General features: G+C 38.1%; 2 protein-coding genes across 2 annotated transcripts; one reads left to right on the top strand and one right to left on the bottom strand.

Moving 5' to 3' along the window:
- The first annotated feature begins 2,688 nt into the window (after positions 1 to 2,688).
- Positions 2,689 to 13,009, top strand: RGS4 (regulator of G protein signaling 4). Its single transcript, XM_053468746.1, has 5 exons — positions 2,689 to 2,900; positions 8,710 to 8,808; positions 9,185 to 9,246; positions 10,343 to 10,509; positions 11,605 to 13,009. Exons 1-5 carry the CDS (start codon positions 2,731 to 2,733, stop codon positions 11,842 to 11,844), a joined length of 738 nt encoding a protein of 245 aa, XP_053324721.1. The 5' UTR covers positions 2,689 to 2,730; the 3' UTR covers positions 11,845 to 13,009.
- An 11,627-nt stretch (positions 13,010 to 24,636) lies between these two features.
- RGS5 (regulator of G protein signaling 5) lies at positions 24,637 to 59,533 on the bottom strand. The gene is made up of 5 exons (XM_053468748.1): positions 59,275 to 59,533; positions 40,494 to 40,604; positions 39,054 to 39,115; positions 34,209 to 34,375; positions 24,637 to 26,680 (listed from the first exon to the last, which is right to left on the bottom strand). The coding sequence occupies exons 1-5, from the start codon at positions 59,316 to 59,318 to the stop codon at positions 26,519 to 26,521; spliced, it is 546 nt and encodes a 181-aa protein (XP_053324723.1). The 5' UTR covers positions 59,319 to 59,533; the 3' UTR covers positions 24,637 to 26,518.
- Between the last annotated feature and the right edge of the window lie 12,556 nt (positions 59,534 to 72,089).

The following is a 72,089-nucleotide window of genomic DNA, read 5'->3' as shown; positions in this document are numbered from 1 at the left end:
GCATTAGAGCAGGGTTGTGCCACTCCAGCCTTTGAGGGCCGCAAACAGGCCAGGAGTTCTGTGATTCCTTATCTGAGGTGTGCAAACGCAGCATGTGGTTGTGGGGATAAAGAAGTCAAGGAGAGGTCAGCATATTAAGAATAAAAGTGTCAAAAGGTAATAAAAATAATAATAAAAAGATATTATATGTAAATTTTAATGTAGGAAATTTCAAGGTATACTCTCTCGCTCTCTGCCTGCGTTTTTTTCCCGCCCAGGTAGCGAAGGTAGCTCACACTGTGCTAATGGCGGGAATGAATTATATTAATAGATGTTTATGTGGCGGCAATATATACAGTTGTTGGATGTTTTGGTTACATTGTTACATTGATTTGTATTTTTATTTGTAAAACAATAAATAAAAGCCCACAGCCCAAAACAATCAAATTATCATATTTTGTTTCAGAAAACCATGGCTTGCGATTCTGGATATCTGCTCGCTATAATAGGTTCTTGCCAGCGTCGTTTCTAGATTAACTGGATTATAATAAAGTCAAATATGATTAATTAAAATGGACCTGACACTTCCATAAATCATTCATTTTATGGTGTAGTGTACCGAGTAGACGTTGTGTCTGTGTTTTTGTATCATTGTAACCCTTGTACAGCCCTGCCGACTACGATGGAACTATAGATATTAATAAATAATGATAATTTTTTACTGCATGACACATGGCATGTACTATTAGGTTATTGATTTTTGTAAAAAAAATACAGCTTTGACACACTTTAAGGAAAACCTATTAGGCAAGTATTGCCACATTTGCAAAAATAATAAGTAACCCCAACATTTTAAACAGAAAAAAATTAAATAATTTTTTTTTAAATAATAATGAAAAATAGCAAACGAAAACCAAAAGCATAAAATGGTGGTAGTTTTGATCTTGAATACTGCCTGCAAACAAATATCTAGCGCAACTCTTTTAACCATCCCGAAAGACAAGCACATCAGTGTCTATTGCAATGGAAATAATAAAACACAATATATCTTTTTAATTCCCAAATGCTGTTCTTTGAAAACTTTTCATTACAGATGTCAAAATGCTCCATCGATCATAAGTAAGCTTGGGGGAAAGAAGAGAGAGGGAAGATGTGATAGAAACGTTTCAATACTTTAATGCTTTTAACAAAGAACATGAGGGAAGTTTGTTTCAAAGGATGAGAAACGCTAGAACAAGAAGTCAATCTAAAACTAGAGGGTTAGATGAGAGGGTGGTAGATGAAAGGCACAGCATCCAAGCAGAAGTGGTAGAGGCTAACACAGTAACGAAATTTAAGCATGTATAGATAGATATAAAGCTATTCTCAATCTAAGGGCTGATTAACCACCTAATGACAAAGCCCGTACATGTACGGGCTCAAAATGCATTATTTTCAATGGGTTTAGGGACCGCCCATTGTCCTTAAGGGGTTAAAATGAGAAGACCAAATGGGCCGAATGCTCTTATATCCCCTAACCACTATGTATGCAGAGAGAGACAGTTATATAATAAGGTCCATACCTCTGTCCTTGGTGCTGACCCTGCTGAAAGGCTGTGCACGCCTTTATACCCAAGATAGATTTTTAACCCATTTTACTCAAGGACAGCCAGTTTTTCCCAGAAACATTATTATTATTTTATATAGCGCCATCATATTCCGCTGGGCAAATGGTAAACAAGTAGTATATGCTGTATAACATAAAGATATGACTTACAGAAACAAGGGGTAAGGAGGGCTCGGCTCAAACGAGCTTATAACCTAGAGGTTGCTGTGACAGATCATTACAAATGCCACCATCCAGAATTTGCTATATGAGGGTCTTTATAGTTAAGGATAAAATGAGAATTGTAGCCTGTATATTTCCACATACGATTAATTAAACCTATACAATTAAAGGAACGGATTAATTTGCATGTCATGCATGACCTTAACATAGGACAACAATGCTGACATTTTGCATGTTTGATTCTGCTTGGTCTTGATGGCTAATTAATCATTCTGTTAGCAAAACAGATTTTAATAAGCAGAAAACTAAACAACAAATATGGCTTGTTTTTTTGTTTTTTTTTTAAATCCTCTTACAATATATTTTAATTTGAATGGATTTATGATCATGTATACATTATTGCACGCTTGTCTTTTAAATAATATCTTTATTGTTCGCATCCACATGTTGATTTTGTTTTTAATACAGATTATCCAATTTTTTTTCCATGTGTATTTGCAATATTTTAACTGCAAGCTCTTTTGATCAGATCCCTCCTGCCATTTGGTATATACTGGCGGCCTGTGTTTTACGCACGCCGGTGTAGAGAATAGGTCTGTACCAGTAATAAGTGGTCGTAATAATATCCAAATGACGCTCCACTTCCAATCATTGTTTCTTGAAACATAAACACATGCAGATCTGATTTACATCAGCCCTAAAGTTTCTAGATACAGCTGTTTCCAAAACTTTCCCTGAACATCTCACCCCCCCTCCTCTGCTGCTTCACACGTCAGTAGACTTGTTATTTTTCCCTTTTTGCTTAAGAGGAGGAGGAAAGTAGAAGCAGGGAAAGGAGAAAGGGAAGGAGCCTGGAAACTGCTGGAGGAGGGAGGGCTGATGCTGAAGAGGGAGGATGCTGTGGCCGGGAGCTGGGGGGCCGCTGTGATTGGCTGGGAGCTGGATCTGAGTGCTGCTGTTTGACGCTATAAAAAGATGAGACCATGGGAAGCAACAGCAGCAGCCGAGCATTGACAAGCTGGACGGACAGACCCAGTGAGACAGACACCAAGCTTAACTATCCGAGCAGCAGAGTGTGGGAGCCCGAGCTCGCAGTCAGGATGTGTAAAGGACTTGCCGGAGTCACCTCCTTCCCCGCAACCTGCTTAAAAAGGTGAGCCTGCAGAGCATCGCACTATGGGGATGTGCCTTATGCTGAACAGGAGCAACCTGCTGCGTGCAGAGCATTTCACTAGTGCGATGCACATTGCCCATCTGCAATGCAATGTGAAGAGCCCCTTGCCCCTTGGTGTGCTAGATGCCCCAATGCAGCCATTTCCAGGTGCCTATAGGGAGCTGCAGGGGGGGGGATCATTGGCCGTTCATTCTCTGTGGGGTTTAACGCTTTGCCAGGTGCTGTATTATGGTCCCCATTTGTAGCTTTTTAACTATGACATCATTATATTAAATGCTTCTTGCAGTGTAACGTTTTGTTATTGGTGAGGAAAAGTAAAGTTATGTAACATCAATGTGGCTGCCTATACAGTATGCAATGTATATACATTCATGCCTTCTGATATTAGTGCATGCTGCGTGTTGGGGTCACGATCATATTAAACAGGGTATTTATGGTATTTTATCCGGGTTTTATGTTTGGACATTCTTTTGACCTATTTTGTCTTTGGTCACTTGAGGACATTCAGAACTTTAGTATGTAGGATCTATGATAATTTGGCACAGGGTACATATAGTATATAATACCTGGGCAATAGGTATAATGGCTTAAAATAATTTAATATATAATAACTGCATCGGGTGTTGAAAAATCAGTGTGTTATTTTGTTGGTCCTGCTGTGTAAATATAATTATATTAATGTTGTGTCTGCAATAATATAATAATCATATACGGTGTGAACAAGGTTCTCATAATGTACTAAATATACCATCTCAGACCGTCAGGGTCGTTTACCTATTGTTAGTATGTTAATATAATAGTATGTTAGCATTTATGTTTGTATGTTAACCCATTCAACTCTGCATTGCTGGGTTGGTTTTGGCCCATGGAGTTACATAACCTTTATTGGCTGGGCACCAGGATTTGTAGCTGGCTTCTAATAAAGTGTATTTTTTGACATTGTCATTGCTTCTGTTCTTTGAGAACATTATACAGTATATATATATATATATATATACACATATACACACACACACACACACACACACACACAAAGGCACATTATAAGTATAGCTTACACAAATTAGATGGATCTGCCGACATGAATAAGCCACTGATTGAGCCACTTCTTAAAACGTGTTGTTGACCAACTTGGAAAAAAAATAAAAAATAAAACACAATAGCCACAGGGACAATTATCTAAAGAACATGTCCTTAACCAATTAAACATGTATGTCACAAATAACATGTTAATCTTTACTGCAAAGCTCGCTGTGATCATGGCTATCAAGGCACATACTACATGCAATATTGCGGTTAAGCAGAAAATAAACATAAATGTTGTCTATATGTATATCTCATGTACAAACAAACATCGTATATGATACGTACATACTGTAAGGAGAATCCATGTATACACATATACTGTCATGCACACATGAATGGTTAAACACCCATAAATTGGTTGTCAGTGTGGAATGCTCTCTAGGGGATGATTTCTGGTTAATATTTGAGAGGTTAGTGTACAGTGGAAGGAGTTAAGACAATGGTAGGTTAGACCAGCAGCACACTGCTTCATCTTATCTGCCACACAATAAGTGAGACACAGACAAATGCACACGCACACACACATACACACACACACACATACACACACACATACACATGCACACACACACAGGAAATCAAATGGCCCAGCCAGAGACAGGGGCATTGTATTGCACAGTTATAGAAAGCATCAAGGCATAGCCAGAGACAAGGGAAATAACATGATTTGAGACAGGGCATAACACAATCAGAGACAGGGAATGGAGAGATCGATAAGAGGAACATGGCACAAGCTGAGTATTATGGGGCAGCTCATAAAAACCGAGATGATTAGACAGGGGAATAAAACACAGCGAAAGGACAGAATAGGTCAGTGCAGTGACTGAAGAAGCATTGTAAGGAATAAAAGCAGAAAGGGTACAGCCTTAGCATTTGATTAAATAACTATATTAGTCCATTCTGAAGGGTAAATACATTTCTGTTAAATGGTATTAAAGGTAAAGGTTATGCTTCTCAATATAAATTCAATTTTTGGGGAAAATTTCACATCCCAAAAAATTGAGGCATTAATCTACTAACAATGTCCAGCAGCTCATATATATATCTAAATAACATACGATATTTAGAAAGCCACTAGCAATTTAAGAGCTGTATCATTTTTATAACATACGCAGAATGGACAACGAAATCAATTTACAATAGCTAACATTATTTCAGGATTCGAAGTCATGGTAAATCATGCCAGGTTGAACAGGACCGTCACTCCATGATGAAAAAACGTAACTGAGTAATGCTGCGTAATGAATAATTAATCTAGCTCTGTGTGATTAAGAAACATTTTTAATCTGGTGCTTTATTTGCCATTGAACAGGGATATTTAATTTTAGCTCTTTATAATTTAACTAGTAAGAATTTCAAGTCTAGCGTTTTATTTATATTTCTATTAAACTTTACAAAGGCAAAACAATATATACCTATATATAATTAATATATTACAGATTATAGCAATAAAATATGCAAGATAACATATTCATTCAGATTGAAATGCGTAGGAATTCAAACATTAAATAAATTCAATCATACTAGTCAAGCAAAGAGCTATTACAGTAGAAGTAGGGTTTAGGTGGTTTTCAAACCAATTTGGAAGAGAGTAAAAAGAAAAGGATAAATGTCATTTCTAAGGTTTTGCCTGGATCCAAAAGTAAAAAGAGATCTAATATATATTATTGTTTAAAATAAGTTAAATTTGTAATGTCAAGGTGTCCAGAGGTCGTAGAGGTTTACATTATTCAAATCTCTAAAAATAGCTCCGTAAAATAATGATAATTTGTTTTAGAGTTCCATTAAAAGGTGATTCCTCTTGCTCTACGTTTTAATATGATACAACAATTCATTGTATATATCACTTTATGATTTGGTTCTTTATTGGTTACCCCTATGTGGTGGCAGATATAATTGATCAATAACATCAACCTCTAACGTTGGATTACATATCCATAAATAATAATAATACTTTATTATTCATGTTACCTTAAGTATGACCCCAGGTAAAAACCTGTTAAGCCGTTAAGAAGTATTGTCCCTGGTCTTTGTGCAAGGAGTATCGATCCTGGTCTGTATCACCTTGTGATGGCAAGATAGTCCCTGGCCCAGTTCTGCCCTGTTATGGGGTATGGAAGACAGATTGTATACATAGGTAGCAAAAAAAGAGCCTTTAAAGATGTTGAGACTATCAAGACTTGGCTGATGTTCATTTGGAGTTCCATTTAAAGAACAGAGCACTACAAGGGTGCGAGGGACAGTGTTTTATGATGAAGAATTTACGCCAGAATGTGTTGAGACAGCCCAGATCTAATTATATACATTGTTAAATGTCATGAATATTCACTTAAATTTTTTCCACATAATGTAGTGTGCCTGTTTCTGAAGACCACACATTTAGACATACAGAGGTAATTTATAGTGCAAATAGATTCTATTAAAAGAACTTACTATGTTCCAGGCGATCTATTATACAAAGCATTAAGGAACTGTAAAATATATACTTTTAAGGAACGGGGGAGTTCATGAACGTTTTCATATATATCAAGGAATTTGAAAATTAGGATGAAAGATTGTTCTGGAGAACATAACATTCTAGAATAACTTCTATTTCGGAGTTGGATGCCAGCTATTTTTAAGTGAAAGTGTAAAAAATGTTTATAGTTTAAATATAGCACAATACAGAAGATTTATTGTCTATTTTTTTTTAAATCAGTGTAGTGTATAGTATGAGTTATATGTGATAGTGTAAGTAAATACACCTGTGTGGATAATGGATTGGTGGACATACATTTAGGGAATGCCAGTCAATAGGACATTAATAATTATTTAATTACAATGCACAAATAAACTCCATTTTGATGTACAGTATAAATTTTACAGCTAGATTACCAGACCCTTTGAAGCACTGATATATGAGCACTATGTTTTCCCGAATCCTAAGAGATCTGTGTCTCACATGCCACTCTTTGCATGTATTTGAAGTGGGTGGCGGTGCCACCATGTATTATAACTCATTTGGGTCACCAATATGGTGGGTCTGGCTCTGCATCACAAAGAACAGAGTTTATTAAGGTAGGCTAATAGCTGTGGTCCTCTGCTCAAACACCTCATGTAACTGATTCTATATGGCAATGCTAATGAAATCTGTTTCGCTATAGACTTTTATTAGTGCCGGGCTGGTTGGTTGAGACTGAGCCATTCTATTATTTACCATAGGCAGTGTGGTAAAGCTAAAACACATACAAATTACTAATACAGAGCTGGCTGAAAACATTATAATAAGCACAAAAAATAAAACAGCACAATCTTTTCAAAAACATATTTTATTCTGAGACTAGTAATAAATAAATAACGAGTCTCCGGTCTAATAGAGTGGTAGTTCACTGGTAGTAGGCCTGGACTGGGCAAATACCAGTTAATCCACAGAGTTTGTGTGTGTTTTTTTATTGCAGGGAACATTTCAATCACTCAACCTGTAGGTTCATGGGCCAAACATGCCCAGGACTATTTTCGTCCCATTGGGACCCTTTAGACCATAGTAGACCGAATTACATCGATGATCTATAACCTTTCTTTCATATCCTAGTGGGAAGCTTTATATTTGCAAACTAGTTAATGCTTGATAATATTAGGTAAAATAATGGGACGAAGGAGTTAAAGCTACAAAGTTATAGGAGGTTATAATGACCTGGACCTCTCTATGCTTAAGAATAGCACAAATCTGCAGATTTATTTATATCCTAACACAATGAGTCAGTAAGCGCTCTTTGCTTGCGATATAGAGAATAATAATTGCTGTCTCTTTTGAATTTACATTTCATCATTTGGGGGCAAGGTTCATATTGACCCAGAAATAAGTCCCCAAGGATAATACTCCCACTTGAACTGCAGTGCGGCTGGCACCGGAGGGAAGGTGTTGATTAAATAGCATGTTATAATAAGGAAAGAATACGAGAAATCTGTGCATGCATACATATGCATGGAAGCCCACGCGTACAATGCATACGCTGCAGAGCTGTGTCATCTGAAAGGCTTAATTATAGAAGAATTATTGGTTGTAGACCTGTGTAATTTAAAGGAAGACAATTCAATAACAATGATTATTGTATTAACAGTGTGTAATAACTAATGATTGTTATTATTAACGTTTGCGTATTTTTCTCTGCACCCCCCCATAAGTAGCAAATACTTTGACTTTTACAACTACTGTAACAATATGGTGCCTTGTGCTCCGTAATTCGAGAGACAGTTGAATTCTTTACTTTGCGAGGAAAAGAGTATCTCCTTCCACCACTGCAGATACAGAGCTCCACCATAAACACCCTTATGCGCTTCCCGCTAGTTTTGCCATTTAAATCACAGCAGCCTATTTCTAAAGTCATGCTTTCTGTGGTTTAGTAATGGGCCCATGCAGTGACGTATCCTAGGGCAGCAGGTCCAGGAGGGTCGGCACGATGGGCCAGTTGCAAGGGAGATCTTTGATTTACGCTATACACAGCACAGCCTCCATAGACTTTATTAAATTACATCATATCCAAGCCGACCATGTTGAGGGAGACAGCTGGTGGCTCTAGGCCCTAGGTCAGGACTAGTGGTCCAACGGGTATTTGCTGTGTTTCTCCTACTAATTTTACATGCTTCATTGCATTACATGCTACATTATGTTTTTATTAGCTTATACTCTGCACCTGTTCACCTCTCCTATCTTTTGTTACAGCGCCAAGGACATAAAACATCGACTTGGATTTCTTTTACAAAAAACAGATGGGTGTGAAAATACCCCTTACCTGAAGAAGGACAAACCTGGTTGTCAGAGGTAAGTCTCTAATTTCAGTTTGTGTTTGTATGAAAACATCTCTCTCTGTCTCTAATTAAACATGTGGGAGATTGTGTCTAAAGAGCAGTTCTGGTACTAACTGGTAAAAATAGTGCAGTCACCATAGAAACATGAAATATCCATTTCACTTCCTTCACTGTTACCATACTACATCAATATTGCTCTTTACACGTAATGCCCTTTGTATCTAGAGTGATGTAAGAAGAGATGAGTGCGGTTATAATGTACCATTGCAGTGTAGAGTTAAATGGTATCCCTGCCAGAGCATAATTTAGTTAGTTCTAAACAGAACAAAAAGCAAGTTTGTGAAAGCAAACGTGTTTTTGCATCTGCTCATGTTTCTTCTCTTCTCCAGGCTAAGTCAAGATACAGTGAAGAAATGGGGAGAATCTTTGGAGAACCTGATCAGAAATGAGAGTAAGTAAGAAAGTTACAAATGTGGAACTCAGTACGCATGATTTAATATAGAAAATTAAGACATTACATGTATTTGGATAAAAAAATGGGGAAAAGAAATACATGAAGGGACGCACACCCCAAAAGGCATATCAATTTAAATGGAGTGCTGCTGAAATGACCCATATGTACCTACAACAAAGCATGGAATCAGCAAGCACACAACAAGTACTATTCGAGGCATTGATATAGCGGATTCTGTCACACTATATGACCATATATTGCTTAGCCCGCCACTACGTCAATGTACCCCAATATTGTCGAGTCCTCTATAATCCTAACATGGCTGTATTACTTACAATGGAGCTGAATAGTTGGGAGTCCTACACTGCATTTTATCCCACTGATACTCCCCAGTTACAGTAATACATTACAATACACAAAGATTAAGTTTTTGAGTCTCCAGGAAATCATCAACAGCCGCAGACACAAGTGCATCATCTGTAGGGGCTCTACGTGACTAAAGTCATATATAGGAACTGAGTGAGACGTGCCTAACATAACCCTCCTAGAAACAGTGACCCGTCAAGTTGTGCTTTAGGATAGAATTGAAGACCCAGTGACGTCAGGACAAGTTGACCCTCCCATCCAAAGTGACCCCAGCTTGGCTTTGGTTCAAGAAACTCAACACATCTTCTATTTCCAGATACATAAAATAACAACTTTTGATTGCGTTTTCCTTAACAGTTCCCAGGCTCCGCAGTTTGGTGTTCTGGTTTTAAATTACGAGAGCCAGCTGCAGAGATTTTGGACATGTGGTGGAAGCCACATAGACATCTCTCTGCTTTGTTTATTTTAGACTAAGTATATAGGCCAAGTATTTGAATGATGCATTATGATCCTGATAGTTCTTACAACTTTCATCCCCTTGAAAACTTTTTTCAGTGTGCCTATTATTTTTAGGTCTTTCTTCCCTTTGGCAAAACAATTAGATTAATTTAAAACAATAAACATCTGTGTCCAACATCTTTCACAGACTTGGTTTTCCCTAAATAAGGAATATATATGTGTGATGGTATTAAGCATTTAAGTTTAATAGAATCATATTTACTTGCAGGTGGTCTAGCAGTTTTCAGGTCCTTCCTTCAGTCTGAATACAGTGAAGAAAATTTGGATTTCTGGTTGGCCTGTGAGAATTATAAAAAGGTGAAGTCCCCAGCGAAGCTGGCCCTTAAAGCCCAGAAGATCTATGAAGATTTCATTTCAGTGGAAGCAACACGAGAGGTAAGACTCCAATGTAACTTAAAAATGAAAAGATAATGTAAGACAATTGAAAGAATAAGGAGTCTCATTATTGAAGTCACAAGAGAGTATATTTTAATGTACCATAGTCATAAGTCACCGATTGTTCTTGCCACACGGCATTTAAACCTGTGCATGGTGCAACTTGATTTTTATTTTTTAGGAGCAAGAGATAAATTAAACGTATAAAGTTCTAGGTAAAATAGACTTGTGACTGGTGTAGCCTTGTGCTGTGTAGATAACTAAAGTGAGTTAAAATTAAGAATAATTTACTCAAAGTAACTAATCCTAAATAGGACCAACCTTAGTTATCAGCACGCGAGGGAAACTATGTCTCAGACGCCCCCCTCCTGCATGTACTTCCATTCTAACATAGGAGCGAACCACATGGTGGTGCCCATAACTGGGAACTCTCCGGGTTTGTCCGGAGATTGCCGGGTAAAGCTCCGGTTCTCCGGGTCAAGACCCGAATCCTCCGGGTCGCGGGAGCTTGACACGCCCCGCTCCCCTGCCCATTTTCCATTTAAATGGGGGTGTTTCCCACTGACATCGGCGGGAACGCCCCTGACATCAGCGGGACCTCCCACTGATGTCAGCCGGACCTCCCACCACCTCCCTGCCCTTGATGTCAGCGGGATCTCCCACCACCAGCGGGACCTCCCACGCTGACGTCAGTGCGCAGTCCTGGCCGCATCCCGCAAGGGAAGGCTCCGAGTAGCCAGAGCCCAGAAGTTCAGAGGTATAGTGGTGCCCCCTCAAGCTTGGCACCCTAGGAGACTGTATGGTAAAACCAGCCATGATCCTGAACCATGGAGATCTCTGTTACTAAACTTTAAAGCTTTATTGAGATATTACCACTGAGAACTAAAAGATAAAAATAGCCAGTGTGTGCCCATGGCAACAAATTAACTCAATCAGAAAAATATGAGCAGGTATTTGAATCTTCCTCATTGATATGTTAATTATGGCAGGCAGATGTGATTGCCTAGACTGTGTAACAGCAATGCGTAATTGTCTGTAGAGACACTGTGCTTGTTCACAGTCAATGCATAAAATGTCATTCTGTTCCATCCTTAGGTGAATCTGGACTCTACTACACGGGAAGAAACAACTAAGAACCTGCTACATCCCACACACTCCAGCTTTGACGAGGCGCAGCACAAGATTGTCATCTTGATGGAAAAAGATTCATACCGACGCTTTCTCAAGTCACATTTCTACCTGGACCTTGTGAGCATGACAAGCAGTGGTGATAGCGCCAAGAAGATGAAAGCTCTGAGCACAGATAATAACCCTTTCATCCCGCAGTGCGCCTGATAACTTAACCACATACTGTGCGAGAACTAGATATGCTATGTGACCATATATATTGTACGAAGGCTCAGATCACGTCCTGAGCTTGTTCCTATTATTTATTACACTTGTGTGTCTTGCATGCATTTCTTTTCTAATGGGGCAAGCTGGAAGTATCAGTCAGACACGTGCAATGTTGTACAGACTAGTAACAAGGAGGTTTAGTGACACACCCCATGCATTACTCAGTCGATGGAAGATCCCTTTACTTTGAAGGATCTGTTTGAATTACTGTTTGTTGATATGATGTTATTGTATTACGCTATTCACCTAATTATCAGGTCAACAAATTCCCCCAACCATATGTTCGATTAGTTGCGTATGAGCCTCCTTTGGACTGAGAAGATGTCAACTAAATGACATTAGAGAAACAAATCTGTAATACAACGAGGCTTTTCACAGCACGTTGAATAATGGTTGTTGTGGAATATCACTAAGGCAACATGTTTAATGGGCAAGGATAGACTACTGACTAAAGTGGCTACTACTGCTTCACTGTTAGCAATTAACATGATGTGTTAATTATATTGGCAATGTTATTTATGATTGCTACTGTGTTTTATTTGAATTTAGTGAATAATCTATTGAGTAGGTTTTCTACTTTTTTTTTTTCAAAAGACAAACACAGATGTTATCAAGGACTCTCGTTGATCAAATTTTTATTTTATGAACAATGTAGAGATCTGTTAATGGAACAGATAACCAAGTATATTTTGTGAGATATAATGTACTGCTTAATGTAGGAAAGATTAAGCAAGCCTTTTAATTTATAGAGTGACACACATGAAGGGCCTGATTTACATTTCTGGCACCCCTAGTGATGCCCCAACATGTGAAAAAAAACAACAACTTTCAAATAAAGTTTGTAGAATCACAGGGATCAAGCGGACAGGACATCGGTGGGGTTTAGTCTCAATAGGTAGGACTTGTTTAACACTAGGTGGGGGTGTTATTAAGCACTGCCCATCTTACCTTCTGCATTTGCCCTGAAAATCATGGCACCCTAGGCATGCCTAGTGAAAAATCTGGCCCTGCTATCGTGGCGCTGTCTGGGTACATTGTAACTTGTGCATGTTTGTGGTAAGGAAACAAATGTCTTTGAAACGAAATAAAAAAATCTTATGAATAACTCATGATTTCAGTTTTGTCCTCTTTATCAATTACCACAATTTTTTCTTTTTAGATTAAATAATATTCGACCAGTTCGAGTTCCTCTATGTACACTATACCACTGAAATAAGGGGGGGGGGGTTTAACACATATATATAGCAAATATCCATTTACACATACAGACACAATAAGAGTTGAGAACCCTGCCAATGAGCTTACAGTTACAATGGAAATCTGTAAAACTTCAAAGACTAAAAAAGCTGGGTCAACAAATCACTAAATGAAACAGACAGATGGACACTCAGCATTTATCTTAAGTAAGATGCACTGGAGGTCATTGTCGTTAGATGTATTACAGCATGATTCTAGTAGTGTGAATTATAGTAGGCCAATGACCCTCACTAGATTATTTAAACAGAATTGTTCAGGAACACTTCAATGTGGAAGTATCTCGTAGAGCATTCTCATTCAATGAATAGAATATTTACAGCTAAATCGGTACAAAGGTAGATATACCCATTGAAATTATTATTTGTGAGAATTATAATATAAATAATGATTATTTAATAAATTAGAAAACTAAAAAGCGGGGTCTATTGACCGAGAAGGTGAGCTGATGATGGCCCCCTTTCCCCATTACATGTGTGGTGGGGTAGGGGAAGTAAAATATCCCCTCACTCCTCATCACGTAGTAAATATTTTTGAGAGGGATCGATGCCATATGTATCCAAGTGTTTTGTTGCTGGAGCAAATGTCAGAGACTTTAGTTCAAAGTGTTCGAGTTTGGGGCTACTATTTCACATTCTTTGCTAACTTTACCAAATGCACTTGTATTCTAGCGAATAGACCTCCCCGTTGCAGCCTGAGATATTTTAGCTGCAGTAACATTTGATTATTTGAAGAATTCCAAAGAGTTCTCCAAACAGCAGAATAGACATTAAAAAAAAAAATCTTGAATCCAACAAGTGCTCGAAAAAGAACAGCAGCCACAGCGTCTCCAGCGCCTCTCAACTTGTCACAGCAACTTTCTTGCCAAATTTATTTCGTAAGTGCTCTCACAAAGCGTCAAAAGGAACACGAAAAGACCTTTGATACTCATCCTTTCCTGTTCCACTTACCTCTACTAACGAGACCTTGGTAGACCTAGGGTTTTTTGAAATATTTTCATTTATCCCATACCTTATATTGTATTTGTAGTGATGAACGGCGTGTAGATGTCCCCCAAATATTGTAACAAATCAAATTTACAATCTATAAAATAGAAATGTATAGGCACTGGTAGACAAATATATGTGTTTTGTCAAATATTTATGTAGATACCTATATTATATACTTTATATTATGACAATACCAGTGCTTCGGGTATATGTATTTTCTACAGTAAAATAGTCATTACATTTTGGCTACAATGGCTTTTTATGATGATACATACTTACAATGTAACAAGCAAATCATCAGATCATTTATTACTTTATTGTACTACATTAAAATGAAATAGAGCCATCAGACACACACCACAGCACATTTTCATAAATACCCATTGTCATAAACTGGCAAACAGTCCTGCTGTCATCGAGATATGGCAAGCCATTATTTTATTTTTGCAAAGAAAAAAGATTGAAGTAACCCTTTCCTTTCCATCAATAACATTTAACTTAAAATATTTTAAACACCTTTTCAGTAGGAAGGGAACTTAACTAAGTCTGGCATGTTACACAGCTGTGGTTTACAGTCAAGTATAAGATTTGATTATATAGATATATGCGTTATTATAATGTTTAACAGACCTTAAACTATCACAAACATTACTGGGTCCCATTATTATCACTGCATGCCTATAAATTCACAAAGTGGGCTCGTTGCAAACAAGGATCTTAAATTTCCATTCAGCCCACTTGTATGTTTGGTATATGAGTAAAATATAAATGGTCCCTTCCCGGGGAATCTGTGTGAAAGAGAAATATCTGTAACAGATAAATGTCTATTTTGGAGGATCATTGCCGCTGATTAGTCACTCATGCGTTAATGTTGATTTAACTATTGCCAGGGTGGGAGATAAAGCATATGGTAATGGTAGGCTGAGATGTATTAATGTTGGTACTTGCCTTGGTTTCATAAAGCAGACTCTGCACGTATGTATAGAAAGCTGTTTTAAAGGCATGGCCATGGATGAGCGGGACTCATAGTGCACTTGGAATAAATATCCAGCCATCTCCAATTGGACTAGATTTAAAGAGCTCACCTTTTTGGGGCGAATGTTATTCAGTTTTTGAGTATGACATTTTGAAACGAACTACCTTGTTATAAGCTTTTACCTGGCCTTAACTGTTGTACTTGGCTCACAAATAAAACACACGCAGCATATAATAGACTAGGTATCCTGCACAGCAGAGCAAATAAATCAACAACTGGAGTAGATAACAATGAAGTTCAATAAGTAATCCAGGGGTCAGAAACCTATGAGTCAGGAGGCTAATGACAACAACCAGGTCTATAAATTCAGTAACAATGAAAAAAGTACACACTGGGAGTGTAACAAATGAAGACAAAAATAGACTGTGCAAGAAACTAGCTAGGCACCAGGACAATCCAGAGGTTTTCAATTGCATGAGACTCCAGAGAAGGCTTTAAATTGCATGAGAGTCTCGTTGGGTTAACAATGCAAACATGTACATACATTCTATCATTATATGCAAACACATTCAGTCTAACACCATACGCTAATACACATTCTAACACGGACACTTACGCAATACACACTATTCATGGATACCCCACCCAGTCTAATACTGTAAACTGACACCCCACGTACACTAGCTCTAACACCGTATACTGACACTCAACACAGTCTAACATTATACACTTACACCCCCAAACTAACACTGACACTCAAGTCTACATACTCACTCTAACACTGTACATTAAGACACACTTACACCACACAGTTTAACAGTTTACATGACACACCCCAAAAATGCACACATTTGACAACTGTACTCTGACACACACAGTTTAACACTGCACACTGACAACCACACACACACACACACACACACACATTCATTCTAACACCCCACAAAGTCTTAGCATTGTGCACTAAAACACATATACTCATTGTAGCAGCGTGAACTGAGGCCCCCCTTACACACATAGCCTAAAACTGTACACGCTGTACACAGTTTAACTTGTAAAGGTCACCCCCTGTCATGACCCTAGTAAGCAGGTCGGGTAGGAGCCCAGTCGCAGGGGATACAAGGGGTTCTGCATAACAGCTAGTGGGACGGTACAGACAGGCGCAATGAAACACAGCACAGGCAGGATACTTTGAAAGGTACCGTATTAACGAAGGTGACAGTAACAGCAAGTACAGGCAGTAAGCTCTAGGCAGGATTCCCACTGGCGGGGCGGACGGCAGGAAGCCCACTGGCGGGGCGGACGGCAGGATGCCCACTGGCGGGGCGGACGGCAGGATGCCCACTGGCGGGGCGGACGGCAGGATGCCCACTGGCTGGGCAGACGGAGCGGACGGAGCGGGCGGACGGAGCGGGCGGACGGGCGGACGGACGGGCGGACGGGCGGACGGCAGGATCAACACAGGGTCAAGGACAGGGCCAAAGCAGCGCAGTCAAAACACTTTAATGCAAAGGCCCTGACTGCATGGGCATGGTTTGTGGCAGACATTTTCACAGTTGCTGGAATCAACCTGTATAACAGTGTAAATTTGCTGTCCCCTCAAAATAATTCAACACACTGCCATTAATGTCTAACACCTTGGCAACAAAAGTGAGTACACCCCTAAGCTGAAATGTCCAAATTGGGCCCAAAGTGTCAATATTTTGTGTGACCACCATTATTTTCCAGCACTGCCTTAACAGGTCCTCTTTCACGGAGCTGGATGTTAGAGACCTTGCGCTCCCCCACCTTCCATTTGAGGATGCCCCACAGATGCTCAATAGGGTTTAGGTCTGGAGACATGCTTGGCCAGTCCATCACCTTTACCCTCTGCTTCTTTAGCAAGGCAGTGGTCATCTTTGAGGTGTGTTTGGGTCGTTATCATGTTGGAATACTGCCCTGCGGCCCAGTCTCCGAAGGGAGGGGATTATGCTCTGCTTCAGTATGTCACAGTACATGCTGGGATTCACGGTTCCCTCAATGAACTGTAGCTCCCCAGTGCCGGCAGCACTCATGCAGGCCCAGACCATGACACGCCCACCACCATGCTTGACTGTAGGCAAGACACATTTGTCTTTGTACTCCACACCTGGTTGCTGCCACACACGCTTGACACCATCTGAACAAAATTTAGGTCTCATCGCACCACAGGACAGGGTTCTAGTAATCCATGTCGTTACTCTGCTTGTCTTCAGCAAACTGTTTGTGGGGTTTCTTGTGCATCATCTTTAGAAGAGGCTTCCTTCTGGGACGACTAATTTGATGCAGTGTGCGGCGTATGGTCTGAGCACTGACAGGCTGACCCCCCCCTCCACCCCTTCAACCTCTGCAGCAATGCTGGAAGCACTCATAGGTCTATTTCCCAAAGACAACCTCTGGATATGACGCTGAGCACGTGCACTCAACTCTTTTGGTCGACCATGGCGAGGCCGGTTCTGAGTGGAACCTGTCCTGTGAAACTGTTGTATGGTCTTGCCCACCGTGCTGCAGCTCAGTTTCAGGGTCTTGGCAATCTTCTTATAGACTAGGCCATCTTTATGCAACAATTCTTTTTTTTCAGATCCTCAGAGAGTTCTTTGCTATGAGGTGCCATGATGAACTCCCAGTGACCAGTATGAGAGAGTGTGAGAGTGATAACACCAAATTTAACACACCTGCTCGCCATTCACACCTGAGACCTTGTAACACTAACGAGTCACATGACACCGAGGAGGGAAAATGGCTAATTGGGCCTTATTTGGACATTTCCACTTAGGGGTGTACTCACTTTTGTTGCCAAGGTTTACACATTAATGGCTGTGTGTTGAGTTATGTTGAGGGGACAGCAAATTACACTGTTATACAGGCTGTACCCTTTACATTGTAGCAGAGTGTCATTTCTTCAGTGGTGTCACACGAAAAGATATAATAACATATTTACAAACATGTGAGGGGTGTACTCACTTTTGTGAGATACTGTATAAACACATACACCGCCCTTACAAATGTTTGCCTATACACATATACTCACATGCACATTCATGCTTGTTCTTACACACAAGATAACTGACTCAAACTTGCCCTTGCAGCCACATACTTTCAAAATACAAACACACTCTCTCCACATTCTCCTTTTCTCTTCCCTTTGTCATTGTCTCTCTCCTTTCTCTTCATCTCTTCTCCTCATTTTCTCTCTAATTTTTCTTTGTCTCCCCCCTTCCTCTCCATCTCTTACCATTCCCCCTTTTTTTCCTTCCTGTAGTGTGACCATCTGGAGGGAATCTTTTAGAACCATTCGACAGGTGGAAACGAAGTTGAAATCCCCTACCGTGTATTTTAAAAAGTCAGAGCAAACTATATTGCTCAAATCTATGTGAGTGTGATACCGTTTAGGGACAGCACTTGTTATATATATATATATTTAATTTATGGGAAGCACTATGATTTTTTATTTCTTGTTTTTCTTTTTCACATGTTGATATGTCGGATGGAGATCCAATTTGACAACTGAGAGGAAATATAAGTATTATTCATTTTTTTATGATACACAATTTTTTTATGATACACTCTTTCATGATACACTTTATATTGTTGGTGATATAAATAATAGTCACTTTAGAAGTTTAAAGTTTATTTTTTTGCGCAACACTATATTATTTTATTATTGTGAGTGGTATTTAGGGGTTATACCTTAAGTGTTTGCAGCACTGGTTATAACATTTATTCACTGTATATATACTTTTTAGCGCCTGATCTTTATTCCAATTATTATTGACCACAAGTCATCTTGCATCAGTGCATACCTTTGCATCAGTGCTCCCTCGTGGTGTGCGTGGGATATGACATCATATCTTGGCGCTTGCCATCAGTCATCAGCACACACTGTTAGGGAGCACTGAAGAAGAGGTCTCCTATGATTTTGGGCAAGTTAGAGGGAGATTTGTGATCTTCCCAACCAGCTCTGCTCCTTGCGGATGCCCCCCTTTAACTAAGAGAGGCCTTGGCAATGATGAGCAATTTCAAGCCTCAGTGCCCCAGAAAGCTATAAATTCAGGAAATTCCAACTGTAAATCAATGGATTAATAATTTGTACTGTTCCTCATACTATTGTTTAAAGAGCTCGTCATTTCTTACTAAAAGGACCGGTTGATTTTTTATTTAAAAAAAATCTTAAATGAACTCTGTTTTTACATATATATTTTGTTGTGTATGTTGTTTTGTGCTCACACACAAAACTACTTGTATTTATTAAGGAGTGAATCCATTTTTGACACTGTTATTTTATCATCCTTTAATCTGGCTATGGAACATTCTCTACAACCTTAACAGCTGGTTGAATTGGTACAAATTTTATATAAATGTCAGTACATGCTGATGGTATCTCTAAATCAGAGATACCCTTAAAATTCTGATTAGGAGCAGAACCCATGGATTTGTTCTTGGCTTACACTTTTATTTCTGTCTGCACCGTGTACTTGTATGCTGAAGCTCATCTGGGCACTAAATTTTCCTTTTTAACCTTTGTTGTACCACTGTAAATCTAGATGCAAACCTTTATGCTGCCTGAACCATGTTCTGTGAGTTACTATAAATACATGCATTTTATTAAAAGAATAAAGCAAAGAATAAACCTGTTTTCCATCTCTAATACAGCTCATATATCGAGTCTTATTCACTATCTTTCCATAGTTTTTGAAGGAAGGTCCACCAAACGTCAATTAAATGCTACCTCCTCAAAAAATATTTAGGCTAGTATTTGGAATTGAGTAAAGTGTGGATGCAGCGTGCAATAAGTTTGGAGAATAGGCCAGCTGATGACTGCCGAGTGCTGGATATGCCCTGACGTACGCTATGCTTTTATGCTCATGTAGCCTGTGGTCGGGTATATGCTGCTGCTGACCACATGCTGCAGTGCCTGATTTGCTACTGGAGTGGCACTTTGGGTGAGTGTGTGGCGCGGGTTCTCCGGGTTGACACCCGAATTATACGGGGCCACAAGAGCGCCTCACTCTAATTTTCCCCCTAAATAGGGTGTGCCCAGCGACATCAGTGGGACCGCCCATTGACGTCAGCGGGTAGTCTTGGCTGCATTCCACAAGGGGGGCTCCGGATAGCCGGAGCCTAAAAGTTCAGAGGGATGGCCACTGGTTATTTGTCTGGTGAGCCAGATGACCAGTCAAGGCTTGGCCTTATGTAACATGTAATGTATGCTCCATTGTACATCTGAGTTTTAGACTCTTTCTCATTATAATTTAGATATATTTTTCATCAGTATAAATATTACTAGTATAATTTCAACTACTATTGGTAGTAGTTTTAAGGAACAACAACTACTGACAAAACCAGGTGATGTATGTTCTACCTTCTTCTGGTTGCAGGCCCTTTTCAGGCCCTTTTCACTTTTAGTAAAGCTAAATCTGAGCAAGAAAATGATATATAAATGCTTTACGCATATCTCCAGACCTCAATATGTGAACATTGGAAGTATGATTAACCAAGACCGAGATTAGTTTTGAATATTTATTTCACATGCATTTATATAGAGTGTATACAGCTTTATATAGAGATATATTTAAAGAATTCATAACATCATCATTATATAATAAAGACAGCAGAAACAGGACCCACCAAAATTCATGCCATTTGGTATGGTAGAAAACATCTTTTCGAACTGAATAATGGGATCAGTTAACATGAAATGGGGTACAAGAAAAGTGGACCCAATTTAAAAGAACGAAACAGACCTAAATTTCGCAATAAAATAATTCAACTTAAGGAAACCTTCACATGAGCGCTGAAAAAACAGAGCCTTAACATGGGTAAAGTTCTCTCTCACTGTTGGAGGAACTAAACAATTTCACTTGAATTAAGGGTACTTGTGAGGTCCAAAGTTGTCCAGACTTCCTTGATACAATCAGCACTACAAGCTGTCTGTCTTAATTGTTAAGTGAGCCAGATAATTATCGGTAAATGATAACTTAGTCCGCCGCCAATCGGGGCTTCCTCGTGAGAGTGTTAAGCAGAACAGATCCTCATTCATGCACACATCTGCATTTTCAGGTAGGTTGCAACTTTTTTGCTGGTTACAGAGTGTTCCCAGGGGAACAACATAACACACAATCTCTCACAGCCTCTCGGCCGTATCATTTGTCCTCCTGACTCCTCTCCCTAACCTTTTTAGGTATTCTCACAGAGAAAAATATTCCGAGTAGAACATTTTGTTATCCGAGAAATAACCTGGCAGTGGTTTCATCCAAGAACTCAAGGCTTCTGAGTGGAAACAGTGCCTACTCTGGTTCTTAAAACTGAGTTACGTGCTGTTTTTACGCATTTGCCTGTGTTTTATAAACTTCTCCCTTCTATCCAAATATCTGAGAAGGAGTCATGCACCCCTTCCGTTACAGTTACACAGTGTACCTTTTGCACAGTTTGTAGAAGGGGAAATTGCCTACTCTTTTTTGAGTTGTTTAGTTTAGAACCTTGGCTCTTTGATTGCCCCATGCTAATACCTTAATCCACACACAAATATGGAAAGTATTTATGAATTCCCCCCCTCTGTGTGCATTATGGATAAGGAAGCACTGTTTTATTACTTATAGAGCTTAAAGGTAAGTCAACAAATCCGTCCTCAAAATATTCTGCAGCGGAAACTCAACAGTTAATTCATAATGTGTGTGGAATGTATACAAATTGCATACTACAAAATCTCAAAAGACTTCTTAACTGTTTATAGCGAAATACCAGACTGTTTTACAACGCAGAATATGCTCCTCTTTGTTCAGAGATCAACAATTTCAGTAAACTGGGCCAGAACGGGAAAGTTATTGGAAAATGGTCAAGCGCATTTCTAATTTTGAAGTCTGTTTGTCAAGGTTATTCAAACCTCACTCACATGTACACATGCTTAATAATCAATGGATGACATTTTAGTTTTATTACTTTTTGTCCACGATTGATGACTGATGAATGTTATACATGGACTATGTTGTCATGAACAGACATGGTAGTGATACATCACAATGGGTTTATGTATATAAAACTATTCTGAAGCTAAATATGAAGCAGTCAAAACAAACATTTTTTTTTTGGTTTCCATGGTAACTGCATCCCTTTTAGTATTTTGTCCCAGAATTATTCTTTATACATATGACCAAATACGGAAGTTTTAAGTCCTGTTCTAAACAGTGGAGGCTTAAGACATCAATATAACATTTTATTACGCCATGTAATTTTTGAAGTTATGCTTTGTGGTTCTTTATTTCATAATTTGTTTTTCATTTAGAATTCCAATCTCCTGTGATATATTTAATTACAGTTTATTAGTCCCATACAAACCATACCTCACAAAATCCTTTTTTTCTTACTGTCTTAGTGATAATTGATGTAACAGCAAAGCTTACAAATACATATTTGTCATTGCGTAAACTGGGTGATAAATACTAAAAGTAGGAGATATGTGATAATTAATGAATTTAACAAGATACGGGCCAGCAATACATTTTTAATTTGGCCTTTACCTGAGCAAAATGGTAACGTTCTGTTTGAAGAGCCTCAGCTAGTGGAAAATAAGTGCCATATAGGAGCTGCCTACTACGTATGTAAATAGGCAGAACAAATTTAACCCCTTAAGGACAATGGGCGGTCCCTAAACCCATGGAAAACAATGCATTTTGAGCTTGTACATGTACGGGCTTTGTCATTAAGGGGTTAAGAAAAATTACTTTGTTGAATAACATCATGCTTGACTTTTTAATAATCCACACATTTGTTTTCTGTATATATATATATATATATATATATTTTTTTTTTTTCCTTTTCATTTTTTTTATAGCATCTAGATAGCATACCTTAGAATTTGACCTCTTCCAATCGTAGTCACCAGTCATACGATAGTTTGTAAAATCTCCACGTAGGTGATGATGGTTAAAGTAAATGAAATAAAACTGCTGGGCTGGGTGACAAAGTCCAGTTTAATAGAACAGATCAATACACATAATTTGTGTCACTGAGCCCAGAAAGCCTACAAGATTCTGTACAATCACAACTCTCTTCACATTGCACTCAGTACGAGATACACACCTTGTTTGTGAAACAGAATACTATTACACATTATGGAACTTTTCACACTCCCACAGGGCCAGCCAAATTTTACATTGTTAACGTAAATAAATTGCGTTATTGGCAACACCAGGTTCTGAAAAAAACTAGAATTCTATAATGCTACTGATCATGTAAGCATGTCAATGTCAATGTTTCTTTTCATAAACTTTGTTCTTACTCCCTGGATGCCCAAAAAACTATACTGATCTTTACATTTTGTGTCTGATACCAATATTACAGAATAATGTAATTTTATGGGTAGTGTAAGCAGACCTGTCCATCTTCATTATGTCTAATCAGACGTAAAAAGGCGTCTCATGCTGCCTGACATGAGACAGAGCCTCTCTTTTTTTTCCAAAGTATTTCCCATGTATTGCGCATCGCCTGTGATTACATATATTCACATCTTCATACCAACCCATCATTCTGTTTCACAAACAACCCAGACCAACGTAAGGTGACTATGCACCCTATGTCTCTTCAAGATGGTAGCCGCTGATAAATATACTGCGATGCAAACAAAGAAGAGTTTGATAAACAGAAACTTATCTCTAGGGCACGTGACATTGCTTGGAAAGCACATTAATTAACATTTCTCCTACAAAACAGGGAAGGGGTGCAGACCATGCAACAAAATAACAAAAGACATAATTCCGGACATTTTTTCTGAGCTGTGCAGAAATCCCACAAATCTCATTTAAGCAAAAGCTTTAGATATTTGGTGCACTCGTATGTTTTTGCCAAGGTACCCTGCATCAAGAATACTGCTGCTGAATAACTCTTAATTTTCTGTACTGTCTTTGTAGGAAGAATCCATAAGATTTTTTACTGATTCTGCTTCAAGAAATCCTCAGTGGGGTTCTTTAAACCACTTCAGAAATATGCTGAGTCTATAATAGTCAATATGCTTACTCTGAAGGGCTTGTCATCTATGTGGCGCTAAAACGCATTACATCCAACCAAAGGTAATCGAGAAAAAAATGGACCATTAAGCGATATAATTTGATACGATTACATTTTGTTTCACTGTTATACTATTCAGGGTTTCCACCCAAAACATTTGCAAATTGAGAATATATGGCCTCCTTAAAAATTGTCTCATAAGTGAACTCTGCTGAAACCTGCTACGAAAATGGGTTTGAATACAGCGTAGTGATGGGAATTCCTTCCTAGTGGCAAACCAGTGATGGTTAGAATTTGGTATTTTTAGCTGTTGCAGACTACAGTTCCAGTAATGGTAAGCCAGATAATTGGCAGAGCATCATGGGAATTACTATCCATGACACTTGGGGTTTAAGATTGAAAAGACGGACAAGAGAGTTGAGGGTGCAACATACAAAGAGGATTAATGGTGCAATCCCCAAGACAACTATAACCAAGGAAAACAACTATGTGCACACTCAAAAGCAAAACAATCTTTATTTTTCACGCATGTGGTTTACAGAGAAGAAACAAATGTTTTATTAGGGGACAACAATCAGGCAGAGTGCAGTCTGCAGTTGAACATATAATGTAATTGGTATTGTAAATGCTATGTTCAGCTGCCCCCTGGTGAAGACCCAATACAGGTATTTTTCTGTAGACCCTCCTACTTGACATATAAATACTGTTTGCTTCGAAAGAGTACATAGTTGTCTTTGCTTGGGCATGACACACGGGGTGTCACATATTTGCCTATCTGCCGATAAACCATACCCAGTACTGATCAATGACAACAATGAGAGGAATTCCATGCATCAATACATGCAAAATGATGACAGCCTGAACATTGTTTCCATGTGGCGACCTAGCCTAAAAATAATATGCAATGCTTTACTGAGCCCTTTTGCCTGCCTTACAGAAAGGATTCCTCAAAGTACCCTGTTCATGATCTGAAACTTTAATATTTCCTGGGGATTCTTTTGTTACTGGGAATTCTGAAGAATCTGAAAGGTAAAACTGTGGGTCCAAGGTCACTATCGTACATGGTGAAGGAAGTCTGCTTGATGGACAACCATAATAATGGATGGACAACCACTGGAAGCTGTGACATTCACCAATATTTAAAGTGGGCTGTGATTAACTTGTACTTTAGTTATATACTCAGATTTCAGGATTCACAGAAAAAAATATTTCTTCTTGAGATGCATTTCTGGAAGTTCTTTTTCTGGAATTTCTTAAGCTGATGTTTAGGATATCCTTAACAAAGAGAATGCTTAAATATCTGTGTCCAAACTGTGACACAAATGGAATGATTTTTAATAATTAGTAATTGAATTGCCAATCCATTTAAAAACCCTCATAATAAAGCATTAAGGCTGCCAGATATTGGAAACAATTAACTTTCTAGCCTTATTATGTTGCATGCTTCCTCTAGTCATTCGATTTATGTCACTGACTTCATTCTCAATATTTCTTAGAAAGGTATATACATATTGAAGCATTCTTTAATTCCTGTGACCCACCATTAAATTGAACTCCAAATAGGTTTGCATTGAGCTTTTTATTCCTTTCATTCCCCTTAAACCTTTCTGTAAGCTTAACAACCCATTCCCGAAACCTTACATCACGACTCCTTAACCTCCTTATATTTACCCTGGAAGCAGGACCTCCTGACCCTACAGGTAAATATTACATTCAGGTGAATAACTTGCAGCGACAGTCTGTGCAGGTCACAGGGCTTGTAAAGAACAGTTGACCAGGCCTCACAATATGGACATCGGCATAACAGCATTTGTAATTATAAAATTCTTATTTTATATGCGCTTACAGATTGCAATTAGGAAAATGAATCAAAGATACACTATGAATCTGATATGCCGGTGCACAATTGCCAGACGCAGTGACATGGGCCATGTGCATGTATTGAGTAAACCCAACAAGGTCAAATAGTGAACTGAAATTAAAATATCCCATTTTCAGAATGGGTTTTATTTTCTAAAGTCTTGCAGTGAGTACACTTAAGAACTGAACAATATGATTATTTATTATAGGTGGAACCCTTCATGGGATGAATCATTTATCAGATGAAAATTCACATCAGGTTAAATGTTATGACCATTTAGAAAAAGAATGACTTGATTACAAATTAAGAAAAAAGCAGTAAGCTTCCTACTTAAGGTTAGATTTGCATTAACATTTATGAGTATTAGGAACTATGCAGACACCTTCTTAACGAGGGGAACCTTGGCTACAACAATGTTATTAACCAAAGCAGCTGCAGGGAAATAAATGCCAGCTAACTGATGTCTAGAACTCATGGCATGGTGGGGGTGCACTGCACAGCTCGATCGCATTGTTACTTTATCAGTTCCTGATAGAACTCGGACCGCACAAATCTGGGCAGGGAGTCCTTCTCCATCAGAGCAAAAATCTTCTTCTGGGCCAGATCAAAGCTGGTGGATGATGGTTCAACCAGGTTCTTCATGGTGACTGCTTTGGTGAAGTGGTCAATGTTGACCTATCAAAAAAGACAGACAGGGTGAAAAGTAAAGATAATTATTGTATGTCTGACTGGAGCTTTGTATGTAGTTGTATTGGTTACTTATTCTTAGTGAATATAACATTTTATATAAAAAAATCATGTACGATATCTCTGACTACTAACCCACCTTCACAACTGTCCCCCTGTGTGAACTATTAGATTACACAAAGTTTCTCTTCAAGTCTTGGCCAGAAGCATAACCGCCAAGGGAATAAATATGAAAGCACTGCCGCTTTCTGTACAGGTCCGGTGTGTAAAGGGTTTCCAGTTATCCTAAAGAAACCTGGCAACCATCAACTAATAATTCATCATTTATACTGGCCCTTGATTGAGATAAAGCTGCGCTGAACAAATGGTCTCTGGACTTCTTTCTCTTTGGCATGAAACGATTTAACATTTAACTACTGTAGTTCATATTTCAAACCACAAAACATCTTATGCTTAGGCCATTTGGAGTACATCACCTCTTTCCATGTATCTGCTCAAGTTCAAAAGTAAATCGCATATATATATATATATATATATATATATACACATACAGCACTATGTTAAAGCTTTTGGCAGTTGTAAAAATGCTGTATAGTAAGAATCTTTTCAAAAATAGACATGTTATCAGATCAGATCAGATGAATAAAAAATACAGTGCAGACATTGTTAATTGTTGACTGTTGTGGCTGGAAACTGATGGTTTTTTATGGAATATCCTCACAGGTATACAGAGGCAACCATCACTCTGTGTTTGATAATCCAAGTCTAAGTTTGAAAGGAAGCCATTTTGAAATTATGTTACACAGCTAGAAAATGCCTTGTTTTAAAGAAGTGATCCCAAATTTTTTAACAGTAGTGTGTGTATATTTTATATATATATATATATATATATATATATATATATATATATATATATATATTGAATTCCCAATATTTGATGGGTGTGCATGGATTTCTTGCATTGTTGTACATATTGGTTATTTCCGCAGCACCTCGAAATCTGAGTTTATATAGTTAATAATATTAAAACAGGGCACCTTAGACATCAAAACACTCATAGATTTGTAAATACTCTGCTGTGTTGCAGTAAAGCACCAAGAATCGTTTACACAGAACAGAAGGAAAATGTAAACTGTTTCAGGGCACAAAAAATGTGTTATTATGGTAGGAATAACACCTGGGGCTGAAGGGATCAGATAAAGGGACTTGGTTAAAGGGCAGTGCACCCCCACTGATTCCGCTCCATGGTAAGCAATAAAGTGCTGTGAAATTACACACGACTCGCCAAAATTGGGGTACTTTGTCGCGGCAGGCTAAGCAATATTTATGTTCCAAATAGGTATTATTATATAGAATGTAATAGATGTGGGCTGATATCTTGCTGTATATATATATATATATATATAAAATCACGAAGAGTATGCCAGATGTTTCAAGCACACAAAGAGGAGGTATATTTAGAATATGTTAAAAAATATTCTATACTATTTAAAAAAAAACAAAAAACTTATTAACATAACATAAACATTTCCTACAACTCTGAGAGAGAAGCTGTTAAGTTGTCAACATGTCAGAACGTATTCCATTTTATTCCAATACCATTTTAGGATCTAATAAAGCTGCGCGTTTTTAAGACGCATTGCACAAAGTACGGTTCGCATTTGTTGACATACAAGTGATGGGATTAAGCCTCACAAAAAGACAACAGCACACACCTATCTTTGTCATACATGGTGAAAGACATTTCGTCAGTCAGCACCACGAGAAAAAAAAATTGGTAGGAAAATTATTTTGGTGAAAAATGCCAGGTTGAAAGCTCAAGCTGTTTCCCAGATACAGTGTATTAACATAATCTTCACAATAATAACGGCTTACTGTGGGTTACAATGTGTACATGCAGCTGGGATCATGGTATAATATTGTATATACGCATTATACACAACGGGGTATTTTCACTGCAGCTCCTTTCCTACACTACGCATTTAGCATAATAAAAGGCCGACATTAACTATACATTATACAGGGATCTACATTACCTCACTGAGGTTGGTCCCTTCTAAAGCAGAGTGAAGTCAGAGAGTTGAATGTTTAACTCTTGCAAATTCATTTGTTAGTGAATATAGAAAGATGGTAGGTAGGTAGATGGATAATCCCACATTTACAAGACTATTGTATCTGGACTGTCCAAATTAGACAATGTTTAATAATATTGCCTCACAATTGGAACCTTGATCTGAAGCAACTGAGGAAGGCCCTGAGAGGCTTATCCTCCAGGAACCGTGACCTCTAGGACTTTTGCAGCTACAGTCTAAATGTCCTAGAGGGCCAAACATATCTCATAATCCAAATACAGGCTAAAGGCACAGGGCAAGCAAAGTTCAATTAAGGTCAATGGACAATCTGAAGTTTAGGACAGACGGAGTACTTGAGGTGAAAAATCAGGCTGAGGTCAAAACTGTGTAAACAAAACAGGAAAACAGCACACCCATAGAGAAAACTGCCCCACTACAATGGAAGGAAAGGGTCGATTTTGTCAGGATTATATAGCAATGGAGAGGTGAAAGGCAAGGTGCACCCATTATGTTGCAATGCCATAAAGCACACAGAGTGATGTCCAGAGACAATAGACACAAACGCATGCGAGACAACATCCAATGCCGAACTAAACAGGGAATCCCAGAGGTAAATCCCTGACTTAAAATATTTCAATGTGCTTTCCAACTGGCCATTATATATTTAATATTTTTAACTTTCTGTTTTCCAACATATGAATAAAAGGTTAGTGCACCATATACTGTATGCAGTTTTGATGCATTAACAATCGGCGACAAGTAATTTTTAGTAGTTCTATTTGATGTTTTACCTTTATTAGGACTGACACATCCCATGTATGATATCATTTAGCAATAGTTTAATTGTATCTTTTATATTATGTAAAATGTTCTAATGCTATAAAAATTCATTGGATAATTAAATGTCGTCCATGGCACTGACAAATTCTTTTTGGAGGTGGTTTGACATTATTTTTAGTGGATAGCTCTCTTTAGTTATTTATCAAAAAATCTAATTTTTGCTCACGTCTATTAGTTTGCAGTAGAATTCTCGTAGGTTTTTTTTGTTAGTGATAGACATAAGTCTGGTGCCAGCTGCCTATCTGGCATGAGTCCAGGTAGACCCATCATCCTGGATTTGACAGTACGGCATGTCACTGACTGCAGCAGTAAATATTTACACAAGTGTCTGAACATAGCCAGGGTCACTGTGCCGCTCCCTTTGAGACTCCACATCCGTAATATGTGGCAGGACCTGCTCCACTGGGATAAAACATCTGTGTAATATGCATGGGAAGAAAAATGTTCAAATTTATGTACGTGCAGCATCCACCCTCCTGCCTCTGAACACATTTGGTACTTGTTTTTCACAATCTCAATCCCCGATCTACCTGAATCACCCTGATTATTCATGGCCAGCAGTTGTACAAATTTATTTTCAGAAGAAAAAAACCTCTTCTACTTATTGAAGGCACATTTATAGAACAGAGAACTAGCCAACAAACAAGTTGTTGTAATAGGAATTTATCCATACATGGATTGACTTTTGATGGCTAGGGGAATTGTAGCTAAAATTACAAGTATTTAAACTTCTTAAACATGGCAGAAACCGCACTGGGAGTTTGTTTCAGAAAGATTAACCATAGAAACGGTGGGAAACTATCTCCAAATCCTACTCTTGTTCAACTGCAGTTGGCTTCTGAAAATGTATCAGCATTCAGATTAAGATCATCTGGGAGATCTAATGGGAGCCGGGAGATGGGAGTCAGGGATGAGCTGGGGGAAAAGGGGTAGCTATTTGGGGGCATAGCTAGCCGTGAATGGAATGGAAAAAGAGCAGAACAAGGAAGATGGTGGAGAACCCAAGGAGAAGTGAGCAAATGTAAACCCCAACTTTTGACAATATTGTATTGCATTCTAGGGACCCATATAAGATATTTAAAAATGATAAATCGACAATATCAATGTGAAAAATATCCAACCTAAAGCAAAACATGGGATAAAAGACACTTTCCACCTGGCTTCATAAGTAATGTGTGGTCCTATGGGTCACACATATAACCTCAACGCATTTCCTTAATTAATGGCTTTTAGAAGAGTATGGTATTATTTTCAACTTCCCACTCCAAAAGACATTTCTTTAAAGACTGCTGCTGAACTCTCCCTTTCAATGTCTGAAGTACCTTGAGAAGTGGTTGAAAAATGTTGTAGCCAACACCAGCTTTTCATATGCATTTTTACAAGTCTTGGTTATTAAAATTGCAAAAAACACCATTTTCTGTAGAATTGTCCTGTTAAAATTGCATATGGATGTTTAAGATCACTCGCACACATAAAATAGCCCCCTGGAAAACATCATTAGTTTCCAGCTTCCATTCTTCACAATTATGCACCTTGTGAATATGACTTCATTTTGTGCCTGACCTTTGAAGCATCTCTATAACAACACATAATGATGGCAACGTTCAGAACATGTACGACAGACCTGCCAAATATGCTTATGGTGTAATTTATGCAAAAAAGGGTGTAGGATTGTGCTAATTCAATATAATTGAAAAACTGCCCTGAGAGCCTATATTGTTGTGTGTGCATATTGACAACTATTTTATCGAATATATTAATAGTCAAGAGGAAATATTATATTTATAACATTTTTGTCCAGCTGTGCATAAAGTAAAATATATAAATATATATATATTTGAAATCAACTTGAGAAAGGTACCAAAAACAATTGTGCCTTCCCTGATTCGTTTCAAATAACTGAGCAGTGCAAAACTCCAGTCCCCAAGGGCCGCAAAGAGGCCAGGAATTCTCTGTTTACTTAACTGAAAAGTAGTTTCATTAATTTTGAATTGAGATGCCTGTGCTCAAGCTGGGATATCAATAATTGTGGTCTGTTTGCAGCCCTCAAGGCACAGAGTTGTGTACCACTGGAATAGCCAGTAATAATTTGCTTTTTATGATAATTAGAACAGTATTTTTTAACTGAAATTAGGCTTGACCAACAGAGACCAATTTAGACTCCAGTTTTGAGATGGCTTGCAGACTCGTGACGCCTAATTTAGATGTGACTCATTGTATCATACACTGATTTACAGACATAGCTGGTTAATTGACCCTTTCCTGCGTTAAATTATATTGTTCTGATAAGTAAATGACTTTCTTATTAGTTTAACCAGATATGGCACAGAAATCTTGGATTCATCACAATCCTAAGGCTGGCTACATTTGTACATAGCGTTCAATTACTCAAATTATTTTTAGAGAGCGTATGCTTTCTTTTTAGACGTAACGTACCTCGGAGAGTTGCGAGGTGGGTAAGGTTATTCGAAAGTCTGGTTTCTTTTATATTGGTCGCTGCATGTGGTTGTAGGAATGCTGTAGATTTAAGCTGTTCGGTTGACTAATGAGGTCTGATAAACAGTGTGTTGACTTTCAGCTATTTTAGACGTTGTGTCTAGAATTTTAAAATTGATTCTTTTCTTGAAAAATAATTAATATGCCTGTTTAATAAAGCTAGAGTGTGTTTTTACAATGAAAGGAGTGAAGAAACCTGTAGATACACAATGTCTTCCCTGTAGAGTTGCTCATTTACTCCCTACAGATTTGGAATTTGAGTGGTTCAGTTGAGGCATGTATAGGACTCCCCTTTTAACTATTTTGTAAACAGATTCTAACTTAGCTTAAGCCGGAAAACAAAAGTGTACATATCAAAAAAGTGTTACTAAAGTAATTAAAGATGTAAAAAAAAGTGATAAGATAAAACATGATAAAATTAGACAATTCTGTTATTTATGCTGGCAAAAGAGGAATGACAACTACAATTGAGAATATCCTACAAAATGTGCAGTAATGTGATTCCAGTACTACACAGCAGATTTTATATTTTATTTAGCTTTCAATAAGGCTTTTAGGAAATTCTGTCAAAACGGGTAGAAAATAAAGCATTTTCTTTGTTTGCTCTAAGACGTCTTCTTCGCTATACATCAACCACCATATTTGTATAACAGCAGAACACATTTACCGGTAATTCTTGCAGCCTCCAAAACATTTTATCAGCTCAATGTCCCTTTAATTATCTTGACTTACCATGAACCGCAATAAAGCTAGAATGTGAGCTTTCCCACTGAAAGCTATGATAGAATTATTAATTACTGTTATTATTATCAAATGTATACGCCCCATACATGATTATTACTGGAAGCCCCTTCATCTGAAAGGAAAAGTCTACGTAGATGGGCCAGAGTGTGTGAGGCTATTGGAGTGTGGGGTAATAAAGGAATTATTATTATGTTCATCAAACGGGTGTACTTAAATTGGTGAATTAGTTTAGGTTAAAATGAAAGGTTGAAGGCTATAGATAGAACACTAAAGTGTCATTGAGGTTATATGGGATCTACTTGGAAAACTGGGATTGGGTATCTGATATTTGGCTAATTCATCTAACCATGAGCAGTGTGAGAACCAGGGATATGAAAATATCAAGTGACAGGGATTACAAGAAATGTGTGGTTTTGAGGATAAAGGATAAAAACACATAATAAATCTATAAATCTGATTAAGCAGAATTGTTGAGTGTGCTAAATACACATCTACCAGATCTCCACACATGATTCTACACACTTTTACACTACTTTTTATGGTGGGAAAAGGTGTAAAATACCTGCTTGCTAATCATACCTGTCTGCATTCGAAATGTGTAATGTAAAAACTGAATCTCCCCTCTCTCACTCGCTAAATATTCACAATTCACACACAGTGTGCTTTATGAGCTCAATATAAACACCAAACATGTCCCTAACATTTATTTTGTTATGTCAAATGTGATCCCTAATGAAAGGGTATACATTTACACAAACTTCGTGTGATACTTGTAGACATTGATTGATATCAAAATAGTTTTGGATTTAGATAACATAGAATGTGTCGGCAGATAAGACCCATTTGGCCCACCTAGTCAGCCCATTAACAGGTCCAGCAATATTCTAGAAGCTAAAACAATCTTGTGAGATTAAGTGTGAGTATTTCTATAGCACATAATTTGGCTTTTGTTTAACTGTAATTCAGAGTAATAGTCCTTTATCAGTGATCACTGCTGTCCATTTGTAACACCTTGAGAGATACGTCTCAATCATTTGGGCCCAGCTTTTGCTGAAAAAAAATGCCAATGAGGTAGATTACACTCCCAAATTCAGAAATAAAAATGATTAAAATTTAATGATTAACTGTATTTTATGTTTTTTGTGCAATACAGTATTTAAATCATATTATCAGAAATGTTACTTCCACGAGCAACTGCCCCAGGTTCTGCAAGTTGAGGGCACTTCTGAACTGTCCATTTTTTACATCAGCACAGGACATAACCTCTGTCCCAGGATCCCTAGCTACTGCTCTGCATATTATATTATATTTCATATATAATATTATTGTTTGATGATGGCTTATGTAATCTATTATTACTGTACCTCTCTTGGAGCCTCCGTTTGGATGAATTCCTCATAGATTTTCTTGGCCTTAACTGCAAGCTTGGCTGGGGACTTGATCTTTCTATACTCTTCACAAGCCATCCAGAACTCAATGTTCTCCTCACTGAATTCCGACTTCAGGAAGTTCTGGAAGGTGGAAAGTCCATCTGTATAATTGGTAAACATGACAAACAACATGAAAACATTGACAAAACAACATTAATGCATAATGATAACGACATGCAAATATGGAGAGTCATCATAGTTTGTAACATCTTCCAATCACATTACAAAATGCCAACTCTTGGAGAAATATTTTTTAAAAGTTTGTTTTAAAAAGAATTGTGTGACACAATTGCTAAAAAAAACCCCTTTATAATTACAACAATGACATTGTACAAACCTTTTCAAAGGCTTGGTTGAGTTTTACTGTACCTTTTAATGCATATTGACTCATATTTTCATTATTGTAAGCCACATGAAGATCTAAAATTAAAAGCAGCTGAAAGCCGTATTCCACAATATTTTGACTAACGGAAACAAATGTAATGAGAAAGATGGAGATGCTGTCTTGATGATAAGAAAGAATACCCACATGGTGCCTTCCTGTATCAGGCGTGTAACACGTATCACCAATGCGTCTTGTCTCATTCTTTCGACATTGTTTACTCTTTGCAGACATTTGTGTATGTTACAATAAGATGTCCCATAACCTCAAAAGATATGAGGCATCTGACTAGGGGGAAAAAATCCAAAGGATCCTATTGGGAACTATTTCCTATTTCTAAAAGGAAATTATTTCATAGCCTCAAACTTGCCCCCCACTTATATGTGAGTTTAATAAATGCATTAGTTATATAATGTATAAACAACATAGTGTGGGCTGTGTTTATTTGGAATGCAATGAAATGCAAAGGCACTTAATACTGCTATGACGGTACATTTTTCTTAGTATTGAGTAAAATGTCTCCACGTATGACAAAATGTAATAATAAATTCACGAAAGCTTTGTCGCTATCTCAGTATGTCACTGGGTGTCCACAATATTATAATTATAGCTGGCACTGTTTCCAGAACATATCTACAGCACTCGAGGGGGAAAAATTTCAGACCGTAATAATCTTCAATACTTTAAGAATAAAATTAATAAGCTATGACATTGAAGGGAAAAGCCTTGTGAATACCGTACTTTATGATGAGCACTCTGGCCAGTCCTACATACATAAAAAAATGGAATCCCATTTTTAAAATCTGCACAGATCAGGGTATTAAAACAATCAGCCAAACTTGGGGAATGGTTCTAGAAATACAAAGGGATGGGCAGAGTGTCAATGGCAAGGTTTGTGAAGGCCCAAAGAACATCATTAAATTGTCCACCACAGACCCCTATAAATGTCCACCATGAGCAATGTCGGTGCCCACCCCTGGACAATGCTACAACTACCATAGTTTTTCATCCTTGGATGTGTAGACCAGTGTTCCCAAACCAGTGCTCAAGGCATATTAATGAGAATGACTTAGTAATTCTAAATACTATTTCGAAAGGGAGGTTTAAAATACATGGACTGTTGGTATGCCTTGAAGACCATGTTCAGAGCTGGCGGTCAATTATTAGCTTATTACTTTTTATGTCAGATGCCTGTGAGTGATACAGACCTGAATAAATAGGTATAAATGTGGTTCTGGTAAACATGATATATTTATCAGTTCTTTCCTTTAATCTGGTAATATGTGTAAATTGTAACGATACATTCCACATATATTTGAAATTTTTGTCAGGTGTATCCATTTTCTTTTTTTTCAAATTTTTTTTTTCCAAGACACAAGGTGTCTCCATTTTCTTTGGTCCTCCATGTTATATATATATGCCTCTTCTTATACAACCAATCCACAACAAAGGTTCACAAGCTCTAATTCAGGTTATTTTCCCAGCGTGAGGAGTAAGGTTTAACTACTCTATTTATTTCATGATGAGACCTGTGTTTAGAACATGTGCCTGCATTTGGCATTTAAAAGTGATGAAAAGAGACCCTTCTCACTTTCCGTGTCCATGTGCTGCTGTGAAAGCAAATTCGTGAAATGAGGAGAGCGGGTTCTGTTTATTTCTTTATAATATAGGGATCACCGATTCTGTAAACCACGTCAATCAGATTTCTTGGCTCTCTCCTTGCTAATTTGGGAACCCTAAGCTGTAAAGATTTCAGATTTTAGGAAGGTGGAAATGTCTTATGAATATTATCGAGATTTAGATAACTGTATACATCATAATTATGTTTGGTACCCATGTCTAAACATTCAGGATGAACACTCTTAAGAATACTTTATTATTATTAAATACTATTAAATACTAAAAAATATATAGCTGACAATGACACCTAAGTTATCAATTAGCAACCCTATTTTTTACAAAAACAAACATTTTTAATGTATTAAAGAGAGAGTTTACAGCCTTAGATAGAAATCCGTAAGCTACAAACTTTTCACTTAAAACTGATGAAATAGAATTGATTTATATAAATATATATAAATAGAATTGATTTATATAAATATATATAAATAAGAATTCTAGAATGTGTCCTATTATTACCCTTGCCTCTCTGCACGGCCATGGCAAAGGATTTCTTACTAAGCATTGTGGAACTTTGCAGTATAACTAACTGTGAATAGGAAAGGAGATTGCCTTCGCACCTTCAGTCCGGTGTCACCTATCAGTTATTGGAAAACATGGTTCTGGGTGTCATATTGGGATTTAAGTGGATAGGGCTTACTGTAATTACAAAAACTATTTGCCACTATGTGTAAAGCACAAGCGGATGTCAGTCACATACAGTCACACCATGCTGCAGAGAATGCTTTGCAGATAACCCAACAGTAATCATCGGTTGGAATCTCATATACTGCTGAGCTACCCCCCTCATGTGTTCCTGTTATACCCCCCCATACCATAGCACTTGATTTTACCCTCAGACAGGGCTCGCTTCCCCCTCTTCTTGTTTGGTTCCTGGCTCTTAAATCAATATAATCTTTGTCTTGCGGAGTAGTCAAACCCATTTACCTCCATTGATGTGGACAGCATATTCCTCCTTGTGATTCTGTATTTATTGGATATTCTCAAATGAGGTGGGAGGGATATGTCAAAGTTGCCTAGGCGCATAATGTTATTGTGGACCCCCTTTTTACCAGATATGGTGGGGTTGTCTAGGATTCTATGTTTCCTGTTGTTCTGTATGTTGTAAGCCATGTGCATGAAATACCTACAATAAACCTTGGTATATATAAAAAAATAGTACCATTTGAAGCATCAGGTGTGGTGGACTGGTGATGACGAGGCGGCCCTGGCACTTTAAGGCTAGAAGCCATCTGATGACATAAGTGCAGCCGCGCTCTATGTTTTAATCCAGCCGGAAGCAGCACACTAGATCAACCTGCCACTGGAGCGGCAGATCGGGTGAATGGGTGGTGCTGATGGCCAGTGGCCCACTGTGCATTTGCTCGTTGTGCCAGATGGCCACTCCAGCCATGCACCCCAGGCAGTGTTTTAAGACATGAATGGATGACGTATAGATCTCCAGCTGTTGTTCTACATAAACCCACATCATCCTCAGTCTACAATATCCTAAAGCTGCAGTATGTTTTTCTTTTGTTTCAGTTTTCCATTGAAGAGCCTTGGTGAAGGATGTGCTTACAGTATCATGTATAATGGATCACTACAGATGTATGGAAACACCAGTGTTTACTCTGTAATATATATTCTCCAAGCACTGAGAAAAAATCATTTAAATAGATATGTATTCTCAGATTATTACAGGGTTTTATTTCACACAAAAAGCAGGTAACGTGATGTGGTGATGTTTTCTAGATTTACCACCTCTATTTAATGTGTCTTGGCTGTGATGGGATCACACAACCACTGTCATTTAAATTGCAGGGGGGAAAAAAGGCTGTGTGTTCTTCGTTGGGTTTGACGAAAGTGCTGGTCCTAAGAACCAAAGTATGCTGTAAATTAGGCAGAAACTCCTGTCTATGTCAAAAATTGTTTCCTGGGAAACAAGAAATGCCTGCGCCAGAAGCGTCGGGGCTCACAAAATTTGCTGAAACGGACGAGTTAAGGCCCCCTGAGGTCGATGGGTGTTCTAGCACGCACATTCTATGTTACCATGGTAACTAAGATCTCCCTTAAATCTGAAAAAACATTATTGTAAGTCTAACTGACAAAAACAATTAAAAATAAACACAAATATCTACAACAAACAGCCACTACATGTGAGTTTGTAAAAACACTGGCCAATGTCTATCATCACCAGTAAATTGCACATCCATGGCTTTGTTTAACTATATCTCAGTTTTGTAATACTTCACGTATTTTTCAATATGTTGGATGAATTGCAAATTTTGAGCTGATTCAATTAGAATAAATGAATAAACATATGTTAAAAAAAAAATTTTGGTAGCGAAGATTACAGATTGTTATTAATACTATAAAAAAAAAGTGGATAAAATAACAGATGGTTTACTTTTATGTACATACTGAACGCAGTATGTTCTCTATCAAGTGAGAAGCACAGCGTGGAGGGTTTCAGACTGAGTCACGAAAAATTACAAACGAGGGGGACTTTGCGCTATCCTCCTAAACCTTTCCAGGAATTCAAACCAGGACAGGGTCATCCCAGCCCAAAGGACAGGAAGGTCAGGCTTTTCCAGCAAGAGACAAATTCTACTTGTGGGAAAAGAAGAAGCATCTGAAGGGTCAACGGCATAGAGGAGTGCGATGCTAAGCTTGTGGCGAGGGGATGCAGACAGGATGCAAAAGCAGCGGACCCGAAACAAGACGAGAAGGAGACTCACAGCTGTTCTGAAGCAGTTTCTCCAGAGAATCTTTCCATTGCGAGCTCTCTTCTGCCGACGGTCTAAAAACACAGATAATATCTCAATCAGAAGATAAGCATTATATGAAAAATATAATATTATAATATTAAATATTATTATAATATACATAAGTAACACATGCGAGATACACCATATGATATATTAGTAGTAATCAAATGGAAAACATACTCCGCCTACCTCATTCAGGATGCCTATTACGGTGATATACATTATACGGTATTATACAGTAAGTTCAGATTTCTTTTCTGCATTGTATATGGAGAAATGTGTGAATTACTTTGGTGGGTCAGACACGCGGGGTTAAAAAAACCTATTATAGGTTGATCTGTTTATCATGAATAAAGGCTGTTAGTTCCATTTATACATGTCTTTATGTACCAAGCATGATTTTTTGTTTTTTTTTTACATTTTTGTATAAGTTTTGTGCTAAATTGGAATGCAATGCATTTCTCGTCTTTCTAGAGAAGTTACTGTCTCTTTAAATGTTTGAGTGAACAATGACATGAAGGCACTGTACATCTTCAACACTGAGCCACCAGACCCACTCTGGATGTCACATTATGAGGGGAACGGCTCGTGAGCAGATCCAGGCCCTCTCACACAGAGATCAGAATTGTCACACTAGCCTCGGGTCGCGCTTTTCGATGACAAGAACAAAGCGGCTTGTACTTTGGGATATTTTACAGTTGCGTAGTAATTGGTCCTCAATTAGATTATGAAGGTTTCTGTATCACAATATTCCGCAGAGCCCTGTTACTTATTGAGCTGATTAGAGAAATAAAAGGAATACAGACATCATGCAGGACACCTACATGTTGCTAAGAGGCTATGGGCCCTAATAACAGTCAAATGGGCAATAATGGGCAAAATATATATTACCGTTTAAACTTTGGGGGTCACTCAGCTGTTTTCTTGAAAAACACGGAAATTGCTAGCAGTGCTAACAAAATTACAATAGTGTTTTCTAATTAATTAGCCTTTTAAACATTTTAAACTTGGATTTGTTAACACAATGTGACCCCAAAACTTTAAACGGTACTGTAGTATATATATATATAGTGATTATAATTCTAAGTAATTATATGTGTTGTTAAATGGCAGGGGCAGGGGAAGTAGGGAGCAATTTTAGGACTGATTGAGTAAGGGAAACAAAATAGGAAAAAGGAATTAGTTTTGGGGGAAAAAACATTTTCCAAACCAAATAAGGAATGCAAGACAATGTAAAAATCAAGTCACGGAGATAGCATGAAAACTGGGTGATGAACTCAACAAGCTGGCCACCAGGAAATATTCTGAAGAAGTTTTGTGAATTATAATTATTTTAGAAGAAATCATATTCAGAGATATATTTTATAGTATACAATAACAAGAGAAAACATTCATTACACGAACACTTACTTGGTAGCCTTTGTTTGTTTTTCAGGCTTTTCAGGGTAGGGGATGATCAAGTCAATGGAAGTATCTGGCTTCTGGAGGAGGGTCCCAAGTTTGGTCTTTATCTCCTTGGCTCTAAAGAATAATAAATAGATAATTATGCATATTTAAAGATAACGACAGATGAGAAAAGCTGCTGGTAACATAACTTGTGAATAGGTTTTACATGTTTTAAAGTAAAAACAAGTATTTTATGCATGCTTGTATTTTTTGATTGTGGGTTTTGTCCAAACCAGATATAAGAAACGTGGGTATGTTTGCATTGTCCTTCTTAGTTACCAAAATAAAGCAAACGTGTAAACAATATTAAAATCATAAAGGTGGGTGAATAGGTATATTTTGTCATGTTGCCCCTATAAGAGATTATAGGAGAATAAGACTTAGCATACAAATACGCAACTTTGGCGTAAGATTGGGTGAATATTGTACAGATGTAACCTTTTCTTGCAATTGTTGTTCTATATTTGTATTTTATAGATGTGCCTATTACATTAAACTATTTTTGTAAACTCTACCATAAAAAATAAGTTATTATTTTGAAAAGTAACTTTTAAAAGCTTCCCTTTTAACACTACAATGACTAATATAATTAAAAAGTGATCACGAAAAACTGAGATTAATAAATAAATCATCTCATCACCTATATAATGTCTGGGCATTTGGTTATCTCAAATGAAAAAAATAAAATAAAATATATATATATATATATATATATTTTTAAATGTAATCAGGATATCATTTTAAGCACTACGTAAAACTGGAAATTAGATCAAGGACCACTTGGCTTATAAACAAAATATATAACGCAAGCATTATTCTCTAACACAAAACAATAGGACAATGTTTCTCATAAATTACATTTCTAAAAGCAGCCGATTCCCTAAGCTCAGTTTGCATGCAGTCAAATTTTATTCCTGCTAATTTGAGAAATTATTCCATCGCAATAAATAGAGACATCATCATCTCTTTGTGCATTGTGCCTTTGAATATGTTTCCGCCTTGGGACATCATATCACACCTTTTAATATTAAAGCGTTGCCATGAATATATTATGCATTATTTATGTACCATTTTTTTCTTTTAGTGAAAGAGAAGCTGTTGGCGGTGCTACCTTTGTTTACCATGCAAGCAGTTTCTATAAATTGCAATGTTTGTCAACATAGACCGTTGGTCCCTGATCCTCTGAAACAATCTATCGCATTCAGATAACCTCATTCTCAGAGGGAAAGAAACAAAGCCTGATACAAACTGTGTCATGCAGCCCTTTATTACAATATCTATGTGTCTACGAATGTGTAGAACGCTGACAAAGTTGTTTTTCACAAACAGTAATGCCTGCAGCTATGCATCCTGTAATCCCTTATATTACATACCGTATGATCACACATATGAACCCCATGAGTCCCTGGTTAATTAACCTCTTCTGACCATGCATGTACAAGATACATACAGGTAGAAACGACACAACAAAAGTAACATATAGCACGCGAATATACAATAGTCCCTAGCTTTTTTTTTTAAGAAGAGGGACAGACAAAATATCCACAGCGGAATGCCGCCTTTTCCCATGCCTGTTCTATGTGTCAGCTGCAGTCCATGGTACTGCAGTGCAGATGTTGACACTACTAAGTTTGTAATGTTAATTCTCATCTCATTAACTAGCCCCTAGAGTACTGCCTGGAAACGTAGCCAATGGCACTTTACCAGAGACCTCTATCTAGCTAGTCTCTATCATCAGTCTTAGAACCGTTGTTTTTTGTGTGTAGAAGAGCCACTATGACAATGACTTTATCACCGTGCATCGCATATCAAAAATATTTTTTCAATCCTTTCCTGGGTTAAACTATTCTATTATACTTCTATTTATTCCAAAATCACATTCCTGATATCTCACATCTTTTCTGGAAAATTGAACTTTTGCACTTAAAATATCCATTGAAGTTAGGTTACAGTTAGGTATGCTATTGAGATTTATCCCAGGGGCCGGCTGGACTAAAATTGTTCCAAGCTGAACTGGGCCAATCCAGGTCAGACAAGCCCTTTGTAAACAATTTTGTACAGAGTCCAAAATATCACACAACTGCCTCTGATGGCAACCTACAGATTAGTTTACTAGAACAAAATGAACTAAGTTACTATATACAGCACTGTATTTAATGATGATAGGCAAATATTTATTTTTCCACAAGACTAACCCTTTAACACAATATCTGTGCTACAGAGGTGGTGATCTGACATTGCAACATGAATGATACTTTCAGAATAAGTGTTATGACTTCAGGGAATTCTAATTAAATCTCGTCCTATGTTCAGCATTCCCAAGTAATAAGCTGCGTTTTTCAAACATTTACCTGATTATTTCAATTATACCTTTCCTGTTTTTCTAAAGCAGGAACAGCCCACCCTAAGTGGAAATGGGCTCCACTCACTGCCATATTTGCTTTCCCACCCCAGTGGTGTCCGTATAGCATTAAAAGCCTACATTATACTAGAGGTATACAGAAAGGGGCGCGCAGTCCTAAAAGCATAAAAGGCATTCACATTCAGATTCGCGGGTTGCTGCTAGAATAATAATGACCAATAAATACACAAAACAAAGCAAGAGATCAGTGCATACCCAACGAATACTTTTTCAATCTAATATTGGGGATTCTGTCACACTGTCAAGGTACCCCAAGTTTGGTGATTCCCACTGATTCAGCTCCTTGGTAAATAATATAGCCACATAAAATTAAACAAGAGTCGTCAAACTTGGTGTACTTTGGGGTAATGATAGGATGACCACATTGGCCATGTTTTCCAGGACACATATCATTTTTACATATTGCTAACCAGCCCAGATAAAATTCTGCCCTGTACTATGGGGAATGTATAACTGACTAAATCGTTCTCTTCCATAAGTCTATACATCCCACATATTGCAGGGCAGCATCTGGGCTGGTCAGCAATATGTAAAAATGATATGTGTCCTGGAAAACATGGCGGATGTGGTCATCCTAGGTAATGGGGTAGTTTTTTTCTTGGGTTGTTGTGGATGTGGGTGGATTGGGTGAATGGGGTGGTTGGATTGGGTGGATGGGGTGGGTGGATCTCCTTCCCACCTCTCCAGTTGGCAAGGGATTAACTTTGTTTTTCATGAGCATGTGATGTTTTAACCAGTATAACAGAGATTTACAAAAGTAAAAATAAAAAGATTTGTTATAACCCAAAGTGCTTTTGTTTTTATGTGTTTTCTTTATTGATGGACCATGATGTATTTGCAACACTATATATTCATTTTGTACCGTACTGGTCTATACCATTGATGAGATTATGATGCTTTGTCTCTTCAATGTAAAGAATATATATATATATTCACATCCTTTCACCCTGTGACCCTGTGATAGAATGTGACATCAGTTCTACATGTGTATTTTACAATTAATAGTAACGCAAGCTTTAATATCTAGTAACTTACAGTAGATAGCAAAAATGTATTTTTTTTAGTACCGGTATCTAATTATTATTATATGGCATTTTTCTGGACAAATACCACAGAGGCGTGAGGGTGGTATTTTGAGGCTGGAAATGTCAAACAAGGTAATGTGTTCTCCATCAGCTGCATTCAGGGACTGAATGATATAAACATCTCAAGACCATGTATTAACGTCACTTCCAGCTCTCTGACATTAAGCATTAGCAACAAGAGAGAATTTGTATGAGCGTGCCATTTGTTCCAATGATTCAACTCGCTCCCAGACATTCTCATGCGGGTTCTACCGAAACGCTTCAACATAACAAAAAAAAAAAAAGCACCCCCAGAAATTGTAAAATGAATTAGAAAGCTAAAAACAAAGGAACAGACGTTTCCATAATTGGAGCTGTATCTGCTCACACTACTTGCTATTTTTGGAAATGCTGATGTTTATTTATTCGGGGACCGCTGTAAAGTAAGTCATACCACTGGTCTGAAAATACGCAGATAACTTGGTTTTCGTTTTAAGCTATTTATTTTGCAGAAATAAAATATTTATCAAATTAAGGGGAGAACGTTAACAGATCTGACAAGTTAGTTGCATTAGGAGGGGTCTGACAGAGAATCCGGGCCATTAAAAATGAATTAGAATGGGGGTAGCATTAGTGGTCAGATGAGACGGTATTGACTTCAGATGGTATGTTGTAGTGCCGTGGACCATTTGGTTCGTTTAGCCTGTCCCTGTTTGCTGATGTAATGACCTTAATCAGTCCTTGGTCACACCTTAGATTCAAGATAGCTTTATGCCTATCTCATCCATGTTTAAATTATTTCTCTCTACCACACCTGTTGTGAGGATGTTCCACTTATCTACCACCTGCTCAGAAATGTTACACTTTATTGTGAGTTATCTAAGCTTCTGATGCTCTACTCTTAGATCATGACCTCTACTTTTAGCATTTCTCCTCTTTTGAAATAAACGTCCCTCCTGTACATTGTTAAATATTTAAATGTTTCTATCACAGCTCCTCTCTCTATTGTCCTCCGAATGATACATATTGAGATCCCTTGGTCTTTCCTCATATTTTTTTATCCGGCAAAGCATTCACTATGTTGTCCTGTATTTTGTTAATTCCCTTTAACGCCTTCGCTGCCCTATGGACATACCAGTTAGCCTCAGCAACAGGGTACAGGGCAGGCACTACCATACAGAGACATTCGGATTCATACAGGACTAAATTTCCCCCAATATTAGAATCCCCTAACCATATTAAAAAAACAATCCCCAGGGTAAGGAAGGGCATTTAGAGGCTTACTCAGGGAACAGGGCAGGCACTGGGAGACAGACACATCCAGATGTTCCCCTGTTAGAAAAAAAAGAATCGATCCTCCAGAGTAAGAAAGGAGATTGAGACGCAGGGGCAGGGCACAGGGCAGACACTGGCGGACAGACATATCCAGCCACAAGACTGAATCATCTCCCTCTTATTATAAAAAAAGGAGAATTGATCCCCTAGAGCAGGCATGTCCAAAGTCCGGCCCGCGGGCCAATTGCGGCCCGCGTTCCGGACTGATGCGGCCCCCTAGTGAGCCACGGGACTTGGCGTCATCAGCCGGCGCAGGGAGAAGGAAAGCGCGAGATCTGGGCTTTCCTTCTCCCTGCGCCGGCACACACAGCCACACAGCGGTGGGCGCGGCTTCAGTGTTGTGCGCCGGGATCTGTCAACAAACCCCGGCGCACAACAGCTGTTGCCGCGCAGATCGCAAGGGAGCAGTATCGGAGGTATTTACCGGACATCCGGCTTAAAATCACTCAAGGGAGCCGGATGTCCGGTAAAGACCTCCGATACTGCTCCCTTGTGATCCGCGCGGCAACAGCTGTTGTGCGCCGGGGTTTGTTGTCAGATCCCGGCGCACAACACTGAAGCCGCGCCCACCGCTGTCCGTGCCCTCTGAACCCCGTGCCCTCGGAAGAAGACAGAAGAACTGAAGAAGAAGAGGAGCGAAGAGCATGAAAAGGAGCTGTAAGGAGAAAAGAGGAAAGGTAGGAAAGCATACAGTGAGAGTGGATTGGTGTATGTGTGTGGATTGGTATATGTGTGGATGTGTATGTGTGGATTGGTGTATGTGTGTGGATTGGTGTATATGTGTGGATTGGTGTATGTGTGTGGATTGGTGTATATGTGTGGATTAGTGTATATGTGTGGATTAGTGTATATGTGTGGATTAGTGTATATGTGTGGATTGGTATGTGTGTGGATTGGTGTATGTGTGTGGATTGGTGTATGTGTGTGGATTGGTGTGTGTGTGTGGATTGGTGTATGTGTGTGGATTGGTGTATGTGTGTGGATTGGTGTATGTGTGTGGATTGGTGTATATGTGTGGATTGGTATGTGTGTGTGGATTGGTGTATGTATGTGTGTGGATTGGTGTATGTGTTTGGATTAGTATATGTGTGGATTGGTATGCGTGTGGATTGGTATGCGTGTGGATTGGTGTATGTGTGTGGATTGGTGTATGTGTGTGGATTGGTGTATGTGTGTGGATTGGTGTATGTGTGTGGATTGGTGTATGTGTGTGGATTGGTGTATGTGTGTGGATTGGTATGTGTGTGGATTGGTGTATGTGTGTGGATTGGTGTATATGTGTGGATTGGTGTATATGTGTGGATTGGTATATGTGTGTGTGGATTGGTGTATATGTGTGGATTGGTGTATATGTGTGGATTGGTATATGTGTGTGTGGATTGGTATATGTGTGTGTGGATTGGTGTATGTGTGTGGATTGGTGTATGTGTGTGGATTGGTGTATGTGTGTTGATTGGTGTATGTGTGTGTGGATTGGTGTATGTGTGTGGATTGGTGTATGTGTGTGGATTGGTATGCGTGTGGATTGGTATGTGTGGATTGGTAAATGTGTGAGAGTGATGGGTGTTATGCTGTACCATTTCCAATGTATTTTTCATTATATAATTATGCTCTAAAGTACATCATAACTCCCATCACTCTATACTGTTCCATACAGTGGCAGAGCTGGGAGACAGAGGCCTTGCACCCCCACCGCAGGACTCCTGAAAGGTAAGTGAACTTCAAAGAGGGAGAGGGTAGATAGTTAGGAGGGGTAGATAGGGAGAAGGGAGTGAGAAGGGGTAGATAGGGCAGAAGGGAGCGAGAAGGGGTAGATAAGGCAATCATACTCCTATCATGCCAAGTCTGCGACTGCCTCCTGGAATCTGGGTATGCCTGGGCATGATAGGAATGTGATTGCTGTTAACAATTATATATATATATATATATATATATATATATATATATATATATATATATATATATATATATATATATATATATATATATTGTTATTTAATTGTTTTGTCCTATTTTGGTGTGTTACTTACTTTAAATAAAAGTGTTAGATTTTTTTTATGGTGTGTGTGGGGGGTCATATTCAGTTTCGGCCAGGTAGTTTTAAAGTGTGTGTGGGGGGGGTGCCACATACAGGATCCGCCCCGGGTGCCAAATACTCTAGGTACGCCCCTGCCCTCTCCTACACAATTTCTTCATCAGATGCCCTTGTGGCTGTGTGTGCCGGCGCAGGGAGAAGGAAAGCCCAAATCTTGCGATCTCGGACGTCGCTAGATTTGGGCTTTCCTTCTCCCTGCGCCGGCACACACAGCCACAAGGGCATCTGATGAAGAAATTGTAGGCAGTGGCGGAACTACCGGGGTCGCGACTGCGACCGGGCCCTGGAGTTCTGCCAGTCAGTGGGGCCCAAGGGGTGCCGAGCGGTTGCTGAAAAAGGAGAGTGAGAAAGGGATAGATGTGGTATGCCGTTTTCAATAAACTTTGCATAAAATAGTTAATTTGCGTTTCATTTTAAGGGTTCAGAAAATGTCAGGCAAAATGGTCGGCCCTCGCACATGTTCACTTCATCAAATCTGGCACTCTTCGAAAAAAGTTTGGACATGCCTGCCCTAGAGTAAGGAAAGAGATTGAGAGCAGGGCACAGTGTGGACACTGGCAACCAGACTAAATCCCTCACCCCAATATTAGAAAAATATAAAACAATTGATCCCCAAGAATAAGGAAGGACATTGAGGCGCAGGGCCAGGGAAGGCACTGGCACCCAGACACATCCAGCCACAAAACTGAATCCCCCACCACCAAATTAGAAAAAAAGAACAAGAAAGTAAGGAAGGGCATTGAGGTACAGACAGGCACTGGAAGGAAGACCGTCCCACGCCCTCACTTTAGAATAAAGAACACGAACTGATCTCCCAGATTAAGGAAGTACATTGAGATGCAGAAGCTGGGTACAGGGCAGGCCCTGGCAGACAGATACATCCTGAATGTACATGATTGCACAGGACTAAATTTCCCCTAATATTAGAGAAAAAGAACACTTGATTCCCTAGAGTAAGGGCAGGACACAGGACAGACACTGCTATACAGACACAGTCCAGATGCTTGGGCAGGACTGAATTTCCCCAATATTCAAAAAAATGATCCCTCCGAGTAAGGAAGGAGATTTGGGCTGCAGCAGCAGAAGCCGTGCGGGGCAAGCATGGGTAGCAGAGGCATCCAACTACTTGCTACAGGACTGAATTTTCCCAATACTAGAAGAAATTAAAATAATGGTATTGAGTACAGGGCACGGAAGGAGACAGAGTAGCAATTAATATTTTGTGTGTGTTTGTACAATTTCAAAAGAAACCCCTTCTCCTGAAAAAAAGGATGTCTAATTTAAATGGGTACATCAAACACAGAAAAGGGGAATCTTGATTAAACCAACATATGATAAAAATGCCCCAAAATATGGTAGTAAGGGTATTAAAAACCCTCCGTATTCCCCATCTTTTTTTCTCCAAGCTATACATATTGCATGCAAACCATTCTTCAATTTAACCCTCCTCTGAACTCTCTCCAAATGTCAATATCCTTCTGGAAATGGGGTCTCTAGAACTGTACTCAATACCAGAGATCTGTAAAGTGGCAGAACCACTACTTAATGTGACATCAACTTAGATATCACATGGAAGAAAGCATGGCATTGGGGTATGAGTGGGGAAGGTGGTATATTGTGAGTTTACCTGAGAATTATTAGCTGTACAGACTTAAAAAATGTCATTCACCACAGTTTATGGAACAAGCAAGACCCCCATGAAAACCTGAGTACAGCATTCAAACTGACTTCAACAATGTGATTTGTATTATGAGCAAATATGTTTTATTTTCATCCTAAGTAACTGTTTAGCTCCAAGGAATTCTATAGCGCTATGTATAGTGAATAAAAGGTCATTGCAAAAATACAAAAAGGCCGATCAAAATCATTGATTGTAAGGTTACTGTCCACAAGTTCACAATTAATAGGGAAATGGTATACTTTAAATACAAAGTGCAGGTAATTAAAGTAAATATAGATAGTTTTGGGTCACTTTGGTAAAGCAGTGATTTATTGTTTGTTTTGCTGATGGTTGGTTTAAGTAACATCAAAACTATGCATTCTTTTACAATGTAAAGATTTGCGACATGGACCCTGGATTGTAGTAAAAACATGTTTGGTCGGGTCTCGCAGCACTGGTGAAGTCTCATATGAAGGTACATTGTAACAGAAGGTAGTTCCAATCACTTATCTCTGGGGAGGTCCATACCTCACACAGATTTCCCATTAAGTTGTTTGCGTTTTGCGTGATTTAATTCTAGTGCTTGTTTGAAAGTTTCCAAACATCATCCCTATGGTGTATTTCCACTTTGACAACTCGTGAAGGATATTATTCATTTTAAAAAGGAAGTATCATAAATGTTTAAATACAATTTAAACATCCCTCATCCCAAGCACCGGATTCCCTTATGCGACTTTTTCACCAGTTCATGAATGAATCATTATCTCTAAATAGCCCATATATCTATTCATAAGTTAAAAACTCGGGTCATCTGTAAATTGTTGGAGTTGATAGGATGGCTTTCCCAGTATGGCCCTGACCGTTAAAGGCCAGCGGCCAATAAATAAAGTATGCGCAGCCACTGGGTGGATGATGGACCCAATCTTCAGATTAAATGACAGTAAAGGTAAGTATGCGGTGCCATTGGCTACTGGCCCACCAAGCATGGTGGTCCATCTAAGAATTCGGGGGGCTCTCGCTTACATTTACAAGGTCCATATATGGATACATATTCCTGACATTACTGGAAAAAATACACAGGTACCCAGGCCAGTTTAGCTCTGTATTTATAAACTTAAAACATTATTTGGATTTCTTTGATAATTACAGGGCCACCACTTTCCTCCACATAACCCATCCTTAGTTTTCCTAAACGGCTTCTTAAAGAATCTGTCAATTACCGCTTTTGTGAGCAGCATGAAGGAACTGGGCACATATTTGTGTATCTTTCCAATAATGTAAGCGATGCTTACCCTTTGAGGTCAGGATGGGCTGAGAAGACACAATGGACTGGCAGCGAATACGCTAAACAATGCTTCCTTTATGGCTGTGCCACCAAGTCTGTACATCGCGGTACAGGAAGCACACTGATCAAAAGCTTCTTAGCTAGAAAATTTCCTAAATTCCACCAAGTACTCCCTGAGCAATAACAAGAACAGGAAAATCTGCTGACTTGTAGTTAACATTTGATGGGTAACAAATCTCACTGCAGCGGCTGTGGAACACAACTCCTTTCATGCCCAGCCAGATGGAGGTCCAATGGTTGCTGACAATTGGAAAATTGGTAATGGAAGTTAAAATAGTTTGCTACATGGGACAGGGGAGATTTTATCAAACATATCAAACATACAGTATATATATTAGGTGTTCTATATTGCAAGCATCTTTTTTTCATTTCAGAAAAGTGAATTAACTAGTTAAATTAGTTAAATTAGTACGTTTCCTGAGCTAAGTGGTTATTGCTGAGAATTCTTTCTGTGCTTTTATTGACTGTACACGCTATGTTCTCATCCATGTTGATCTAGATGGAAGAAAAGCTCAGATGACGTTATATGGCGACTCTACCCACATCACATGAGTGGCTTTGGGATGCAACAACACACATTGAAATGAAGACATCATGATACAGTTCTACGGGCATTTGTTAATTTGTCATCATAAGATTACATACAATAACAATAACCTGACACTGGCCAAGATTAGTGACATTGGGCAATTAGGGTTGATTGAGAATAATGTGGGTTATATACCGCGGGAGTGCCAGAATACTAAATTAATTCAGTGTAAATACGTGTCATTAATACTAATAAAAATAGCGGACTGGTTCATTTTTTTGCTGGAAGCTATAATGAGAGTATTGTAGAGCATTCTTCATATTATCAACAAAACAATAAGGAATGTTGGACAAAAGATGGAGGAGACAAATCAATAACAGACTTTACACGTCTGCTTGTAAGAGAAGGAGGATTCAGACTCTGCATGCACTGCCAGGCCACACAAAAGTTAGATTTTATTGTTATTACTGGAGAAATGAATAGAAAATGTTATGGAAACTATTTGGTTTTGCCGTCCCATAAATAGAGAGAGGAGACTTGAACAGAGGTAACTGTTGAAAAGATTTATCTGATATTGCAACAGTTCTCAATATTTTTATACATTTTTCTATGGTGAGCAGGTTTCTTCTGCTTAAAGAAAAATTCTCCAGTGTCACCTCTTACTTACTATCATCAATGTGCGGGAAATGTTGCGTGGGCTGAATTTTCTACGATAATCATTGCAAATTGAGACCATATGGAAGACATGTCCTAAAATTACTTACAGCTAGTCATCTGAAGACTAAAACAGCAAAGGCTGTAAGAAATAATGTATTCAAAGATCTCAGTTCTAGGCTGCAAAGAACATGCTTCATAAAAGGGATCAGTCCAAGTAGCAAAGTTCCTTGGTATTAATATGGTATACAGAAGTTGGGCAGACTAGATTGGCCAAATGGTTCTTATCTGCCATCACTTTCTATGTTTCTAAGTAATATGTGGAATGGCGGAGAGTGAATTTGTGAATCAAGACATTGGGTGTGCTTCTCTTGACCTAAACCCAAACAATTTCCACTCATGAAATATACAACAGAGACCCAATTAAGGATGAGGGACAAGTTAGATGAAAGGAAGGAAATTACAAAGTAATAAAAGAGAAAGAGTTTTAACTATACTGACACAGAGTAAGTTAAAAGAACCAGAAAGGTAGACTGAAGAAATACAATGCTATTGAGTTTGGAATATGATAGGATTGAATTAGGATTGTAAATATAAACTGAAAATTATTTTGTTTTCCTTTAAGTATATTGTCAGCTAAGGGTTAAAACAGGACATCATTTTTTTTTTACAATTTATATTATTAAGAGATCATTTTTTCTGTTGGCTAAGAACAGCCATTAGCTCTGGTTATTGATAGATAAGAGGGCACTTTGTTACAGAGGGACTATGTTTCTGCCCGTTGGCATCAGGGAATTATTTCCCATTAACTTGCATCTGGCTCCCTGTTAACAGAATGATATCTAAATATTTATAAAAGTGACCAGACACCATCCATAAGTGCGTAAACTACCTTTAAATGGATTATATAAAACTCAACTAAATGATGACATGGTGCACAGCGAGCACCTCCACATGGGACAAAAAAATACTTAATGGTCTCCCTGCTGTATATTACGCAAAGAGCTATGAGATCTTCCATTATGACTGGCACATGACACATTGAGAGACCTTTCTATACATCCTCGGTATGTGACAACGAGCTCCAAGGGACTATCTCTCAGTATAGAACACACAACACACACAAAGGACATTCAGAGTCCTCCACTCTGTATCTGACATGGAACTCTTTACATGTGAAATGGAGCACTAAAAGACCCCCTCGTTTATGGGATACAGAGCATTGACAGACTGCACCTCTGTATACACATAACGCACAGATAGAGCAGCCCTCTGTATGAGTCCTCTTCAGAACCACAATAGGAATAAAAATCAGCCCTGGAAATAATGAAATACTTGCCCCACGTTTTATAGTCCTATTTGGTACACTGCACATATGTATTGGATCCTAGCCTGGGGCAGGAGGCCTTGCCAGCAATTAGCCCTTTGGGCCAGTTAGAAGTTAGAAAGGTGGGCCTTCCCAGCGTGACCTTTAACACTAGGCGGCTTGCTGTGGGAGGCAGATGCTCAGCAGCATCTTATATACATGATGACAGGCAGGCGTGCAGTAAAAAAACAGCGTTCATCTTGTGCACAAGGTGAATGTGTCTTTGGGCTTTGGGGGGCTGTTGGTGGTATGTGTGTGGCCAGGAGGCCACTTGCCTCACCTGGTCCAAAAGATGCCAGCCATCTCCTGGTCCTAACCATATATAGTTCTATGTTTACCACTCCACATAATAAGCCCCCCCACAAACACACATGCCATCATTATGTCCCCACCAATATCAGGAGGTCTAATGAGAGCTTACTAAAGATACTTCAGCCAGTCTAGTATATATACTGACTTGTTTTATTTACTGATTGTTTGTGTTCAGAGATCAAGCCCCTAATTATCTTGTTTACAGCTTCTAAAAATCCAGAGCTTGTCCTGAACTATGCGATGAGAACTTTAAAAACATTTTTGGCCTACTAAGCTTCGTCGTAAAGACCAGGCAGGTTTTGAAGGAGCACCTATTAACGACTCATTAGATGGTTAAATGTGTAAACAAATGGAGGAATGTGGACTCCTGCCATTAAACTAACCTCTTTAAATCTCATTAAAACCCAACAATACTGCCACTGTTACTGCTACTTTCAGAAGATTAGGTCATGAATTTTCTTGAGATGCCAAAGAGGTTCTTGCTAGAACAAAACCGTGTCAAATTGCAGTCTTATTAACCACCAACCTAATATACCAATAAGAGCTTTTAAAAAGCTTGTCATACTTGTTTGACAGTAAAAAAGTAGGCTAGATTTATTGTGAAGGTATGGTAAAACACTAAAATGTTATTTAAAGACGACCTTGTGTGAATAGATTGCCTAGAAGGACATTTGTGGTAACACTGCCTAGTTTTTTTTAAGCTTTTTCATTGAACCCAAAAATTGGTGAAACTATTCAACTTTAAATCTGTGAGATGCAAATTTAGCCCCACTATTCATCTCAGCGCAACGGTCATTAATTCTTTAAATCACTTTTGTAAATTACTTTTCTGATTGAGAGGTTTTGACATAGCTCACCCAAAATAATAATTGAATCCAAGCTTTCAGCACTCCGTATACCCACACAAAACATCTTTTTTTTGCATAAAATAGGGCTATGAATAGTTTGATAAAACCACTCAAGGGTCTGAAATCTACTTCTAATTAAAAGACCTCAGAACTCAGTGTCTGAAAAAGCATTAACCAGTATCCTTTGTCACTCTCCCGACTGCATTCAAACAGCAACATCCTTCAGAAAACCCATATTTATTTATATATTAAAACAACCATAATACTTGGAATTAATCTTATCTGCATGTAAAAGGAAGCAGACATAGCACACTGGGCAGAACTGGGCAGGCTGGTGTTGGTATATGGCAGATGCTTTGTTTGACTTGGCATTTGTGGAGGAACCAGCAATAAGAATAGGAATCAGCTTGGACACCGGGAAGCCAAACTGGCCTCTGGCTCCGCACACCTTACATTACATAATTATAGTCATGGGAGCTGCTTCATTAGCCTTTTCTTATTTTAAATAGTAAATAGATGACAGGTAAGCTTAGGACAGGGAGATAGTTGTGTATATCTTGACACACCTGCTGCCGAAACTAGGGTTTGCTGAAGTAAAATATTATCCAGCTGTATAACATTAAACTATTTCATTGACTGATAAATAAAAATACTCTTCAGTATAAAACATGACGATGCTTGTCACTATTACATTAACATTACTACCCCTCCTTCGCTACCCAATGTTTTAGTTTAGCTTCTGCAAAACTGACTTTAATAGCCAAAACACATCAAGAAAAATGAACTGCAGACAGAACTTCATAAATGACTTGATAAACTATGTAATCTAGGAAGCTGCGGCGTGACCTATGTCCGGTAACATGTCTAAGTGCTGTCCATGTGTCCACGGATGTTAAGAGGATTCTTCCATATGTCACCATTAGGTACTTTAGCTGTCTTTGTCCTTTGTTACATCCAGAGGAAGGCCTTTAAGACCTTGTCACTCTAATTTGAAGTCTTAGTAAAAGTTAACTATATTTCAAGGATAACATAAGACAGAAAGGGACTACAAAGTAGGACATAAACTGGAAACCTAGACAAACACATTGCACTATTGTCAAAATTTAAAGCATAGTAACTTTGCCATGAACATAAAGACAGGATTATATTGCACAATTATTAGTAGGAGCCAATGTGACATGATCTGTAGTTATTTTTTGTTATGCACAGCCTTGAACCAACCATTAGAACTGGCATGGACTGCAGAGTTCCATGGAGTAACGCACCGCACCCAGGAGTTCCATAATTGAGCGATGGGGCACACCATCAGCAAACAAGTCCCTGTCTCCTCTATCTTATCGCCACCACAAAGTAAAGGAATATGGCTTAATAAAACAGCTGAAAATAAAAGTGATAACAAAAAAAAAACAAAAGACACATTCTACAAATGTCAAGTTTAGAAACTGGTTGCATTCTGTTCCCACCTTGTGGACTGAATGTTTCAGGCTTGGAGGAACTCTATCAATCAAAGGCAACAACGGCTCTCTTGAGTCACGGAAACTTTGGATTGCAAAATACTCTTTAAAGTTGTTTAGAATTATAATGTTTCCCCTTTATGGAAAATAATAAATATCTCCTGTATAAATAATTTAGGAATATCCAGAAAAAATGTGATTTTATAGTAAATGTTATCTTTCTTTTTTATGGTGTTTATAAAATCTATTTAGGACATGACAAGTAGAGTTCTTCTTAGACACTCAAGAACACAGTATTGACTGAGACTCAAACTGTCTTTAAGTTACTAAGTTACACATTTATTATTTCCCGATTTTAACTATGGGCATTAGGGTTCTTTGCAGCCATTGAAAGCCGTCTTATATTGCATGAACATTTCTGGGATATTATGTAATTTAGCCATCCATAGTACTACACGATATCTACATGAAAAATTACATACAAACGAAAAACATGGTGGTCCCAGAATTATTACATGTTTTAAAGGTCCGCAGACTATGATTTACAGAATGTAGAATGTATCTTCAAGGAATGACATTTGGTTCCCAACCAGGACAGTTTGGGTGGGGTATACTTTACTACACTATAATTGGTTAAAATAAGCTACAGAACTATTAAATGTGGCTTTCCTCGAGAGACACCTCAACTGTAATGAAGTTAAAATGTACTGGGGTGAGCTAGCACCCGTTGATACCTTCACTAGGTAATCCCCCTCTTGGCCCCTGTGGTTTGAAAAAGAAAAGGTTTCATTAAAGGAACAGACTGGATGGAATCCATCAAGAAAACTGCACGAGACAGACACAACCTGTTTGATCTAAAAATAAGAGTTTAAAAAAAAACAAACCCTGGTTGTAATGAGAGACCGAAGGGTAAACTATACATTACCATACGGAGTTAAGAACGACGACTGCACTTGTACAGGGCTCATTTAGTCAATAGCATAAGGCAGTTATTCTTCCAACACTTATTGTTTGACTGTATGGGGTCCACGTAATTTTACTTTGGCCAAGCCAAAACAATCTATTAACTGGGTATTATATCCCCAAAAAAACAAACAAGCCTAATCGTTTTTAGGGTTAATTATGCGTTGCCTAATTTATATCCTTAGTATAACTTCCCTAACATGTTTCTGGACTTTTCCTATGTGGATCCGTCCTGATATTCTTGTGCTACCTGCTCCTGAGACATCTCTCTAGAAGACAACCATGCAGGTTGCACTAAAGATGCTGTTCCATTCATCCATTCCTTTTGTAACTAAATTCGTTTTTGAAACATATTCAAATTATTTCAACCACAAACATTTCGTGCTTTATTCATAACTTTTTCTGGGATCAGGAAATTGAAAATTGATACCAAAGACACTAAAACAACGTTGTGTGTTGTTTTTGTGTCAACTTTGTGTGTTGTTTTTACCTTCATAGGAAAGAATAAAATGACACATCTGCTTATGTTTATTCGCTGAGAATATTAGAGACTACAATAAGGGATTTGTTTTAGGGGAACAGCAAGCACCCTTAAAGTCCTCTAGCTGCCCAAAAAAACTCACAAGTTGAATAACCTCAGCTGTTCTAAAGTTAAGCTTGTAAATTATGCTTTTGGATGCCTATTGTTGACAGCTACAAGATATTAAACAAGCAAGAACAACAGGTCCTACTGAAAGTACTTATATGAGCCAAAGCCCACTAAGAAACATCACAGTGTCATGTGTATACAGATGTTAGGGTTACTTTTTGTGGATCATTCTACCTCTCTAAACCATGCCATGTGCATATACTGTATATATATATATATAATACTATATAATTAACTCTTGAGATCTCCATTACTTTTTCTGCCATATAACTGATAATTAGGCTAATTAGGCTAATCTTGCTGAATGAATGCTCCTCTGGCCGGTTTTTACATCTCCTTTGATTACTTCCATAATCCTCTTGTGTGTGCAAATTACAGTAGAAGTAAAGGTTGGCAAATCAAAGTAAAACTAGCATTTTGTTAATTTGGTGAATGCGGTTTGCCAAATTACCAGTGATGTTTTAATGGAGGCTATGAGTTGCTGATTTAAAGTTAAACTCTATTATGGTTAAAAAAAAATAATTCAAAAGAAAAAAATGGTAGGTTTAGCTAAACTTATAACTGTTTCAGAGCCACAGATCTGCTCTTTTATGCCATGAAGTAATAGAGGCCAACGTAAAATGTGTAAACATTCGTTCCAGTAACTTTAATACTATCATCGGTTCTGTATAACAATCGAGGTAGCTCCCAGATTTCATTGCTAGCCCTTCTCGCACTCAAATACAGGCTTTCCCGTTTTACCTTTGGTTTTGTTACAGAAAAAGATACTTTAAACATAAATTATGTAAAGTCAGATTTTTTACATAAAAAGGCATCAAATTTCCCTATACAAATGACCATGGATGCAAAGCCTAATCAAATATATTGATAATGAGAAGCATATGCAATATAATGACAATGAGAAGGCAAAATAATGTATAAATGAGTCTACTATGATGTAACTAGTGATCGGTCTTAAGAAGAGACATGACACAGGTTTAAGCTGCTGTAAATTGTAAGTTTATGTAAATTGAGGACTGCCGGTATGAGGGCTGCAGGATGCGTAATGGAGTCATTTGAGGAACACTTTCTTCTGATGGACCTACTCATTCTAACTCTTTGCAACCATGATCACTGTTTATAACATATAAATGCACGTATGGATGCACATATATAAATGTATATATATATAGATATAAATTCTTTAATAACACAGACCATGGTCACTATGGGTCAGTGTGATGCTACCTGCTTTCTTTTAATTGATGCCCGTCAGCTATGAAATAGGAGGGAATGGGGTCATAGTCAACTAAGAACCTCCATTTACCTATATAGCCTGTTTAGTTACTCTGGGTACTCGCCTAAAGTCAACATCACCGATATATGATCTAATCCCTCTGAATTTTACGACTGAATATTGCTCAAGAACAGTTATTCAGAACTTAGCATGAATGAGTAGCACATGATTTTACAGCCTCTAACCATAAACAGAAAAATAAGATAAGCGCTAAATCCAAAAGGATGTCATGGGGCTTTCTCTGAAAAGATTCCTTACTTAAAATAAGAGATTTTCAGTAACTGGAATCACAAAGTAAAAAAAAAGTACATTTTTTTGCATTTCCTATTCAGAATGATATATATTAACGACTCTAATCTTCCTACTAAAGTTTCATTAAATAATGAATATTTAGTATATAAGGTAGCTGTATTTTGACACAAATTGTCCATTATAAAACTTCAATAGACAAGATCACGCAGCAGACAGCAGACGTCACGTTACATTATAACAGGTAAAGCATTACTGTCCAGTAAACACATTAGAGGTACAGTGAAGCTGATAGAATTATAAGAGCAGCCACTGCTAACACCGGGATAAAGCCTATTTTTCAGAATGAATTACAAAAAGAATTGATTTATTCTCCCAGCAGACAAGATCCTTTTAAACCCCAATTAACAGTAACAAGAACTGATGTATTTGTATTTGGAAAATGATTCGTTATCACTGTGAATTTGTGCGTGAAAGTACTCAGTATTATTATACATTATTATACATCACTAAGGTTGTCTCACCTCTCCAGGCAGGTGTGTGGCAGGGCAGCTAATCCTTTACACATTTTGGCTTCTTCGGAGTTTTGTCGATTCTTGAAAAATAAGTGGAAATGAGCTTTTTCTGCCCCAGTAGCTGACTATGTCTTTGAGTTGGGAAACGTCTGAGTTTTCTGAGATATGCACTCACTGTTCCAGGCAGTCTCTAACGTCGCTAGTAGTTCTCTCTCACTCTTTAATAGGAGCTGTCTATAGTTTTCACCGGATCACTCTCGGTCTATCTCAGTCTGAAGCAGTCTGGTCTTTTCAGAAGTATATAGAGGTTTAACCCTGGCATTAAGCCAGCCCCTCGTCCAATGAGATCGGTCCCTGCACTCCAAGTCAAAAGCTTTAAACTCGCAGCATTCCACACAGCTGGAGGGGATGTAGACCCTGGACTACTTCTAGCTCTGCCTGCCTTGGTGACAGGAACAATTTTTAATACTGTTTTTTTTTTTTACCTTTATAGCTTATTTACTTAAAGAAAGAATAGCATGCTAATTAAACCACTTCACCTCCACTATCTCACACATACACTTTATTATAAATGCAAATAATGTAAGAAATCCGAAGTTCTGGAATTTTTGGGTAATTTTAGAGTTAAAGTTCATACTTTTTATTCGGCTAACGTAGAAAAAGATGTAAATTTAAATGAGCTTTCAGGACCTCAGAGGTCTTTTCTTTAGATGAAAAAGAGACCTTTGAGGTCTCACTAATAAATGTTATCACCTTCAGCCAAAGACTGACCAATACATTGTTTTCCTTCTGGCTGAACTAACAGTTTATATATATCATGTGCACATTAATGCATTTTTATACTTGCACACTTACTAACATTTGCACTCACTCACACAGCCTTTTCTACCCCTAACTCTAGTATATCAGTGTTGCGAGATACACACTGTATTGCACACCCCCTTTGAACTCGGTACAAAGCCTCCAGTTAGCAGTCACATAGAATAGGATCGCGGAGACACACGCACACAGACAAACCTTAACCTTAAAGTGACTACTCAGCCAGCACAACTTCTCAGACATAAATACTAAAAGAGAAACATAGAATTTGATGGTAGATGAGAACCATTTGGTCCATCTAGTCTGTCCATGTTTCCTGATGTAAAGACTTAGACCTTAATAAGTTCTTTACGTCTAGGTTTATTTTTGACAATCCCACTCGATCCCCCCCCCCCCAGATACACGGCAAAAAACTCCTACCTAAGGTAATTCACTATTGTCCTATGCAAAAACCAGTCCTGGTTACTCAGGGAGTGAGAAGGGAGACACGTTTTATTTAAGGTTTTATATATCCCACTAAATAATCACAACAAAGGGGCAACTGAGCATTTTTTAAATCGTTCCCTGTAATCAAATATCTTCTTACACTAATGACTGAATTATAGAACCGGCTAACACTGTATGCTATAAAATAAAAGTCCATAAATTTAGAAACAAATGTACATAAAGAGCAACAAAGGAAGAATAGTCCAGATTGTATCAAGATGATCCTGAATGATACAAATAAATACAACTCAATAGTGTTGTCGATACATATATCCATGAATGTGCTTATTAATGTGAGTATAACCACCTTAATTACTTAACTGGTGGATGTGATTTCTCCAACTTAACTAAAGACAACTGGAATATACTGGCTATCAGTGATAACTGACATGTGCACAGGTCCATACACACAGACCCGTGTGTCTCTCTCAGGCAGACCTAGCCAAAAAAAAGTCCTCAAACTGTTACAGAGCTATAACTCTCCAGACAACAGACAAACTGCCTCTCTCTCTAATACATATATGATTACAGCTTTACAGAGGAACTTCATAGTTGTAGAGAATCTTCAAGCAGACACGCCTCAAAATGTTCAAGGAGCCCAGAAAGCGTGGAAATGTCCTACTTGTGCTGACAGTTGGGTTCCAATGCAGTCTTTGATGAAGGATCATCAGGCCTTTAATGGAAGAAGAGGTGTCAAAGCTAAAAAATATCTTAATGACTTAAAAGTCTTAATGAGAACTTAAAATGCTGCACATAAGTGATAGTTTTCCAAGTCAAGGATTTTGTTATTTAATGTCAGCGACACCAGTTTCTCTTTAAAAGTTAGTCTTACATTGTATTAAAACCTCTAGGGGGTCCTAGAGTTACAAGAAGGTGCACCTCGTTGACCATTCCAAAATATAAGAAAGAATTTGAAACACTCCTGTGAGTGGGGATTTGTCAGAGGACAAGTATTGTTTGCTGTCAAGTTCTCACATATCTACTTATACAAAATAGATAATGATTCTTCTTCATCTCATATGTATAAAGATGTATTTGGTAACCACTGTAAGTTGGATCTATTTTACACATTGGTAGTTGACCCTGGCACACGAGTGTCTTCTGTATAAAGGCATCAGCAAGGTAACTATTATGTCAGGAAAAAAGCATCATGATGGAGTTATTTCAGAAAGTCCTCAGAAAGTTCAGAGATCAGCCAGATACTGAATAAATTATTCAGCTTTTAAGGTTCCCTGACTGATCACCATGTTCTAGTAACCTTTCCATCTTTCTAGTAATCTAGTAATATCAAAAAGATGGACATAATATTAGGATTAGATTTTTTTTTTTGCTAACAGCCAGATCCCAAGATTTGACTTAGACCTAAGGAGCACAGAATGTGCAATAGATTAAAGACACCAAACCATTATCAAAAGATTACGCAACACAGTCAGAAGCACACTGGTTGTAAATGCAAACAACCTCTATTACACAAAAGTCGAGACGTAAAAAGACAGGAACCCATGAGCACTTACAATCACGTCAGTGATAACACAATGCAGAGACTTCCTTACACAGTTCATTAACTAATTATAGAAGCATATGGTGAAAGATGGACAAAGATACAGTTACAGAACAGCATATAAATCAGATTCCCCAACTCATAGGAAGCATTTCTATTCTTTTCAAATAGGTTGTATTAACATAAAAATCTCTGGTTCACAAACAACATATTGCTGCTGGAAGCACTTGAGGATCTCTGTTAACTTACTTATATAAAGTTAAAAAAACAAGAAACATACGTTATGAAGATGCTCCAACTAATTTGTTCTGTAAAGTGACAAGTTACATACGGAGAAATGAATAAGCCCATATCTCATTCATATGTTATTATAGTTTTTATTTTAACGGGCAAATAAATCAGCTTTAGAATAAAACTAAACCATCACACCTTTATACTAACATATAAAAGAGGTTGATTCACATTGAAATAAGATTTGTGGGGAAGGAGACAATTCATCTGACCAAATTAAGCATGTATTAAGACAGGCCTTGTACTAGGGTGACCGCATGGGCCGTGTTTTAGAGGGACACATATAATATTTACATATTGTGGACTAGCCCGGATAAAATGCTGCCCTGCAGTATGTGGGATGTATAGACTTATGGAAGGGAACCTGTTAGTCAGTATACAGGACATCCCCAGGCAGCATTTAATCTGGGCTGGTCAGCAATATGTAAAAATTATATGTGTCCTGGAAAACATGGCTGATGTAGTCACCCTACCTTCTACTCTTTGAGAAAGTTTAGGTTGGCCCTACAAAATTTACAGTTAAGAAATGTTGCGCAGGAAACAATGCATTATGGGACTCCTTTGAGAGAACCTTCACCATCAGCTCTCATAGAGGGTGGTTAAAAAATGTTGACAGCGCCACCATATAATGAGTGATGTAATGCCTAGAAAAACCAATGCTGCCATCTTTATGCATCTCCTTAAAAACTGTTCCCAGATTTCACTTAAAAAATTCTAGTCACCTTAATCTAGGGATAAACACAAGTAGGACAGACTGGCAGCCGAGGCCACCTATGTAGTTCTGGATAGTGTGGCTTACTGTGCGTTAGCAATGCGTTAGATGACTACTCATCTGGATACAAGCCCTGACCATCTAAGTAATTGTGTTTTTGATCTTCTTAAAAACACCACTGATCTGCTTTCTAAGAAAAAACTCTTTGCATTTAAGAAATATTGGCATATTATATTACCTCTGACCTCCTATTTTTACCTTTGAGTAGCACATTTTCTTATTTAAGGTCTCCTTTTCCTAAAACCAATCTACAGGATATTTTGTACAGGATATTATTGGTCTTTTTTAAAAAAAAAAAAAAAAAAAGAACATGGAATCAAGGCAATGTTTTCAAGACACTATATTGGAAACATGACCCATAGCTCTTATACATCAATTACATAATTTCTGTTACCATAATCACTGTAACCCATTATCCCTGATGTGCTTGCAATGGTAATTAATCTAGCTCTGGAAAAGCTCAGAGTAAAAGACATACATCCGATGTCACTGCTGTGTCAGTAGTATGTTTTCTATGTTGTGTCTATACTGAGGTTCTCCTCCTTTTTGCTAAGACTTTTCTTCCTCTTCTCTTTTGTCTGCACCTGATCTTAATCTCCTCTGATGCTTTTAGGGCTTAGTTAAAGGCCTTAACTTAAGTTCACTTCTGGAGGTTATGAGAAAGGCGTGTGCATTTGGCTTTAGCACTTTTTCATTGCATCCTAATTAAGCTACAATAATGAGCTTTGCAGGAAATACTCAGTATTAGTTCCTTAAAACGGCAGAGAATATGGACCAGTGTTTCAAGCTGGAAATGCCTGTCAGCAAAATGTGATTGTGCTAATAGCCAAGACAAAACATACCTATTGAGGTATAACTAAAGTACACCTATAAAAAGTGGCAAGCTCTCACTTTCTAGTGGGTAACGATTATCTATACACTGTACTAGCCTATTGGCTAGGAAATATATAAGTCAGGGGCATCCAACATGCGGCCCGCGGGCCAAATGCGGCCCACCGGACTTCAAGGTGCGGCCCGCGTAAGCACCGGGAAATTTGGTGTGTCATGTTGCAGAGCCTGTCCTGGTGTGTGTGTGTTTGGGTGTCAGCTTGGCAGTGCCTGTCCTGGTGTGTGTGTTTGGGTGTCGGTGTGGCAGTGCCTGTCCTGGTGTGTGTGTGTTTGGTTGTGTCGGTGTTGCAGAGCCTGTCCTGATGTGTGTGTTTGGGTGTTGGTGTGGCAGAGCCTGTCCTGATGTGTATTTGGTCATCTGTTTCCTGGCACTTTACTTTCTATAGGAATAAATTGAACTATTTAATTTTACTTATCCGGAGATAAAACACCCTCTTGGATTTGTAGTCACTTCAGAGGACAAAACTTTGTAGGTCCAGAAATCAGTAAGAGAAAAAGTAAAGGTTTTCTATTATGTACTCTGTTTTAATCTGCATATTTTATTGAAAAGGATTAGTCGCATTAAATTGTGGCTTCAGGCGTCCCATGTAAAATGACTTTTTTAGTTTACCGATTACTCCCAATCCCATCACATAAGATTCTATCTTGTATTATGAGCCGAGCATTGATGTTCTCTTTATGCAGTACACATGGATGCCGAGGAGTTAAGATTGGCTTTTATTTATTTCCATAAAGTGGCCGGCGCGCAAAAGAGTCGCTTTTACGGACTCTTAAAATCCTGGCGCCAAAGTTGCTGTATAATGTTACCGTGTTTTTATTAACCCCTGCAAAAAAAATAATCAAAAAACAAAGAAAAGAAACAAACACGAAGAACGTACACGAATATTCGCCTGAAAAGAACATAAGAACGGGCAAATATTCATGGAATACAAATATTTATTTTACGAAGACAAACACATAGAGGAACAGGAAGACTTGACCAGCGCCCAAGTCTAATTGCTATACCCTCAGGCATCATTCTGATGCCAATATACAAAGTAGAAACATGTCAGGCTTGTAAATCACCAAGGTCGGGGACTCTATACAGTACAATGGGGAAGAGGATCATGTCTGGACTACCTATTTTACGCCTAGGATGAGCCCTTATAGCCTTAAATATAATGGATATGGGATTAAGACAAGATCAGGCATGTATGGGCAACACTTAATAGCCTGTCCCACTTTGGGGCATTTCAGTTTTGTAGTTTACTTTGGTGACATTACACAGAAATTATTATATTGCACAAAAGACTACAAATCCACGTATGATGGTGTATCTTCTGCTCATATTCCTTTGCTGCTGATGTTTACCAACTGGGCTATGTAGCCAATTGATTTTATAAAATCTCTGTCAGATGGCACAGTCTTGACCTTTATTATATGGATCAAATCGATGTAGTAGCTAACGTAGTAGAATGAATATCAGATGTGGTGGCTCACATATGTGCCACATGTAGTGATGTGGTGACCATGTGCGGTGGTGCTGGTGACGTGTCTGTGTTGTGGTTCAGCTGATATGTTTTTTGCCGTTAGCGGAGGTTCAGGGTATCCTACCTACCAGCTGCTGCTCCTGATGTATGGTGCTGGCTCTGCTTCCCTTCTTTCATATAATTTTAATTGCAGCTGGCAGGATTCAAAGGGCCCCATGAGCTGCACGTTCTGTTTTCTCTTCAAAGGGAACATTAGAGAAAAAACTGAATGACACAAACAAGAGTGATCTGCCTGTGAGATCAGTATCAGACAGAAGGACACGATCTGTGTAAAAGAAATGGAGGAAGAAGCGAGGAGACGGTAGAATAGAAAGGGCAAATGATCATGGCCAAAGGCGCAATTTAATCAGATGGTCAAATGGGAACCAATACTGTTGCATACCTAAGCCATTTACATTGGTAATTAAACAGATACATATTTTAAGGTGAATTGCGGCTACGATAAAGAGTTTTCATAATCAGACTGAAAATTGTAAGCTTTAATAGACTGCAAACTCTGAAGAGCAGTGTTAATGTTAATTGTCACTGTTCACCTGTTGTAATAGAGCTCTATGAACAAATGGAATGTATATGAAAGTAATTAAAAAATATCTTCTCATTCAGGTCATGTAAACAATCATCTGTCCATCTAGCTACACAGAAAGAAAAAGTACAGGAAACCCTTTGGAATTACCTGGTTTTCAGCATTAAGTGTTTATAAAATGTGATCTCATCTACATCTAAGTCACAAGTATAGACAAACACAATGTGCTTACACTGATAACACACAAACAATGATAATCTGTCATGTCTTTATTGAACCCATTAAACATTCACAGTGCTGATGCAAAAAGTAAGTGAACCCTTGGATTTAATAACTGGTCGAACCCCCCTTTGGCAGCAAGAACCTTAAACAAGCGCTCTCGGTAGCTGTGGATCAGACCTGCACAACGTTCAGGAGGAATTTTGGACCATTCTTTCTTACAGCGCTGCTTAAGCGGAGGCATACTCCTAGGATACTCCTAGGATGTCTGTTGAGAATGGCTCTGTTGAGGTCATTCCACAGCATCTTTAATGGGTTGAGGTCGGGCCTCTGTCTGGGTCACTCCAAAAGTTTTTTGAAACTATTCTGTAGGTTAACTTTGATGTTTAGGGTCATTGTCCTGCTGCATTAAACAACACAGGCATCCTGACATTATCCTGTATGATACCGTGATAACATGTCAATTAATTGCCCCCCCCCATGATGGCAAGCTGTCCAGGCCATGAGGTAGCAAAGCAGCCCTAAATCACGATGCTTCCTCCACCGTACTTCACCATCGGGATGATGTTTTAATGTGGGTATGCAGTGCCCTTTTTACGCCATACGTAGTGCTGCATGTTCTTCCCAAACAATTCAACCACAAAATATTTTCCAACCCTACCTGACTCTATATGAAAAAGTAATTGGCCCCTTATTTACTAAATCAATTAACCAATGTAACTGATAATTGGATTCAGTTTCACTAGATGCATCCAGACATGATTACTGCCAGTCCTGTTAAATCTAAATATCAATTAAGTAGATAAATAAAATCGCAAAGGTCTTTCGTTCTCCGAGCAACTTTTACACACTGAACTTTTTAAAGACTTTATTTAATTACTTAACTATGTACTTATTCATATTTATTGGCTTCTGCACTTTGTATAAACATTCCCTAGTACTTCAGAAGACCTGTGCGGGAACACCTCCAGGAGCACCTTATACACTGCGTATTTGCACATTATCTCTGTGTACAATATATTCTGTAAGTGCAATATATATATATATATATATATATATATATATATATATATATATATATATATATACAGTGCTGCAGTGGAAATACTATGCCGTTTTGTGAAAGTAAAGAAAATGCTTTTATTGAGGTGAGTGTCTAAATCAGTCTGTGAGTGACTACACATATTTACTATATTGGATTGAACGGTCTATACTATTATTATTATTTTTGTTTTTTTCTTGCACAAGCGCCTCATTACATTTCTATGACCCCTCAAGACATTTGGGATAATATTCTGTGGACTGATGAGTCAAAAGAGATACTTTTTCTGCATATACTTTTTCTATATCTGGCACTAAGCTAACACAGCACTCCTTAAGAACATCATACCAACAGTCAAACACGGTGGTGGAAGTACGATGGACTGGGGCTGCTTTGCTGCTGCAGGACCTGGGCGATTTTCCATAATCGACGGAACCATGAATTCTGCTCTCTACCAAAAAATCCTGAAGTAAAATGTCCGGCCATCAGTTCGCAACCTAAAGCTCAAGTGCATTTTGGGTTATGCAGCAGGGCAATGATCCGAAGCACACAAGCAAGTCCACCTCTCAATGGCTCAAAAGAAACAAAGTAGTCAAAAGGACTAGTCAAAGTCCTAACCTAAATGTGATTGAGATGCTGTGACTTGACCTTAAAAAGGCAGTTTATGTTACAAAAACCTCCAATGAGGGCTGAGTGTAAACAATTCTACCAAGAAGAATGGGACAAAATTCCTCCACAGCGATGTAAAACATTCAATGTTGGCACAACCAGTTGTTAGGTTTAGGGGGCATCATTTAAAAGATGCGTTTTGTGTCTGAAACATTGAAATGTGACAAATAAGCAACAATTAAAGGAATTAGGAAGGAGCAAACACTTTATCACAGCGCTGTTGGTGAAAGGGATGGTTAAACACTAACTTTCACTGCTTATTTGGAAATAAAACCCTACATCAGCTGACACAACACTAGGAAAATCACATACGTAATCCAAATTAACATTAACATCAACTCAGCGTATAGATAGAAAATTATGTATTGTGATATTTTTCTGCAATTATTGAAATCCAGAATGAAATCATCTTCAGTTTAAGATGTTGTGTTGCCACCATATTTCTCTACCTTATTATAAAGGCACCAGGAAGTTAAATCCAGCATTCTCCATTCATGTGTGAATCAAACTGCCCCAAGTAGCCTTTATAGTTTCACATCTTACCCGATTTTATGGGTTGTTCTTTCTGCATTTATACCGTATAAACGATTTGTGATTGTGGGAACCTTTCATCATGTTGGTGGGGTTTCATAATAAGATGCAAGGTGCCCAGCATGACTGATAATTCCCATAGTAATCTATTATCCAAACTTCAGGTTTTGGTATTTTCACCTTGCTGAGTTGATTTATGACCATTCCCGTAGTCTATTACAAGGACATTGTGAATGTAGATGGCCCACTGCAGGAGAGTTGTGGGAGAAGAAGAACAGGTGGGGTGCAAGACTGGAGGGGATGGAGGAGAGATGATTGCTGCAGGAGACTGGATGGGAAAATAAAGAGTGGAGGGGGAGAAAGGGTAACGGAGAGAAAGAGAGTTTAACATTTTACTAAAAATGTATGGAAGAACACAGTTACCAGGCCGTAATCATTATTATTTTATTAGTATGGCGCCATCATATTCCGGAGAGCTGAACATGTACATGATAATCAAAGGTTTAAAAGGACAGAAAAGTCTGAGAGCCGGCTGGACAGCACTGCTTAGAGAATCCTACAAAAACTGCTATCCACAAAGAACTGCAATAGAAATGGTCATTTTCCTTTCAAAAAAGTGCATGTTTTTGCTTTCAGTTGCTTACTGCAGCAGACAGACTACAATTAAGTTCTGAATACCCCCACTGTTACGTTTAACAAGTTAATAAGGCTTACAGGCTGTAGTTAACCCACAGTATCAGTCTGTCACCTTTATAATCAATTGACTTAATCCACCTGGGATTTGCATGGACATCACGGGTGCAAATCTAGTTTCGTAAACAACATTCAACAACAGCAAAAGCAGAATTTAGTGACTAGCATTAAAAAGGGAATGTTTAGATTGTGAGACGTCCAAAAATAATTAGATTTAACAACAAAAACAGCAACTGTTCCAGATCTGAATTAATATTGTGGTCTGCAGAATCAAGGCTTTTAATGTTAGCCAATAAAGATATTTTTTCACTTTCTTAGAGGTGGCTGCTAGTAATTGTACCATTTAAATTGACTGTCCTACAGATGTCTTAAAAAACTGTCATTAAATTCCCACCTGAGTCTTCACAGAGCTTAACCAGCATGTATTTAGCGCAGCAATAATTCAACATAATGTAGCCTGATCAGATTTTTAAAATGACATTTTTTAAAACCTACTATTGATCTAATGTGTCAAATATATACACGGTGCCATGAAAAAGTAAACAAACCATTTGGAATTACCTGGTTTTGTGTATTAATTGTCACAAACATAGACAATGTGCTTAAAATAATAACACACAAACAATGTTAATCCTTCATGTCTTTATTGAACCCAATAAACATTCACAGTTCTGGTGGAAATAGTAAGTGAACCCTTGGATTTAATAACCGGTTGAACCTTCTTTGGCAGCAATAACCTCTAACAAGCGCTTCCGGTAGCAGCAAATCAGACCTGCACAACATTCCGGAAGAATTTCGGATCACTCACTTACAGAACTGCTTAGGTTCAGCCATATTCCTAGGAATTCCGGTGTGAACGGCTCTCTTGAGGTCATTCCTCGGCATCTCCAATGGGTTAAGGTCTGGGATGTGACTCAGCCATTTCAAAAGGCGGATTGGCTTTTTTGAAAGCACTCTGTAGTAGATTTACTTTGATGTTTAGGGGTCATTGTCCTGCTGCATTACACAACTTCTACTGAGCTTCAGCTGCTGGACCTATATTGTGAATGTTTGAATGATTTATTCAATATGGACAAGATCAAAACAATAATTTCTGTGTTATTAGTTAAAGCAGATTGTGTTTGTACATTATTGTAACTTAGATAAAGATCATATCATATTTTAAGACAAATGTATACATACATGCTGGTAATTCCATTACTTTTTCTTTCCACTATTTATAGATATAAAACTTAAATATGTAATTTAATAACATTCGAGATCTGTTACACTGTTGACTTTGTTAAATATCTTAATTAATATTTGAGATAAAAGACCAGGCTGTTGTTGAAGTTACCTTCATACTTGAGGTTTTCAGGGGACATTTAATCATTAGGGAAAGAAATCCTAAACAGGTTACCCTTGGTCATCATAACTTAGATCTTCTGATATGTTCATGAAAGGTCTCTCCTGTCTAGCAATCTTAGTATCATTTAATAGGTTAGATAACTGTGAACTTTTCCAGAAAGTGTATTTCATATCACATGGTGCACGTATATCACAAGCTTGAGAGGTAAACAATGAGGAGTAACTCACCAAGGAAGATGAGATAAAAACAAACAGGTGGTGGCCATGCTTTAATACTATGGGTTAGCCTATGAGATTAATTAATCCCATATACAATTCATGTATTTTAACTGTACAGTGTATATATCACTATACAGTATATGCACACCTGGGACTTCACCAGATGAAGCCCTGCTTCTCAGGTATCCTGGTCAGTTTCTTCTTTTTTGGGCAGTGTTTAGCCACACCAACTCCGTCCTGCACCCTGCCCACGTGTCACCTACTAAGGACTGATGGCACCAGTCCTGCCTCCAAGAGGGAGAGCACTGGGTAGCCTATACTGAAGAGGTCCATGGTTTGTACAAATGGATGGCCTCTGGGTTGTAGAACATAATATTCATTAACTTAAAACAAATATATATTACAAGTGTGCTTATATGTTTATAAGAGCATAGCCAGAAAAAGATGGCATGCTCTGGAAATAAAGGAACAGGGCAATATTTAGGAGTGGCAATATGAAATACTTGTTTTGCAGAAAAGGTTGAGCCTTCTGTGTACCACCAAGAGTACTGCCTGATTTCTGTTTACCTCATATATAATAAAAGCCATCTGGTTCATCTTTCTCTCATAGAAATCAGGAATAATTCTGTGTATGTTGTTTTTTTCTTGTTGACTATTACTATGAATCAAAATATATAGTGGTATATAATGGTATATAATCTACCTGAATGGTACTAACAAACCAACTCATTTCTTAGTAATGGATGCAGAATATGTAACATAAATATGATTCATACCAAAATTCAAACATTTTCTGACAACTAGCCAGTTATGTTTCTGACAAGCTTGTCAAAGTTCAAAATCTCAGGTCATTCTCCCCTGTGGTCCAAGATGAAAATAGCCTTGTTTTCTGTTCTGGGGTTTATTTAGATATTTAATTTATTTGGACGGAGACTAAAGAACATTCTTCCATAACAAGCCATTGCCATCTCTGTCAGTAAATATATATATATATCAGACTGGTACAGATATAGCAGACTAGTACAATTTGTTCATAGCTAAACTACGAAGATAGCTTTATAAAACACATATAGGGAACAGCTGTGTACCACAGTGGCTCATAACGTAGGCTGACAGCTGTTTTTAGATTGTAGGAATTAGACAGACGTATTCATGAGCAAACCTGATTTTGTAGAAGCCAAGGAAGTTGCATATCTTCAGAAATCTATGTAAAATCACTGAACGTTTAGGGAAAATGAGAACGTTGGCAAGAACTAGATAATGTAGGTTAATTTCACAAGGAAAGCTTTAAAAGT

This window comes from Spea bombifrons, chromosome 6, assembly GCF_027358695.1.
Source record: "Spea bombifrons isolate aSpeBom1 chromosome 6, aSpeBom1.2.pri, whole genome shotgun sequence".
Classification (NCBI taxonomy): domain Eukaryota; kingdom Metazoa; phylum Chordata; class Amphibia; order Anura; family Pelobatidae; genus Spea; species Spea bombifrons.
This window is presented reverse-complemented; position numbering and strand designations above follow the sequence as displayed.

Coding starts and splice junctions, on each gene's coding strand:
- RGS4 (XM_053468746.1), top strand. CDS start 2,731: ATGGGAAGCAACAGCAGCAGCCGAGCATTGACAAGCTGGACGGACAGA. Junction 2,901..8,709: donor CCCGCAACCTGCTTAAAAAG/GTGAGCCTGCAG, acceptor CTTTTGTTACAG/CGCCAAGGACATAAAACATC. Junction 8,809..9,184: donor GACAAACCTGGTTGTCAGAG/GTAAGTCTCTAA, acceptor TCTCTTCTCCAG/GCTAAGTCAAGATACAGTGA.
- RGS5 (XM_053468748.1), bottom strand. CDS start 59,318: ATGTGTAAAGGATTAGCTGCCCTGCCACACACCTGCCTGGAGAG. Junction 39,116..40,493: donor AAACAAACAAAGGCTACCAA/GTAAGTGTTCGT, acceptor CTGTGTTTTTAG/ACCGTCGGCAGAAGAGAGCT. Junction 34,376..39,053: donor GAAACTGCTTCAGAACAGCT/GTGAGTCTCCTT, acceptor CCAATTATACAG/ATGGACTTTCCACCTTCCAG.